Genomic DNA, 72,089 nt, shown 5'->3' with positions numbered 1-72,089 from the left:
TGCCCCTTTTTAACTTATACTCGTTTTATTTTTCTGTTTGCATCTGTACTTTGTTAAAAGCGTTTTAAAAATACGATTTTGCCCTTCTTTAATAAAAGACTATTGACAAAACTGTAGACTGCAGGATAAAATTTCAGCATGTTTTGATATGAAATTTTATCAAATGAACTAAATAGCTTCAGCATGCATTAGAAAAAATTCATTAGAAAATTACATACTGGAAGACAAAAATTTAAGCATGTTTAGTCTAAAGTTTTAGCAAATGAACTAAACAACTTCAGCTTGTTTAGACTGAAGTTTCGGATAAAACCCATGACAAAATTGTAGACTACAGGACAAAACTTCAGCATGTTTTGGTATGAAGTTTTAGCAAATGAACTAGATAACTTCAGCATGCATTAGCAAAAACTCATTAGAAAATTACATATTGCAAGACAAAAACTTAAGCATGTTTAGTGTGAAATTTTAGCAAATGAACTAAAAAACTTAAGCATGTTTAGTCTGAAGTTTTAGCAAATGAACTAAATAATTTCAGCATGCATTAGCAAAAACTTATTAGAAAATTACATACTGCAAGACAAAAACTTAAGCATGTTTAGTATGAAATTTTAGCAAATGAACTAAAAAACTAAAGCATGTTTAGTCTAAAATTTTAGCAAATGAACTAAAAAACTTAAGCATGTTTAGTTTGAAGTTTTAGCAAATGAACTAAAAAACTTAAGCATGTTTAGTCTGAAATTTTAGCAAATGAACAAAATAACTTCAGCATGTTTAGACTGAAATTTCGAATAAAACTCATGACAAAAGTGTAGACTGTAGGATAAATAACTTCAGCATGCATTAGCATGAAATTTTAGCTTCAATGTGAAACAACATCATGCTACATTAGCATGAAGTTTTAGATTCAGCGTGAAACAACTTCATGCAAGTGTGATTCTGAAGATGAATCTGGACAAGTTTCTGGTTTTTTGATAAAGTTGCTCAGAGGAGAGGAGGAGTTCTTTTTTCACGAATGAGGTTGCAGATCACGCGATTAATGGATGATGCAGGTTTTATATCTTTTGTCAGGAGTGTAATTGTCATATTATTACGGATTTTTTGTCAGCTGGCTACCAAATCAATAATTTTTAAAAATAGGGTACATATTAAAAGGTGGCACAAATATAGGGTACGACTGCAAATCCTCCTTTACAAATGTAAAAGTGAAACTCATTAGTTATCCATTTTTTAAGTGGATAATATGGTTCTTATTCATATTTGACCCGTTTTTAAAAAGTTCATTATCCAACTCATTCTTTAATGAAAAATATGATTAATAACTCTTTTTAAACTATTTTGCCATCACTAGGCCTATGATCAAGAAACTGTAATTCAAGTCGTAATTTCACGAGTTTGAAGTTTAATGACATCATGATTACTGACTATTGTTCTCCAGTTGTACCTTTCCAATTTGCTTGTTGACTATACCAGAGTTAAATAAAGGCTAATAACTAGTATAAGTTTTATATATGTATAGAGTAACATTGGTTTATATCAAATGGCTGAATGATAGAGTGACATGTAGAATCAGAGAAAGACGGAAGACAAATCGAGTAAAAATAAGAGCGGGAACAATAGCTACAGTTGGCACTGTATAAACCCGAGGGAAGCACAATCAACGTGAGCGGGTCAAATGTTTGTCACCAGATGACATTTAATGAAGAATATTCCCTAGTATTAAAATAGGCAGCCGTTGCAGAGAATTTTGGCATTCATAACATGTTGTTACATATTCATCAATGCTCCCTTTTATTGTCATTTAAGAGGGGCTTGATCCTAGGATCATATTTCCTAGGTATAGCTATAAATAGTAGTTTCAATAACCATTGTAGGGAGACAAAATCTTTAGTAAAACTTATGCTACATTCTATTCTGAAGCAAATAATATGACTTTACTTGTTCTTGCATATTGTTCTTATTTCTGTCCACGAAAGCATCGCTCCCAGAGTCAGGCTTGCCATTTCCTTTGATTTTAACGCTAAGTCTTATTTTTAATCTAATTTATTTATTATTTTGGATCAAATAAGTTCGCTTGTCTATAAATCACATAACAAATTCAACTGTACTGTTTTACGGGTAAACAGTTTGGTGCCCACCGTGGTGCTTAGACAACTGCGTAATTGAGATGATCCCTGCGTTTATTACTGACTTGTTTGATTCTTTGTTTCTTAGCAAAAATCAAAAATGGCAGCTAACGAAGTCAACATCGCACACAACGTTGAGGGGCATGAGGACCTACCTCAACACGAGGATTCAATCAGTGACACCCGCAACGAGGGGGACGAGGCAACCCCGGTCCATGAAGGACAGTACCCACAACATGTGCGTGAGCCAACTCCCGATGATGCAGAAGAAGAACACGTTGCGGAAACAGTAATGATCTTGAGATAGCAACAAAAGGCCATCATAGTTCATCTCACAAGGCAGGACCGGGTCATGACGGAATTGAAACAAGTGTTGTCGGGTGCTTCCAACAACACAAACGGATGAGGCCCAGCTCCACCCGGCATTCCTGCAAATCAGACGGCTCAAAGAGTTGATAACAATACCCTTAAGGGTGAGGTTGGCTTTGACAGTGTCAGGGGGACCAACAACGGATCAGGTAACGACAACGGCAATGATTATTTTAGAACAGAACTCATGAGATTCATGAGGGAGATGAACGAGCGGATGGATCAGAATGCAAAGGAGTTTCATACCCGAATGGACTAGATTCTGGGCGCACCACCCGTTTTGAAGGGCCCGAATTCAAAAAAAGCATACCCAAATGACGTTTAAACTAAGCGTAGTACCGGAGTTGATTCTGAAATAGTTCAAGATGCCGGACATACTAAAATACGATAGGACTTCAGATCCCCAGGAGCACATCACAACTATACAACTGCGGTTAAAGGGAACAATTTGGCTTAATACGAGATCGAGTCGGTCCTTCTGAAAAAGTTTGGAAAAACTCTCACGAACGGGGCCTTGATATGGTATTCACTCTTACCCAAGCACTCGATAGATTCTTTTAAAATGCTCGCAGATTCATTCGTTAAGGCCCATGCCGGGGCCAGAAAGGTCCAGGCTAGGAAGGCGGACATATTCAGGATCGCATAAGATGAGTTCGAATTGCTACGGGAGTTCATTATTAGATTCCAGAAAGAGAGGATGCTACTACCGGCTGTACCAGACGAGTGGGCAGGGGAAGTATTCATAAAGGGTTTGAACTCGAGAAGCCCGTACGCCTCCCGAAAGTTGAAGGAGAGCCTGCTCGAATTCCAAGCGACCACATGGGCGGATATCCATAACCGCTATGAATTAAAAATAAATATTGAAGATGATCAACTTGGGTTCCTGATATCAACCAAGGGGTGGGACCGAGAAAAGAACCGAAATAAGTTCAAGGATAATTTTTATTCAGACCTGCAATCTTCTAAAGGCCGCTTCATGTCATACGAGAGAACTGAGGGATACGACAGCAAAGGGTTCCGGTCCTCGGATAGGTTCACTCCCAAAAAAAGAACTGAACGTGGCTGGAATAGTAGATCGTTGCAAGAAAAATGGGTATCGGGGACCCGAGATTCCTCATATCCCAGGTTGTCAGATTATAATTTCAACATTAGAGTAGTGGAGCTGGTATCGGCGATGAAGAATATCAAAGAGGCTCGATTTCCAAAGCCAATTAGATTCGATCCCAGTTAGAGGGATCCCAACTTATGGTGTGAATATCGTAGGACTCATGGTCACAGAACAGGGGACTACCAGCATCTGCACGAGGCGGTGGCAACGCTGTTGAAAAACGGTCATATTAGGGAGTTCTTAAGCGACCTAGCTAAGAACAATTACGGCCGCAGCGGGGACAACGCAGAACCCTCGAAGGTAGGAAAAGACCCTCCTCGATTGACTGTCAACATGATTTTCTGAGGGAATGAAATCAATGGTGTAACCTTATCGGTGGCCAAGAAGACATTGGTATCGATGAAGCTAAGTCTGACGTGGGAATGCCCCTACCTGGTTTCGGCTGTCACCGGAAAGGGACGTACGAGCTGGAAAATTAAGATGGAGTCAAATTGCCTAGCAATTGGAACGTGACTCACCTCAAAAGGTATTATTGCTGATGGATCCTACCTATACTGAAAGTATGTGCTGCACTCTTTTTCTCTTCGACTAGTTTTTGTCCAAATCGAGTTTTTCTGGCAAGGTTGTTAACGAGGCAGCGGAAAGCATACTACGAATGGAGCGTCATCGGCAAAGTTAAGACCTTTAAATGACAAGGCATTGAAATAACAAACCACTACGGGATGGTTAAATAATCTTTGACTCGATGGCAAGTTCCTAATGGAAAATAAAGCTTGCTATTGAACCAACAACCGTTCACACGTGTTTCAAGCAAAAAACTCAAGACCTCCAGTGTTCCAATTTGCATACCTCACATTCTAACACTTAGGGGGGAGGGGGGATAGTATTGGATACGAAAGTAAGGATGCCACGAAAATCGGGACTACGAGACCTGAGAACAATAATATCTCATCGGGACCGAGGAATGCACAACCAGCCCCATAGAAAATAAGTTGTACAAGTTAGCCACATGTATTGACAATTTTTTTTCTTCAGCAATCGAATGCTTATGTACTTTTAAAGATGGAAGGAATTAAATAAAGTCCTTTTATTTTTATCTTATTTCTTGTCCAAACGATGAGTTAATTCTATTATTTGAAAGTTAACAGAAAACTTCAAATGCTTGTGTCGGAATGAACATGAGACGTCCTCATCAAGAGAACCGTAAACATAAGAGGACCATCTCTTATTGAAACCCTCATAATAAAGGGTTGGTTTAGGAAGAGTTTCACCCGGAACATAAAGCTATCGGGTAAAAATATACCCAAAGCCCTATCTATTTCGATGCAAAAAGAATAAACTTTGTGTAATACTTAAATAAAAGTCTTCTTTATATATCAAAATGCCAAAACGACATAAGTACAAAGATGCAAAAGAAGACAAGAAAAGAGGAAAGATTTAAATATCATCGTCACTGGAACTCGGGAGGAGAGAGACATCTACCCTCCCCCCAGGAGAAGTGGGCAGATCTGCGCAGGTACGGGATATTGGCCTTCATCATCATTCTCTTCAAATTCCTCCTCGGTTCCCGAATACTCAAAATCAGTGCTCGAAGAGTCAGTTGTGTCAGGCTTGGCTGGGAGACGTTCTCGAGCAGTTAACTCCAGTGCTCGGGCCTTGGAAATTTTATCATTAATATCAACGATGCCCGCTTTGACCTCTTACAAGGTTTATCTTCTCATATGATACATAACATACGTCGTTTCAAATACAAGAAAATCTTCTTGGAGCTGAAATTTTGATTTAAGCTTGTCAACCTTGGCTTAGAGTCCATCCTGCTCGGATCTTGTGGCGCCAAGGTTAAGATTAAGATCATGAAGTGTAGATATGTGAACCAGATTTTGTCCATGATCTTCTTAAACCTTTTTTCCATCTAGGCCCGCTTCTCCTCGGCATTAGTAGCCTCTTCAGTTTTGGAGCTCAAGGCTGCCTCCAAATTATTTACTTGCTCAATGGAGGCAGACTCGCGCTTGGCAGCAGCAAGAGCAACATCTTAAAGCTCAACCCACCTAGCCTTAGCATTTTGGAGTTGTACATGCAATTAAGTGTCCTCTTGGCTATGGGCCATCATTTCTTGCTCACTCTGTTGCAACCGGGACTCAAGCTCTCTCACTTCAGCAGCCTTTGCCCCTAGCACCGGGAGGCGCACAACAAGTTGATTCCTTTCGGCCAACAGTTAATCCCTCTCGGATATAAGTCCCTATTTATCAAGTATAAATCTCTGAAAGCCCTTGGATGTAAGGAAGTTGGCCTACAAAATGTATATCAAAGTCATAAAACCCATTATAACACATAAACAAAGAACAAGCCGCAAAAGAACAAGTACGATATCGCTGCCGCATTATACATGGCATTGTTCAAAATGCACTCCCCCGAAAGGTAGTGTATATTCTTCTTATCTTTCTCTGAAGGCAGCGAATTTAGGTAGTTGGCAAGCTCCACCAGCCTAGACAACAGATGGCACCCTTTGAAACCGAGAGGGTGACACTCCTCGTTTCTCAGGGAACTAGAGAAGGGGGTGAGTAATTGTGCCCTAAATTCCCGTGATCAAGGGACTGGGGAGGAGAAGCACCCTCTTCTCGGGCATCTATGGCCGTCGAAGAAGATACAACAGATACTGGTAGCGTAGGAGCAGCTAGCGTAGAGGGGCGTGAAGTTATTGGTGTTGTAGGTTGAGAAGAAGCTGCAAAAGAAGCAGTGCTGATTATTGGTTGCTCATTAACCAAAGGCGGAAGAGGCCTGGGTCCCGAACTCCTTGGACCAGGAACAATAATGGGGACAGGACATCGGGAGTTGGCATTTTCTACTAGATCCAACTCGCCCCACAGTGCTTGGGCCTCTTCATCGGCCAGTTCTAAAAGCTCTCCCGGTTGAGCATTCGTTTGAGCCGATGAAGATCATTATCTCCATTAAAGAGAAGACTCTCCTTCACTAGCTTCCCCATCATCTTCAATGACCATTGCGGCCACGACCAGCTCAGGTGTGGCCTTCTTTACTTTCTTATTTTTATCCCTAGCCGAGGAAGAGCACCGCTATTTTTGGTCGCTTGTTCTCTGGCTGGGGACTTCGAGAAGAAGTTCCCCCACCGGAAGCAGCCCTGAGGGCACCGCTCCGAGTGAGAGCATCTTGCAGCAATTTCGCATCCTCTGAAGGATCGGCCAAAACCTCGACTTCGGGGTAGGTAATAGAGCCATTTGGGAGTCCTGATTCAAACAAAAAGGTATGGTTAGCAAGTTTACTTATGTACATACAGAGGCGGAAAGTAGAAGTAATCAGTTTACCGTGGTTCTTGGCCTTCCATACATATATAGGGGTCATCTCCTTCCACCGATGGTTTTCTAGCGTTGTAATATCCAGAATCTTCTTAACCTATTGATCCAAGCCTTCAACCCTTGGAGGTGTCCACTGAATAACTGAAATAACAAAGACAAAAGGTCAACAATAACGAGAAGCAGCCTTTTACGAAGGAAAGAGATTAAGAAATTATAAACTTACGTGAACGACTCTATGATTCAAGAAAGGATAGAGTTGTGGGTGGAATGATATCCTTAGTAGCAATGACGACAAACTGCTTCATCCACCTACGATCAATGTCATCATCCACGTTGGTGAGAAGGGCGTGGTGGGCATGCTTATTGAAATTTATTACTCCTCCACGGAAGATTTTGTGGGAGTATAAGTTCATCATATGTGCCAGTGTTAGGTTTTTTCCAATCTTCGTGCACAACCGGCGCATACAAGCAACCGTTCGCCACATAGAGGGCCTACTTGTGCCAAGCAGATCTGGTACCGGTGGCATAACTCCAAGATCACGGGGTCAAGTCCCCCACTAAAAAAAATGGGCCCAAAGTGAAGGGGTACGATAGACATACGTAAAACCTTTCTTGGTGAAGGTAACCCGCTCCACTAGGTCAGGAGCGATGATGTTAAGGTCTGGGCAGTTACAATCCTCCTTGACAGTTAGAATACTGGAAGGGCGGATAGAAGAGGGATACCTACTAACAGCCCAAGTTCGAGGATTTGCAGAAGAAAACTTCTCTTGGAAGTCATTAATAGTGCTAAAGTGTTTGAGATGATGGTGCTTACCGTAGGAGGATCAGTATCGACATCAACCTCCTTATCTTTACTTCTCTCCGGGACTCTACCGAAGAGAATACCTGAGTTCTTTGAAGACTCAGTAAAAGAAGCCATAATGATAAGAAGATAATGGAGTTCTTGAAGAGAATCGAAAAGAGATGAAAGCAAAGAAAAGGTTAAATGCAAAGAAGGTAGGAACTTACGAAAACTTTAGAAGTGTAAGAGGTAAGATGATGAGTATAAGTATAGATATATACGGCAAAAATCGTGGTCATGATTACCTTGAGAACCAGTGAAAATATTGTTGAATTGTGGGGCAACATGTGTTCGGGGTATTAAATGCGAGGAGACGTGCGTCCTATCAAGCATTAGAAGACTGTTCAGAAGGTTTCAGAAAGATTTCCCGCCAAGAAAGGAATCTTCACCAACTTCCCCAATAACACAAAGATATGTCACCGGGAAGTAGGGGGACTATTTGTATAGGGTAAAATTAGTTTATATCAAATGATCGAATGATAGGGCGACACGGAGAACCAGAGACGGAAGCCAAATCGAGTAAGAGCCAAGACCAGGAACAACAGATGCAGTTGCCACCGGATAAACCCCGAGGGAAGCACAATCAACTTGAGTAGGTCGAATGTTTGTCACTAGATGACATTTAATGAATAATATTTTCTAGTATTAAATAAGCAGTCGTTGTAGAGAATTTTGGCATTCATAGCCTGCCGTTACATATTCATCAATGGTCCCCTTTATTGTCATTTAAGAGGGACTTGATCCTAGGATCTTGTTTCCTAGGTATAGCTATAAATGGTAGCTTCAATAACCATTGTAGGGAAACGAAATTTTTGGTAATAACTTATGCTACATTCTATTCTCAAGCTAAATAATATATACAACTTTACTTGTTCTTGCATATTGTTCTTATTTCTGTCCTCGGAAGTATCGCTCCTGGAGCCAGGCTTGCCATTTCCTTTGATTTTAATGCTAAGTTTTATTTTTAATCTACTTTATTTATCATTTTGGATCAAATTAGTTCGTTTGTCTATAAGTCACGTAATAAATTCAACCGTATAGTTTAGGGGTAAACAATATAGGTTTGAAATATATATAATTATCATATGCTAACTTCCTTACATTATGCTCTACCGAAAAGTGATAAAGTCAAGCATCTGAAAACAACGCTTAATACTTTACGACTTGGGCAATGGGAATAGCGTAGTTGAATTATTCAGTAAGTGTGGAATTATGTAACAAAACATTACTAGATATACTGACCTACATGTCTATTCAATAGGGATTTCTTTTGTTAATAATTTGAAATAGGCCGGATATGCAATTAGCTTTCACCTTTATGGACCAAGAACAAGGGTCGGTTGGGCTTTCCAATGCTCATTATTCAAGATTCCTTTTATCTAGTGTTGGAATAGTTTTCCCTAATATATGACTTTAGTTAAAAAAGAACGCACAGAATAAAGACATAAACATGAAAATAACACCTTACGTTCTAATTTTAAAGCAAGCGCAAAGAGTCTGTTGCTATATAGTCATTTTTAGGTGATCGAAAAATAAACATAGCAAGAAGATTTATAAGTGTGATTTGAGTAATTTCTTTAGGCCCATGAGAGTTGTAACATGTGGTTTCACAAAGACAAAATGTGCAAGGCCAAAGGTACCAAAGGTGCTTATGAGTCAAATGCTCATTGCTTCTCATATTCTCATTTATTTTGTGTTGAACTAATGCGGGTACAGAATTTGGGTATATGTAACACTGGAAAAGTGAAACAAAGGAACTCTCTAGACTTTCCTCTTGCTTATACAACTACAAGCTTCTAATTAGTTGTTTGACTGATTGGTAGCATTAACAAGGCTCATCTTCTCCTAATAAGCTACTATATATAACAATGTAAGAATAGCAACAGAAATTATATCAAAATCATGTAATTGTTGTTAATTGTTTCATATAAAATGGGAAATCCTGTGAAATTAAGCCATGCAGATGAGAATCGAACCTAATTTCTTAGGGAAGAAGGAAGAAGAGAAATGCAGATGAGAATAGAACCTAATTTCTTAGGGAAGAAGGAAGAAGAGAAAGGGAAATTCTGTTATTCATCTTCTAAGAAATGAGCTGATGCTCAGCTATATACAAGTGTTTAGTGTCTCACTTCTCACACGTGCACCTCACGTGTTCCTAACTGATTTGTAACTAATTTTCTAACAGCTCACTAATTGTACTTAACAACTAATTGCTCTTAATAGCTTCACTCCAGCTGCTATGTTGCTTCTTCCATTACTCCCCTCAAGCTGGAGGGTGAAAGATATCGAGCACTCCTAGCTTGGACAAAAGGAGATGATGCTGGCTGACTCCCAAACCTTTAGTTAGGAGATTTGCAATCTGAGATTATGTAGCAACATACTTGGTTTCAATAAGCCCTTCTTTCACCTTTTCTTGGATAAAATGACAATCAATGTCTATATGCTTGGTGCGCTCATGAAATGTGGGATTTGCTGTAATTTGGATAGCTGCTTTGCTATCACAATGAAGTTGGATTGGTCTGGAGATAAGTACACCTAAGTCTTGTAGTAATCCAACTAACCACATAATTTTTGCCACACTAGCTGCCATGCTGCGATATTCCACTTCTGCTGAGCTTCGACTGACTGTGTGTTATTTCTTTGGCTTCCATGAGATCAGAGAATCACCTAGCTTAATGACATATCCTGTGACTGAGCGCCTAGTGTTAGGACAAGCAGCCCAATCAGAGTCGCAATATGTTGTTAATTGAGTGACTGAGGTCTGGCTTAGACAAACCCCTAAACCAGGACTACCCTTGATATATCTCACCACTATCAATGCTCCTTCCCTGTGTGACCTCTTTGGCTGCTGCATGAATTGACTGAGTACCTGAACTGTGAAGCAAATGTCTGGGCGTGTGATGGTAAGATAGATCAGCTTCCCAATTAATTTTTGATAACTGCATATGTCTTCAAGTAAAGGATCATCAGTGTCACCAGTCAATTTGTCAAATTCAACAGTGGTTAGTCTGGTATTGGCTTCAAGTGGTGTTATGACTGGCTTTGCACCACTGAGTCCAACATCAGAAATTTATTCTAAGGCATATTTCCTCTGATTGAGAAGTATCCCTTGCTTTGATCTCAATACTTCAATCCCCAAAAAATATTTGAGTTCTCCAAGAGCTTTGACCTTGAAATTGTTGTGTAAGGTCTGTGTAGCTTCTTCAATGAGGTCCTTATCACTCCCAGTAATAAGCAGATCATCAACATAGATTAAAATGATCACAATACACCCTTTTCTTTGTTTAGTGAACAGAGAATGATCATGAGGACTCTGCCAGTATCCTGCTTGTAACAGAACAATAGTTAGCTTGATATTCCATTGCCTTGACGCTTGTTTGAATCCATACAAAGATTTCAAGAGTTTGCATACCCTATACTCCCTATGTCTATGAAAACCTTGAGGTAAGTCCATATAGACTTCTTCATATAAATCTCCTTGAAGAAAATCATTGTTGACATCTATTTGGTATAAAAACCAGTTCTTTGAAGCTGCCGCACTGATGACTGTTTTAATTGTGACCATTTTTGTGACTGGAGAGAAGGTGTCATGATAGTATAGTCCTTCCCTTTGTGTGTACCCTTTTGCTACCAAGCGAGCTTTGTACTTGTCTATCTCCCCATTGGCCTTGTACTTAATTTTATATACCTACTTTGAGCCTATTGCCCTCTTGCTAGCAGGTAGTGGAACTAACTCCCAGGTTTTGTTCCCTTCTAATGCATCAATCTCCTGCTGCATTGCTTGAATCTAATTGTGATCTTTAAAAGCCTCCTTGAATGATCTAGGTTCGGTTGGCACAAAGAAAGAACCCAAGTAGGCTTAGTAGGTGGGAGTGAGATGAGTGTAGGTCACATATTGGGATATAGGATAGGAGCAATGTGCCTTTGGCTTGACAGTAGTGATGTAGTCACTAAGCCAAATTAGAGGCCTGATTGTTCTGCTTGGTCTCCCTTGTGTGTGTGCTTGAACAGAATCATGTTGCTCATGGTGTTTATATGTTTTTGTTGTCAACTCAACTGGATGTGTCTCAGCTTGGTCAAATACTGCAGTTGTAGGGGCTTCATGTGTATGTGGTTGATCCACTGCATCTTCTATGTCAGGTGCTGCATCAGAGAGATTAGGTGAATCAATGGTTGAACTTTCCACTCGTGGCATTTCTTCTCCTGGTTCAGGTATTAGTTCTGTACTTGTAGGATGTTGAGCATGAGAATCTCCTGCATGTGTCTGGCTTATACCTGTATTTATTGTCTCTTTAAACAGAAAAATGTCACATAGTTCCTCTTGAGTTTCAATTTTAAAAGAAAATAGTGATTCCTTGAACTGAACATCCATGCTAACAAAAAATTGATGATCTTCAAAATCATACAAATTGTAACCTTTCTGTGTTTCTCAATATCCCACAAATACAGTCTTCCTAGCTCTCGATGTGAATTTGTCACCTCTAGGCAATCTGCTCGCATAGCAAAGACATCCAACACTTTTAGATGAGATAGTTGAGGTAGCTTACCATGCAGCAACTCAAATGGTGTTTTCCCTTGCAGCACTGTTGATGGAAATCTGTTGATCAAGTACACAACAGTTCTAACACAATCTCCCCAAACTTTTATAGGCATTGAGCTTTGAAAGATTAATGCTCGTGCCACTTCTAGTATCTGTCTATGCTTTCTCTCCACAACTCCATTTTACTGTAGAGTGTATGGACAACTGCTTTGATGAATCACACCATAGGAGGCTAGGAGTTTATTACATTTTGTGTTAAAAAACTCACTACCATTGTCAGATCTAAGAATTTTGATATTCTTATCAAATTGATTCTTTATTAGAGCAAAGAAGTTCTTCAGTACTACAAATACTTCACATTTAGATTGAATTAGACATATCCAAGTACACATACTGTAATCATCCACTATGGTAACAAAGTAGTGCATTTTATCATACGTAGATTTTCTGTATGGACTCCATACATCTAGGTGCATCAACTGAAAAAGACTACTTGATCTACTGTTGCTAGTAGGAAACTTTATTCTGCTCTGTTTTGCCAAGGGATAAATTTCACAACATTCTAATAGTTCAACATCTACTTTATTCTTGACATCTGTAATGTGTTGCATTTCTCCAATAGAAGGACGCCCTAGTCTCCAATGCCATAGCTTTCCACCATTGTCCTCCTTATGAACTGTTGCTCCTACTGCGGGTTTTATTGCTTCTTGTAGTATATACAATCCTTCCTTTTCCTTATTAATCCCCATAACCTTCCCATTGAAGAGTCCCTGGAATACACAAAAATCAGGAAAAAACAAAACCACACAAGAAAGTTGTTTGGTTATCTTGGACACTGAAAGAAGATTAAACTTGAAATATGGGACATGCAGAACATTCTCAAGCTTATAGCTTCCTAAAATCAATGCATCTCTTATACTTGTGATCTCTGCTCTATCATCAGTAAGTACTTGAACTCTACTGGTGTTTTGATCTCTCAATGTTCTAAAAGTAGTCAGTAACTCCTTACATGGTGTGATATGATGTGATGCCCCTATATCTATTATCCATTCACAAGCAAAATTGTTGGATAATAGTGAGGTCATACCTGCCATGTTACCTGTTATGTTATCTGCACTGTCACTTGATGTTGGCTTATTCATCATATTTAGAATCTACTTGTATTGTTGTTCAGTGAAGAAATGACCTTGTCCCTCTGATGAATTCACATTTTCTCCTGCTACTGTAGAATTAGCAAAAGGTCTGAATCCACTAAATTGTGTGCTCTTCTTCTTGCTCTTAAAATCCTATGGGTAGCCAATAATTTTATAACAATTTTCCTTCAAGTGTCCTTTGTATCCACAATGCTCACAGATTACACCAGGCTTCTTAGGCTTAAAACCTTTGTGTGTTCTTCCTGCTATTGTTAGTGGATTCTTGTTCATTTCTACCACACCTAGGGATCTTTAGCTTTCCTCCTGAGATACTGTTGCATAAGTTTCATTTACTGACACTATAGGTCTCCTTGCTAGCATATTACTTCTTAGATTACTGTAGGACTCATTAAGTCCCATAAGGAACTGCAGAAACCTCTGTGATCTTAAATACAAAACATAATGTAAAGACTCCTCACAATCACAAGAAGGCAGGGGAGCTAAAATATCTAATTCATCCCAAAAATCCTTCATCTTAGAGTAATATGAAGTGACAGAATCAGTACCTTCTCTTAAAGTAGCAATTTCAGTCCACAAATAAAATATCCTAGTCAAATTTAATCTATCAAAACGCTCCTCAAACTCACTCCATACCTTCTTAGCATTAGACATATATACGATACTGGCCATCAATTCAGTCGCGACTGTGCTTCCTATCCATGACAGAACAATAGCGTTACACTTGTCCCACTGTTATGCTAATTCTCCTCTATACATGCTTTTGACACAAGTTCCATCCACAAAACCTAATTTGCCTTTGCCTCGAAGAGCCAATTTTATTGCTCTACTCCACAACGCGTAATTATCTGGCCCTGTGAGTTTGAGCGGAATTAGGACTAGTCCAGGCGCATCTCTAGCTTGAAGATACAACAGATGATTGTGGTCAAGTGAAGTAACCTCATTTCCTGCTATTTTTACAGAAATTTGAGCTTCATGTTCTTCTGCGACTCACAAAATTACACAGATATGTGCTTCGTGTCCCTCTGCGAATCTCGAAATTACGGGCATGAATCGTCGTCAAGCAACCCGCTCTGATACCATGTGAAATTAAGCCATGCAGATGAGAATCGAACCTAATTTCTTAGGGAAGAAGGAAGAAGAGAAAGGAAAATTCTGTTATTCATCTTCTAAGAAATGAGCCGATGCTCAGCTATATACAAGTGTTTAGTGTCTCACTTCTCACACGTGCACCTCACGTGTTCCTAACTGATTTGTAACTAATTTTTTAACAGCTCACTAATTGTGCTTAACAGCTAATTACTCTTAATAGCTTCACTCCAACTACTCTGTTGCTTCTTCCATTAAATCCACAAACAACGCACCTCTTCCTTCTTTTTCCACTTCTATTCTTGATCTTAGTTGCATTATCACGTCAAGTTTCTTCTTTTCTTAGTGATTCAAAAATACCAGACAGACAAAATGAGTTTTTTCAAGATGAAATAGTTTTTAGACTTTTCCAGGATTGGAAAAGGAAGCATGGAAAACTTTATAAGCATGAAAAAGAAGAAGAGAAGAGGTTGCAGATTTTTATAAGTAATGTGAAGTATATAATGCAGAAGAATTCAAAGAGAAAATCAGATTCAGACCATTTGGTTGGGTTGACCAACTTTGCTGATATGAGTAATGAGAAGTTCAGGGAAGTTCATAGTTCTAAGATTAAGATACCCTTTTAACAAGGAAAAGACCATTTAGATGAGAAATGTGGAGAGAAAACCTTCAATGACTTCTTGCCATGCTCCTCCTGCTTTGGATTGGAGGAAACATGGGATTGTCACTCATGTTAAAAATCAAGAAAATTGTGGTAAGCTTTCTTTTCTTTTTCCATTTTTATTCAATTGTTATAAGCCTACACGGTATTTCATCCCTGATTAAAAAAAAATCAACACTCATTATTATTATTATTATTATTATTGTATTTGTAATTATTGTTGTCGTTATTGTTATTATTAAAGTTCCCTTGAGCTCATTTGGATTTTTCATACATAATTTCATTTAGTTATGATAGCCTATGTGGTTCCCGTTTAAGAAATTAAAGAAAGAATAAAATCAAATGGGAGTAGTTAAATCTGCAACTTTTGCAATCAGTACAGGGACTTTCTTGGTCTAGTAAGTCTCAAATAACAGGCTGATATCACCAAAACTTGAGTCACTGAACTTCACCCACTGTAACAATAAAGTCACATTTTGTAAAATGTATCTGATATCTGCATAACATTGTCAGGGTCTTGTTGGGCATTTTCGGCATGTGGATCAATGGAGGGAATAAATGCAATAGTCACTGGTGAACTTGTTAACCTTTCTGAACAACAACTTGTCAGTTGTGATTCATCCAATTCTGGTTGTGATGGTGGACTTATGGACTCTGCTTTTGATTGAGTGATCAACAATGATGGCATTGATTCAGCTTCTGATTATCCTATACTGCCTCTCAAGGCACCAACAATATCACCAAGGCATACAATGTTTCTATTTCCTCTTAATCTGAATCCATTTCTTACACAAACAATATATTTTAGTTATAATAAAGAAAGTCCTTAACATTTTTCTTTAACAAGAGAAGACTAACAATTGATGGATACCAAGATGTTGCACAAGAGGAAAGTGTGTTGTTGCTCAACAACCTGTTTGTTGGGGGTTTTAAGCTTATTTTAACTTAAAACATGGTGAATCAGAAATGGAGAAAAAAATAAAAATTTAATTTTTCTTCCCTGACAAAGGGACATTGTCCCATATTGGAGGAGGAAAAGACTTTTGATGGGTATATATATAATTGCTCTTCTTCTAGCTCTTAAAGAGTTAATAAGAAGGCAAGTCTCGCGCTGTCGTCGTCGCTCGGCTTTGGATTCGGATTTGGTCAATTGATTGATTAATTTTTGGACCAAATTTATTTATTAATATTAAATATTAATGTAATATTATTTAATTCAAATTATCCATTTTTGTAATAGAAAATTAATTTTCCTCCACGTTTTAAATTCCCGTTTTATTTTGTGTAAATAGCCATTTATGTTATGGCCGTTTTACGTAAAAAGTCATGACAGGCCTTCTGAAGAGTTGTATATCTTCGTTTAAACCCAACCTATTGGCTATAAATAGAAGACCATTCCCTCAGATTTTTCTTACGAAATTTCTGAATTCTCCTCTTCCTTTCTGCATTGTTTTAATTACAACAAAGCAATAGTAAGTGTGATTTGCTGCCGCCATTTGTGTACGTTGAAACACTGGGGTTTGAAGTACCGCTACACCAGTGTGTAATCTGTTCTATCCCGAGAGAAAATAATCCACAACCTCGGGTACTATGAGGGGATTAAGTTCCTTAAGGAAACACTGTGAATTCAGTGGGTTCAGATTAATTTCTATTTCTTCTACATTTCTGTTAATACGTTCTGTTCTTCTCCAGAATTATTTTATAAATACAGAATATTAACAAGCTTAAGGAACTTATCTATTTTCTGTATTTGTGTTATACTCACTATTTTGGAGACTAAAATCTTCGTGGTTTTCTACTCCCGTTTTGGAGATTAAAGCCTTAGTGGTTTTCTACTCCATTTATTTACTTTAACGTATATTCTGTTTTGGTTTACTATCTGTTATTCGGAGATTAAAATTCTAGGAATTTTCTACTCCGTTGGAGATTAAAATCTACGTGATTTTCTACATCAGTTTTAATCGGTTTGAAGATATAAAAACTTCGCCGTTTATTAAACATTTATTTGTGTCATTCCTTTACATAATATTAACACTGTTAGTGTTGGCATAGATGGATCTAGCTTGGATTTTCAACTATATAAAGGGTAAACTCTTATCTATTTATCTTTGTTAGTACTGTCCTTTTCCCTTTCAGAAATCATGACATGGATGTTGTAATGCCAGGGAATTTATGATGGAGATTGTTCTAGTAATCCTGATGACATAGACCATGCAGTAGTAATAGTAGGATATGGTTCTGAAGGAGATGATGATTATTGGATTATCAAGAACTCATGGGGTACATCTTGGGGAATGGAGGGGTATGCCTATATAAGAAGGAACACTTATTTGCCATATGGAGTTTGTGCCATTAACTCAATGGCTTCTTATCCAACAAAAGAATCGTCTTCTTCGCCATCTCCTTATCCGACTACAGCCCTTCCACCATCTTCGCCATTTCCAAGTGAATGTGGAGACTACTATTACTGTCCAGCAGGTCAAATATGTTGCTGTGAATTGGAGTTTTTTGGGTTCTGCTTCATTCAGAGATGCTGTCCTTACGAAAGTGGTGTTTGCGATGATAAATCAGAATATTGCTGCCCAAGTGACTATCCTATTTGTGATGTTAATCAAGGCCTGTGCCTCAAGGTAAGACTTCTACTGTAGCACTTGAAAATTCCCAAGCTGGCATATGTGATCACTTGGGATGAGAATTAACCAATCCCTACTTGATCATTAATTTACCTGAATAATATTTTCTGAATAATTGAATGACAGCTACTAATTGGTTTCATGTATTGTTCTCCTTTTTGAAGAAGTATGGAGACTATGTTGGAGTTGCAGCAAAGAAGAGAAGAACGGCAATGTACAAATCGTCGTGGAGGAGTAAAGCAATAAGGGAGATGGATCAGCCTCCGCAGTAGAAAAGAAATCAATTTATTGAAATGCTGAAAGAAACATCTACTGTTTATAATTATACCAAAGAAGAGTCGTAGATTGTCAAATGGCTCCTGACGGCCAGGATTTATAGACGCTTTCTTGTTTCTAATTAAAACCACAAGAACAACTCCTTTCATGAATCTAAATGTTGATTTTCTTGAATGGAGAGGACTGAAAAGTGAATCTGTGACACCCTTGTTAATGGCTAGTAATAATCAAAGATCTTATCTTCAAAGTAGAAGTCCTACCCAATTCAAAAATATAATTATGTATATGGATGATATTTGAGTGTCATCTCATCTTTCTTGGTTTGTGAAATATCGAGATATTGCAAGAGCAATTTTTCATTCTAATTCCTCCCGAAGCAATATGCCCCTTCCAAAATTATATCATATAATTTAACGACAGTATTTCACTCTAAAAATTAATCTGTCATTAATTTTCCTATACTAGAATAGGACATTTAGGGTTTTCGGAACATGTTGAGTAATAAGTGACAAAGTTGTGATTCTCCTCGAGCGTGGCAATATCTAAACTCCCCTAAGCGACCATAGGAAACTAAAGTGTTATTACGCTAGTATCTCAATAGATGAGGTATTATACACAAACTATTATACATAGATTACCAAAGGAATTTTTGTACATTATTTTTCTTTTGAATTGTATATATTTTTCTACAATCTTTATTAGACAACAAGATCCCGATTAAGACACTAAAAGTGCCCATTGGGATGATAAATGTTATAATAACTTAGTAATTTCTTTCAGCGCACTGCAGGAAACTGATTCCTGTTCCATCGGAGAGTTTGGTCCATTTCTTTTATTCCCTTAGTACCACTACTACTCCATGGTAGCTTGAATTTGGACATTCTTCTCTTCCTTGCAGCAACTCCAATTTTGTCTCCATAGTCCTATAAAAGGGTAACAAATGTGAGAATCTTATTAACAACATATCTTATTATATTGGGAGAAAGAGGAAATAGAAGGGGTGTGAAAATTCGACTCAACACATATCTTGCGTGTGGAAGACCCCACAAAATATCACTAGACTAAAGTTCATTAAGTATTACGTTTTGAACTCATAGTTTTAGTTGTGTAATGGGTTTATTGGTAAAGGTATAAAAATGGAAACCTTTACGTTGAAATCCTCAATCTGTCTCTGCCTCTATGCGAAGAAGCTATTGAAGATTAAAAAGAATGGTGGTAACAAGGAGAAACTGAAGATTAAGTCATACTTACAGCACAAATTTGATCCCTCACAGCAAACACCATTTTCAAGAGGACAGCAACCATGAACTAAACACATGCCATAGAAATCTACACCACAGCAGCATGTTTGATGTTCTGGACAGTAATACAAGCCGTCTTCACATTCATTTGATTTTGGAGAAGGCGGTGGAGGAGATGGTTGCGCAGCTGAGATAAAGAAAAGGGCGAAACCAAGAAGAAGTAAAAGGTGGGCCTTTTGTGTATTCCCCATTTTTTAGTACAATTTGTCCTAAAATTTTATCCGTTGATACATACATAAAAACGTACTGGATATTTATTTCAACAAGATTGTGATGGACGTTGTTATCGTTACTCCCAAAACATTTCTCGTCCAACCCTTATTTACCAATTATCAACAAGTCGATCGGATATTAACCAGCCAAAAGTGCTCTATCCGTCTCAAAAAAGGACTGGGGTTTTCTGAGTAGAGCATCTCGTTTCTATGTAAACTAATAATTTAGGTCATTAGTTGGCAACATCCACAAATTTTTAGAAGTCAAATTAATACATTGCAATGCTACTTGTTTATTATCTCTCAGTTTGATGTGACATCCTGATATCATTTTCACACTTTCCAACTGTTATTTTAAGCATACATTTAACAAACTAAAGTACAATTGTTTTTGTGGTTTTTGGTTAAGAAATGTTCCTTTCAACGCATTGCAGCAACATGATTTCTCTTCCATTTCAGAGTTTGGTCCCTCTCCTCTGTTGCTTCAGTGTTAGCTCTCCATGGTAACTTGTGTTTGGCCATTCTTCTCTTCCTTGCTGCCACTCCAATATTGTCGCGGTAATCCTGCAAAAAGGCAAATATAAATCAAACGAATAAGAATATGTTCGACTTTCTTAAGAGTTGTTTAAGTGGTCTTTCCTTCACTTGTATCCCCTGTATTTTTTTGGTAATCAAAATTTTGGTCCTTCTGCTATCACATTGAATATGTACAAACTTCTACATAGCGCTTTACCCCTTCTAATGAACTCAGACTAGCTCAGGTAGTAGGTTTCAGATACCGAATATCTAAAGCAAAATAAAAATTACTTGGGCCTTGTACTACAAATAAAATAGTATCTAGTGGATGAGGACAGATCTAATCAATTTGCTCGGTCTTAGCTATGGTACTGTAAGTGCCCCATTAAAAACATTCATTCGCTGTTTTTGCATTGAATTAGAAGGAACTTAAATGATACTGATATGCTTGGAGAGACTGTCAATATAGCAGCATCTTATGGAATTTCATTCTACCTTGTGTAATGACTCAACATTTGGTATGGATTAAAGAGAATCTCAAGAGTGACCTAGCCTATGAATTCTCTGGCATTAAATTCCCTTGGCATCATATATTTCTCTCATTTATGTGGTTCCTTCAGAACTTAGAAACCATTTGAAAACCAAAAGTTGGATTTTTCCCTTAAGAAAGTGCTATAAGAGAGGTCATACCTTGAGGCAGAGGCCTTCATAAACATCACAAATAGGATAGTCAGCTGGGCAACAAAATTCTGATCCATGACAGCAAACACCATTCTCATAAGGACAGCATCCCTGAATGAAACATATGCCAAAGAAGTACAACTCACAGCAGCATGTTTGATCTTCTGGACAGTAATAAAATTCTCCACATTCACTTGGTTTTGGAGAAGGCGGTGGAGGGGGCGGAGGGGATGGCGGAGGAGGTGGTGGAACGGCTGGAGACGGATAAGGAGATGGCGCTGAAGATGCTTCTTTCGTTGGATATGAAGCCAACGAATTAATGGCACAAACCCCATATGGCAAATAAGTGTTCCTTCTTATATATGCATACCCTTCCATTCCCCACGATGTACCCCATGAATTCTTGATAATCCAATAATCATCATCTCCTTCAGAACCATATCCTACTATTACTACTGCATGGGATAAGTCATCTGGATTGCTAGAGCATTCTCCATCGTAGATTCCCTGCATTGACCCCAGAACAGAATAGAAAGAAAAATCACATCATTTTGGATTACTGAGATGTGTGAAAATGGAGTAATAGAAAATAGTTACCCCTCTATATAGTTGAAAATCAAGGCTGCTTCCGTCGATGCCTACACTAACAGGTTGTTGCCCAACAGCACAAAGAAGGGCATTCTCGTCCTCTGGAACATCTTGGTATCCATCAATTATTACAACCTTATGGTTCACCTGTTGAGGAAAATATTTAAACATTGATCAAGTTTTTCAAGAAGGAAAATATTTGGAAACTGGATAGAAGACTTGATATGAAATTGATCATCACATGCCTTATCGTAATTGCAACGGCCTTGAGAAGCAGTATATGGATAATCAGCTTCTGAATTAATGCCACTATTGTTCATCACCCATTCAAAAGCAGGGTCCATAAGTCCGCCATCACAGCCAGTATTGTATGAATTATCACAATTGATAAGTTCTTGTTCAGAAAGGCTAATAAGTTCACCAGTGGCTATTGCATTTATTCCCTCCATTGCTCCACACGCCGAGAATGCCCAGCATGCTCCTGCAAAAGGTACGCAGAGAATTAAATAGATTACGCTAATGATGTACATAATTGCATATGCCATCTTATTGATCCCTTGTGGCGAAGCCAGGAATACATACGAGGGGATTCAAAAAATTATTAGAATGTCACACCTAGGATTATCTAAAGCAATTTTTGTAACTTCTTTGACACAACACTAGAATATTTCCTCATGTCAAGGGAAGTCAATAGTTTATATATAACAAAAACAAGTCATTTATCCGCTATTTGTGCAATATAATTTTCTGATAAAGGGGGTTCAATTGAACCCCCTTGCCAACATCTAGCTGCACCCCCTCTGTTATTGTAGTAATATTGCAAAGAAGGACAATGTCCCATAGAGTTTTGGACCTTTTGGTACTATTGACTTGTGACTTGAGCCAACAAAAACTCCTATGAAGACTGTAGGTTAGACAAATTTGCAGATTTAACTCACTAAGTTCCTTTTGTCTGGATTTCATATTGCCTATTAGCTGCCTAGCAGTAAAACATGTACGTAGTGTAAACCAGCCCATCTTTGGTGTGGTTACCAACAATTTTGTATACCCAATAATATACATGTATAAAATGCAATGGAATATAGCTATATACAGTATCTAGCTATATGCGGCCCTTCCCTGGACTCTGCGTAAATGCGGATGCACGGGGCTGTTCTTTTTACAATATCTAGCTATATATAGATACACATCTGCAGAGCAGTGTAGAAATAGTGGTTTTGTGTCGATTACAGTCATGCTTAAAGCTTAGAGAAGTATTCACTATCTTTGTCTGCCTTTTTGTGTTAAAGAAGCAGAGCGACAATTTTATAGATTCAATAACACATCTTTCAGATATCACCTAGTTATCAATGTTTCTTCTATGAACATCATGAAATCGAAAATGACAGAATGAATGCACCCTCATGGGCTATAAAACAAATTTGTTCAACCTAACTGCCATTGGTTTCTGTCAATAGCCTATTCAAATCCTTCTACTCACTATTTTTCTCTCTAACCAAAAATCTACTAGAAACATGTATCCTTTTTTATTTTTTTCTGTCAGATACTTTTTGCTGTAAATTTCACGACCTCATCTAACCATTAAGCAAAGGGAGTTACGAAAACTACAAAAACACTAAAAAGAGAAATAAGGGGATTTTCTCCAATCTGACTATCCAAACATTTTGCATCACTATAGCCCATAAGTAAGGTTATCACATTGTTGAATCAAAAAATGGCAAGAAAACATAAGTAAGGTTACCACATTGATCTTGATTCTTGACCTCAGTGACAGCCCCATGTTTTCTCCAATCCTTTGATGGAGGAACATCACAAGAAGCTGTTGAAGGCTTTCTCTCCACACTCCTCATTTGAATAGTCTTTCTCTTGTTAAAGGGTATCTTAATGTTTGAAGTATGAACTTGCCTAAATTCCTCATTGCTCATATCAGCAAACTTGGTCAGACCAACCAAATGGTCTGAGTCTGACTTCTTCTTTGAATTCTTTTCCACTATATACTTCACATTCCTTTTAAACTTGTCCAACCTCATTTCTTCCTCTTTCTCATTCTTGTAAACTTTCCCATGCCTCTGTTTCCATTCTTGGAAAAGTTGGAATACTCTTTCTTCTGAAAGAAACTCAGTTGGTCTGTCTAGTATTGGAAAATCAGTAGTAAAAGCAGAAACTTGAGAATATAACGCAGCTAAGATCAAGAAAAGTGGGAGAAGAAGGAAGTGTCGATAGGGAATCTGTATGCTTCCCATTTTTCAGTAACACTAACCAGTTAAAGAATTTGTGATAATATATCCCTACTCTCAATGATTTATAACATTAGAAAAAAATGACCTTTAAGGTTCCCTATAACTTAACTCGGGAAACACATGAAAAACTGCGACTAACTTTTTAACTGTGGTTTAAAATGACGAATGATGGAATTGTTTAAGCAGGATGAGGACTGGTAGAGTGGTAGGTGTGGGTATGTAAAACACATTTTCTGGTAGGTATTATAAATGCATTCTAATTATGTACGGGTGGGAAACTGACACTTGTTTTTTTAACTCCGTGGGCCAGATCATGCTGGAAATACCGTGGCAAATTAACTATTAGTAAAGAAATATAATTTCTCAAAACAAAGTCTTTTGGTGTATTGGAACAAGTAGTATATGCAACTGTAGATTAAGACAGGAAAATTGACTTTTATATATTATATATACTTACATAAATGTGCACGCATGTTGGTAATGTTATAAGTAGTATTTTTTTTCTTCGAAAATGACTGTAAGACATTTCTCCAGAAAAGTTGTGAGGGTAGTTTTGTATTGTAAACTAAAAATTCTCTTGGACCCATATCTTGAAAGGACAAGTAATCTTTAACCTTAGATAACAGAATGAAAATTAGTTATTAAAATTGAATGTCTGTGCATATTAAAAAATGGGCAAATTTTAATGGCTGAACCATAATTATAATAAACAACAACATAATAGTGGAGCCATAAGGTTGTGATGCTATATAGATTTGGGATTTAAGTTACATGCATTGGTAGTGTAAATATTTTTTATATTATCACTAAATTTTAATATATAATAGACAAATTATTTATTATTTTCATTAAATTACCAATTATAATTTTTATAATTATCTAATAAATGATATTTTTATAAAGACTTTTTACACTGTTATTACATGAAACTTAAAACTCACAACTCTGCCCCATCCATACCCACACAAGTTAACAAGACCGTAGCATGGTGAATTAGCGACTGTCGGTTTTCCTATTTTCTTCTCTTTTGGGGTGAATGATTACTCACGTCTGAGTCTCCTCATTGATTAACTTTACTTTCCTTTTCTTTTTAGTGGGGGCAGGGAGTTTTTTGATTGACCTTCGACATAGCTAAAGACGTGTTTGCGCATCCCCCACATTCATTCTCCACCACACAACAAAAATGAATATAAATAAATATACATGAACGAAGAAAGTCAGAATCTGACTAACAATACTGATCTGACTACTACTACATAATAATAATAATTAATAATAATAATAATTTTACAAGCTAACATCTTCAGTTTGGTAATTGTCTACACTCTTCCCACACTATGAACTTTTACTATATCTTCAATTCTTTTACGAATTACATAGTGCAAAACAAATGAGATACCATATTTTCTAATATAAGTTCTTCTCGACATAAAATTTGACCAGCTACAAATTGAAAAAAGTTGTACTCCCATAGTTATACACCCTTAGTCAGTTGTCAGTCTACATAAGTAGTATTATAAATCTACAACTTTTTCAAGAATGTACACAGCATAACACTCAAAAGCCATAGTCGTCTAATTACAACATAAGATGAAGAAGAATACTACTTATGTAGTAATTTCTTTACAAGTATTCGGAGCCACTACATAACTCTCTTTCCAGTCCTTTAATCCAAGAAAGTCAATTTTTTGCACAAACAAGATTTATTAAGGAATTGTACTTGTGGTTTGAGTATAGCAAGTTTGATTCATCAAAATTCTCGGCGTTAGAACCAGAACCAAATTTATTCTCAAGAAAATGTTGAATGGCATGACAAGAATTGTTTATCTCAGAGTATTGGGGCAACATGATTCCTCTTCCATTTCAGAGTTTGGTCCATATCCTCTGTTTCTTTAGTGCTTGTACTCCATGGTAACTTGTATTTGGCCATTCTTCTTTTCTTTGCTGCCACTCCCAGAGTGTCTTGAACCCTCTGCAATAAGGAAAAGAAATTTTAAATAAAAATAATAAGAAGATATTCAGCAGAACTTATTGATTCTTAACCTTGTGTGTTGATTAAACTCCCAATTTTTGGTACAAGCAAAATCTCATGAGTGACCTACCCTATCAGTTCTCTAGCATTAACTCCCTTGGCATTGTACCTTTCTCTCCAGTAGTTATTGTGCTCCCTCTGGAAACTTAGAGATAGAAAAACCATTGAAATTTGTCTCCAACTACCTCTCAAAACCTCCATGAAACTTAAAACTTTAATGCATACTGCTTCTAGTGAAGATCTTGGAAGGGTGCCTACTTACAAATCCTGGAAACCTTCATCCTCATGTTGACTGAAACTCATTTCAGATGGAAGGTGTTATCTAGGATACTACATCAGTCGCAATGGAGAAAGGAGGTGGATGAAGGGATTCGCCAAGAAGGTGAATTTGTTGAGAGTCTTGGCATTGAAGCAAGAACTCCAGATTTCTTAGAATACAAGATCGAAGAAGATGTTGTTAGGTTGCTCATTCTCATTTGCATCCTCTTGATGTATCGAAGAATGAAGGGCTCTCGTTAGAAGACCTTGGTCATGACTTGGTACATACAGTTAGAGAGGGGAATAGCAGATATTATACAGATGATATGTAGGACTAGCATTTCCCGGCATTTAGGCATCTGGCTTTCCAAAGTGGGGAAAAGAAAAAAGGTCCTAAACCCCCTTCCTCCAATACCACATTCCTTCCAAATATTTCCTTACGTTGTAAAATGCCAATATCAGTCTCTTGCAAAGATAGTGCTAAATCAAGTCCCAGATATTGGGTTAAGGATATGCATAGAGTCAATCTATAATTCTTTGTTATATGAGGTGACTAACTTTTACAAAGGTTTGAAAGAGAAATAAAAGAAGAAAGAGGTATAGGCATCAAAAGCCAATAAGACTATTCAAATTTTCTTTCTAATTATTATGACTCCTCTATGAAACAAATTCACTTATTACAGGTTTGGATGTTATTAAGCGTGAGATAAGGAGCAAAAAATAAAATTTAAGCAACCTATTTAATAAAGAAAAGCTACATTTACCCATCAGTTTAAGTACCATAACATAACAAACGTCATACCTTGAGGCAGAGGCCTTCATAAACATCACAAATGGGATATTCAGTTGGGCAGCAGTATTCTGATCCATCACAGCAAACACCATTTTTATGAGGACAGCAAGTTTGAATGAAGCACATGCCAAAAAAGTACAACTCACAGCAGCATGTTTGATCTTCTGGACAATAATACAAGTTTCCACATTCACTTGGTTTTGGAGAAGGTGGTGGAGGGGGTGGAGGGGATGGCGAGGGAGGTGGTGGAACAGCTGGAGACGGATAAGGAGATGGTGCAGAAGCCAGTTCCTTCGTTGGATATGAAGCCAATGAATTAATGGCACAAACCCCATATGGCAAATCAGTGTTCCTTCTTATATATCCATACCCCTCCATTCCCCATGATGTACCCCATGAGTTCTTCATTATCCAATAGTCATCATCTCCTTCAGAACCATATCCTACTATTAGTAGTCCATGGCTTAAGTCATCTGGATTACTAGAGCAACGTCCATCATAGATTCCCTGCATTGATCCCATTATAGAAAAGAAACAAAGTTTGCACATTTTGGGATTCTTGAGAGAAGAAAGGGCAAAGAATTATGTAAAAAAGGTATTAAGAGATAAGGATTACCCCTCTATACAATTGAAAATCAGCACTCGATCCATCAATGCCCACACTAACAGGCTGTTGAGCAACAGCACAAAGAAGGGCACTTTCCTCCTGTGGAACATCTCGGTATCCATCAATTGTTACAACCTTTTGGTTCACCTGTTGAGGAACAAAGATCAAGATTTTCTTTTAAAAAAGGATATTATTTGAAAAATGGATAGAAGACTTGATATGAAATTGATCATCATATGCCTTGGTGATATTGCATGCGCCTTGAGAGACAGTGTATGGATAATCAGAATCTGAATCAATGCCACTATTATTCATCACCCATTCAAAAGCAGGGTCCATATATCCACCGTAACAGCCCAAATTGGTTGAATTATCACAATTGATAAGTTGTTGGACAGAAAGGCTAATAATTTCACCAGTAACTATTGCATTTATTCCCTCCATGGCTCCACAAGCTGAAAATGCCCAGCAAGCTCCTGCAAATGTTTAGTAGAAATCAAACACATTACTCCACCTCCAACAAATAAGCAACAAGGTAGTAACTAAAACCTCATTCCCAGCCCTTACTATTCAAGGGTTCAGGTCAGCTGACTAGAACAGCATTTAGCTATCGGTAACATGATTACTTTGAAAATGGTAAAAGAACATAAGCAATCTTACCACATAGGTCTTGATTCTTGACCTCAGTGACAGCCCCATGTTTCCTCCAATCCCTTGAAGGAGGAGCATCACAATAAACTGGAGTTGGTTTTTTTTCCACATTCTTCATCTGAATAGTCTTTCTCTTGTCAAATGGTATCTTTATCTTTGAAGTATGAACTTGCCTGAACTCTTCATTACTCATATCAGCAAAGTTGGTCAAACCAACCAAATGGTCTGAATCTGACTTCCTCTTTGAGTTCTTTTCCACTATATACTTCACATTCCTTCTAAACTTTTCCAACCTCATTTCTTCCTCTTTCTCATTCTTGTAAACTTTCCCCTGCTTCTGTTTCCATTCTTGGAAAAGTTGGAAAATTCTTTCTTCTGGAAGTAACTCATTTGGTCTGTCTAATATTGGAAAATCAGTAGAAACACAATAAACTTGAGATGATAAAGCAGCTATGATCAGGAAAAGAAAAAGGAGAAGATAGGTTCCTTGTGTATTTCCCATTTTTCAGTAACATCAACCACTAAATGATTTTTGAGGCATTTATATGTCTATTCTTATATAGTTTTGGAAAAGGTGACTTTTAAAGCTCATAATCAGTCAACACATGATACACATAACAACTGTGAAGCAGTTGAATCTTGTTCAGAATGATAAATTAATAGATTTTTTTAAGCAAGAAGATCTCGAGTAGGTGGGGATATTTTAAAAGCATTTCTGGTTATTATATTTCCATGAATTGGGCTACTCAGAGTTAATATATTTCCATGAATTGGCTGGCAATTCATTTTCTCCAACTTGCGAGGACCCATACTTACGAGTAACTCTATTTAATAAATATTGACCAAAAACCTAAAATGAATAATAAGTAAAAGGTTATAACATATTTTATTACAATGATTTTACATTGTCACTGTATATAACTTAAATCTATGGGCTCGAACCAAGGATCAAAATGAGTTGATTAAATTAAGAGATTGTAAAGCATGTGCTTCTGCTGCGAGATAAATCTTGCGCAATAATAAAACAAGTTTAGAGACAACAGCATGGTGAATCTGCGATCTGCCAAAACTTTTTTTTTTTTTTTAATTTTTGCTTTAATGATAGAAAGTTCCTTTTAATTTTGAGAAAGAACAAAATATCATCCAACAACAAACCCAAATGGAAATATAATACCTTTTTCTTTGAGTCAATTATTACTCCACACATCTCTGTATCTAGTGACTGTTCTTTGCCATTATAGAGAGGGTCAGGTAACGTGGATCCCAGTTGAGCGAGGAAGACTGTTGACTTTCGAGATACCATAAAAAAATGTGCACTGTATTTCCCACAATTCACTCCTCAACATTTATCAGGGCTTTTATATCTTTAATAAATCATGGAGAAATAACAAAATTGGACCAGAAATTAGAATATTATTCATAAAAAATGTACTCACAAAGATAAAAGAAAATTCAGGTGTCCGTAATCTCCGAGATGATTTCGCCCAACTTCGCTGTCGATTTGAACAACGGCAAGAGCAATGATAACTGAAATATTAATGGAAATAGAGGATATTGTGAGTTAGCAGAGAGTAAATCTGTTGGTGGCGATAGTAGCAGTGGTACTGCCGTCTGCCGGGATTATCATTTCGCAAATACGAAATGCATTGCTGAAATCCATTGTATTTGTAAGTTGTAACTTATAAGGATGTCAATTGACGGTAGCTCCGTCTCTATGCTTTGTTCTCTAATTTTTCCTTCTTCCCTTTGATAAACAGATATTCTGTTTAATATTTAACTTCCACTAACTTCAAGGACCAAAATCCATATTTGGTTTTTAATTGAATATTGAATATGATCAGTTTAATAGACGTTCATCAAAGACAATAATTCGAGGAAATTTTCCTGACATTTTTACGCAAATAGCCGGTATATATGATTACACATATATTATATATTGATTAGATGTATATTATATATTTGTGGGCTATTTTTATTTAAGTGATTGGATGATGACTATTTGGATTAATTCTTTCCTTCTTATACCTATATGTTTTGCTTTTATAGTATATAAAAATAAAATAAAAAATGAGGTCGGCATTTGAAATAGTGAAGACCGGAAAGGCAAAAAATTTGAGAAAAATTAAAAAACGAAAAGTGGAAATATAAGCTATAGCAGCACACAGTTATCTAAAGAAGGAACACATACTTACGAAATTACCCATAAAGTAAGAAATAATTACCGGATTACCCTACGTTGTACCTCAAAAACTCACTTGTTATATACTAATTGGGAATGGCCCCGAACCTAATAAGTTAACAGTTTATATCATTTTATGAAAGGAGCAGATAACTTCTCATAAAAAGTAAGTTCTGTTATGACCAATTTATGGAGTTAAGATATAAGTTTTAGGTACCCATTGTGATAATTTGTGATTTGAGATAATAGTCCCTTATGGCAACATTGTAAGTCCACCCTGCTAAGCAAGGGGCGAGTTTAAAATATGAACCCCCTCAGTTTTTCTTGAATGCTAAATTATATTGGTAGTTTACAATTAGTTCCTGAGATTCAAATGTTATCTTCCCTGTTAGTATGTCACTTCTGGTCTCACCGGGATGTGAGCCTTGTACATATACCTGTACAGTTCAAATATGTTTTCAAACATCACTGACTATGGCTATAAGTACTACACATACCCTAATTTGACAACTGATTCTTTCTCCAAAAGCTAAGTGTTCCTACTTAACAAAAAAATTAACATGTAATCCCTCCATAAATTTATCTGTCGATCAAAAAAGTTAATAAACAAGGTTCATTAATATTTGATCTCTCACACGCTGTTCATATGGACATATCTGATTAGAAATTTATAACTCAAACTTGTACGGTTATTACTGTAGACTGCAAATAATAACCATACAAGTTTAATGTATACAAAGTATATGCAAACCTATCCAACATAATTACAAGAGTTTACATCAAGCGGCAATTGCTCTCGATAAGCTTTTCCCTGCAGTTGCAAAGCAGAAGGAACCTTAGGAGAAACAGTTATTTGCTTTAGACAACATTAGCAACAACACGCAAACCATTGTAATATAAATAGCAATGTGATCCTTTTATAATATCCTTATTATAGAGATCTATTCTATAAAAGAAGTGCGGTGCACCTAACAATGAGAAAAGAACCAAAGCAAACAACATAAAAAGTAGACAGGATTATCTTCCGGAGTATGTGCATTGAATAGGTGCCACACCGAAATTCGTTCCAGCTCCTTACAGTTACCGATATGGTAGGTGATAACTATTTTAGTGTTCCCGAATCTAGATAATAGAGGATTACCAACTCAAGTTCACAACAAAAAGTATTTAAGAGCACTAACCTCTTCATAGAGTCATAACTAAGTAACGGTCCTTAAAAGCAAATTGTTAAAAAATAGTAGGTTGTCCTTCTGCTTTAGATTGTAAGAACTAAATTAGGCACCAAATATGCCACAGTAAATGAAACATTAACGAATTAAGCAAGAATAAGTAAGCTTTACTTATTACCTGGTTCAACTTACACTATGTGTGAGTCAGGTGTTATAGCTTACATAACCGCCGTGTACCATTTTAACTCGGAGGTTGAGCTTAAGAAAGTAGTGACCTTGTATTATATTCTACTTTTGTTCTCATGGTGATATTTTTCCTAAACAAAGTAAAGAATGGAACACTTCAAAAAGTAGCACATTAGGATATTTTTTCTTGTCATGCAGGATATTTGCTTTGCTTTGTCCAGTCAAAGAAGAAGAGTTACATTAGAGTTACCATCAAAATAACAATGGTACATCTGCCATAACCAGAAGTATCACAATGTCATATGTTTCAGACATGCTTGTGTTAGGTTTTAGTTTTAATGATGAAAAAATAATATAATTGCTTTTGGTGTAGGGACTCAAGCAAATCAACCAAGATCGAAGTGCACAAAGAGAAACAATCAAAGCTGAAGGAAGAAATCAATCAAAAATTGATTGAAATATTCAAAAGGAAAAGAAGCACTGACGATCCGGCGAGATAATCAATCCGAGATTGATTGAAGAGTTAAAAAGGAAAAGAAGCATTGAAGATCCGGCAAGATAATCAATCAGTAGCTATTACTGGAAGGACCCAGAATTAAGGAGAAAATCCGGCGCTATCAAGACTTAAAAATGGAAGCTGTCGAAGTCCACACATCAAGGAAGAGTAACTAGAATTAACCTTATTCTTGGAAAGAATAAATTTCTTTCCAAGGATCAAATCTCTTGGGTTGGGAAATCTCTTCAGTAACGGTCTTCTACAAAGTACTTATACGCAACCCTAAGTCTTAGAGAGATATACTTTGATCAAACCAATTACCCTCTCTTTGTTCTACTTCAAACAAACATTGTAGCTCTACTATATCTGTTGTGTAACAAGTTAGAGAAGAAAGAGAGAAAAATAATGATGAGGCATTGAATCAAGAAAAGACCAATGACATAGAAACTGAGTTGTTGGTGTAAACTACACCATTCACTTTGTACTAAAGAAACTCAAACACTGAAAGAGAACTCCCTTGCAACCCAAGGGGACTGGACTAGGATTCACATTGAATCTGAACCAGTATAAAAACTCATGTGTCTTCAATTCATGCACTTTACTTCTGCACTTCTTATTATCTCGTTATTACATCTAGTCGACTAATTGGAAAACCAGTCAACTTATAATAATTAATTTTAAAATAAACAATTCACCCCACTCTTGTACTTTCAATTGGTATCACAGCAAGACTCACATTTTTTGTTTGCTTAACAGCTTGTGAGAAAAGATCATGGCTAATCAAGTTATTGTCTAAGCACTCTTCCAAGAAGGAACATCGTAAGTAAGGCCACCATATTTCAATGGACAACATTTCTCTCACTGGAAAGTGCGTATGGAAATATACGCAAAGTCTTATGATGTCAAGATCGGGCGAGTTATCAAAAAGGGGAACTATCCTATGTCGGCTGCTGCTCAACCACCTGCTGATCCTGAAGATATAGATGAATATACTAATGAACAAATGGCAGTTGTGCAAGTTAATGTTAAAGCAAGGAATCTGCTCTATAATGCTATAAGTGGTGAGGAATATGAGAAAATCTCCAGTTATGATACAGCCAAAGAGATGTGGGATAAACTTGAAGTTACTTATGAAGGAACCAGTAAAGTGAAAGAAACTCATATCAACATGTTGGTTCATGACTACAAACTCTTCCAGATGAAAGGAGAATCCATTGAAGAGATGTTTGCCAGATTTAGCAAAATTATTACTCCCTCCGTTTCAATTTATGTGAACCTATTTCCTTTTTAGTCCGTGCCAAAAAGAATGACATTTTTCCTTATTTGGAAAAAGTTTACCTTTATGCAATGATTTATAGCCACACAAAATATATGTGCCTCATTTTACACCACAAGTTCAAAAGTCTTCTCTCTTTTCTTAAACTCCGTGCCCAGTCAAATGAGTTCACATAAATTGAAACGGAGGGAGTAGCAATCTAAAAGTTTTTGGCCAACCATACACAAGTGGTGATCAAGTTAGGAAAATTTTGAGAAGTCTACCCACTACTTGGCAGACAAAAGTGGTTACACTTGAATCACAGGATTTGAACAAATTATCATACGATGAACTTCGAGGAGAACTTATAGCCTTCGAGAAAACTCATCTCAAGAAAACAAACCAAGAAGAAAAGAAGAAAATAGTTGCTTTCAAGGCTACAACTGAAAGAGCAGACAATGATATTGATGACGACCCTGAAGCTCTTCAAGAAGAAATTGCCATGGTATCAAGGAACATGGATGGTTTAATGAGGAGATACAGGAATACAAGAAGAGGCAGGATACCACCCAGGCGAACTAGACAATATAACGAACAAGACAAAAATGATGGCAAATGTTACGAGTGTGGAAGATTTGGGCATGTTCAAGCTGAGTGTCCTGATCTTAAAAGAAAGGTTTCCATAGGTTTTAACAAGAACAAATCATTTGGAAGCCGGAGTGATGAAGACAGTTCAGAACATGAAGAAATAGCAAATCTATGTTTCATGACAATTCTGGAAAACGACATGAACAAACTCTCAGGGTGCTGGACAGATGAGGACACTTCAGATGACGAATGCAAAGATGACAATGAGAATTGTTTCATGGCGCGAGGTGAAACAAGCGAGGTAAGATCTTATAACTGTGAAAGATGTAATGAATTGCAGGATATTCTTGACCTTACTTTGAAAGAGTCTTAAAAAATGATGAATGAACTAAAGAGACTCAACAAAGAAGTAAAAGACTGAAAATTCAAGCTTGAAATATGCGAAATTGAAAAAGAAGTACTTCCAGATGAGTTTCAGGAATTGCAAATGCAACTCAATGGCATGCGCAAATCCACCAGTCATAGTTCTGTCAAGTCGAACCAGGCGACTTACAAGTCAATTGGAGAAGGACCAGCCAGAACAGAGTCCACTAGTACTAACACAAATGAAAGATCCAAAAATGGATCAGGACTTACGTGTCACTACTGTAACAAAAGTGGACATAAATATTCTTTTTGTCGACTTCGTAAATCAAATGTCTCCGGATGGATTTGGAAACCCAAAAACAATCCTGAGTCCAGTAATACTAACCAACAAGGACCCAAGCAAGCTTGGGTACCTAAAAGGAAGTGATAATTATGTTTTGCAGGAACACCACAGAAGGAGTCGCAAAGGAAAATGGTACTTAGATAGTGCGTGTTCCAGTCACATGACAGGTGACAAAAACCTGTTTAAAGAAGTTACAAAAATAGACGGAGGAAGTGTCAAATTTGGTGATGACTCAAAAGGAAAAATAGTCGGTACCGGAACAGTTCCTTTCAAAAATAACTGTGATATCACTGAGGTTTATCTTGTTGACGGACTTAACTACAATCTTCTGAGTATAAGTTAGCTATGCGACTCGGGGTATGAAGTAAAGTTCAAGAAAACAGGTTGTGCTATTGAAGATGAGACAGATAAAATAATCCTCCCAGGTAAAAGGTATGGAAATGTCTATATTCTTGATGGTTTTGAAAATATAGATGGTCATATTTGTTTAACATCCATATCTGATGATCCATGATTATGGCATAAGAAACTTGGTCATGCAAGCATGAATCTGATAGAGAAACTTTCCAAGCATGATTTAGTTATTAGTTTACCTAAACTCAATTTCTCTAGAAATCATGTATGTGATGCATGTCAAATTGGTAAACAAACTAGAAACTCTCTCAAAAATAAAGATATTGTATCTACTCCAAAGCCCTTGCAATTGCTTCATATGGACTTATTTGGACCCACTAGAACTGCTAGCATAAGAGGAAAACGATATGCCTTTGTTATTGTTGATGATTACTCACGCTTTACTTGGGTGATTTTTCTATCTCACAAAGATGAAGCTTTGAAAAATTTTGAGATCTTCTGTAAAAAGGTCGAAAGAGAAAAGGGGTATCTTATTACAACAATTCAAAGTGATCATGGAGAAGAATTTGAAAGCAGAGCATTTGAAGATTTCTGCAATGATCAAGGATACACCCACAATTTCTCTGCTGCAAGGTCACCCCAACAGAATGGAGTTATTGAGCGAAAAAATAGGACTTTACAAGATATGCCAAGAACTATGATACTAGAATATTTGTTGCCAAATCACTTCTGGGCAGAAGGAGTAAGTACAGCATGTCACATTCTCAATTGATGCCTCATAAGACACATCCCGAAGAAGGGTAGAGGGGTGGGCCCATTATCCACCGAGTTTCGAAGGCTGTGGTTGGTCCAAAAGATCAGCCCCAGACGGATTTCTCGGTCATCAAAAAAAAAAAAACCCATCTTGAAGAAGACTCCTTATGAATTGTGGAAAGTTAAACGACTCAATATAAGTTATTTTATTCGTTTGGAAGCAAGTGCTTCATTCACAATAATGGTAAGGACAATCTTGGAAAATTCGATCCAAGAAGTGACAAAGGTATTTTTCTGGGTTATTTATTAAATAGTAGATCCTTTAGAGTCTATAATAAACGCACATTGTGTGTAGAAGAATCAGTACATGTTATCTTTGATGAAAATAACACTTCGGCCGAGAAAGGAATTATTGCAGGCGATGAAGATCAAATTCAAAAAAATTCAAGAGACAAGCAAATCTCAAGAGTCGACTAATAAACCTGATGGTGTAATGGAGTCAACTAATGAGATTAGCAACAGTCAATCAGAATCTCCGAAGGAGTCAACTACTCATACAAGTACAATTCGTCCAAATGAATGGAGAGGTGAACCAGAATATCCTCAAAAGTTTATCATACGAGACCCAAGCGAAGGAATGAAAACTAGGGGAGCTCTCAAGAAGAAAGCAAACATAGCACTGATTTCCCAGATTGAACCAAAGAAAATAGAGGAAGCTCTGAAAGACTCAGGCTGGTTACAAGCAATGCAGGAAGAGCTTGATCAATTTGACAAAAATCAAGTGTGGAAACTGCTGCATAAGCCTGAAAATGCTCATGTAATTGGAACAAAATGGATTTTCAGAAATAAGCTAAATGAGGATGGAAAGGTTGTGAGAAACAAAGCCAGATTAGTAGCTCAAGGATACTCACAACAGGAAGGAGTCGACTACGACGAAGATACTCACAACAGGAAGGAGTCGACTACGACTAAACCTTTGCTCCAATAGCTCGACTGGAATCAATATGAATTCTTCTTGCATACGCATCTTTTAAAAGATTTAGGCTAGTGCTTTGGATAACGTGCGGCAACAAATAGCGACGAGGGTCCGCTTCACTGAGGCGAGAGACGCGCAGCGAAGCGCTCGCCTTTTTGATGTGAAGCGACAATTTATACAAAAACATAAAATATTATATACATATAATTAAAAACTCAATAACAATAATATATTAATAAATATCATTCAAAAATTAAAGACTCAATAGATAGTCATAGACTCATAGTTGATAGTAGATTCATAAACTAAAGTCTAATAGTCTAAAACAAGCAACAAATAAATAAAGCTACTGTCTGAAAAAACAGAGCAACAAATAAATAAAGCTACTGCCTCTGCTCGATTTTGAAAAACAGAGAAACAAAAAAAAATGAAGCTACTGCCTGACTGCCTCTGCTCGATTTTGAAAAATAGATCAACAAAAAAAAATACAGCTACTGCCTCTGCTCGATTTTGAAAAACAGGGCAACAAATTAAAAAATAAGAGCTGAAAGAGATGATGGAAGAAACAGAGCAAAGAACCCAAAAACAGAGCAAAGAAAGAAAGAAAGAAAGAAAGAAAGAAAGAAAAACAGAGCAAAGAAAGAAGAAAAAAAACAGAGTTGAAAGAGATGATGGAAGAAAGAAAAACAGAGTTGGGCTGAAAGAGAAGAAAAACAGAGCTGAAAGAAGAAGAAAAACAGCGATCACTGAAGAGAGAAGAAGAAAAAGAAAAAAGAAGACCAGCAATGGTGGTCGACCAGAAGAAGAAGAAAGTAGAAGAAGAAAGGAGAAGAAGAAGAAAAGAAAAGAAAGAAATATACTTGGTGAAGAAGGGGTCGCTGATGGCTGACGATGGAAGAAGAAGAAGAAATGTGAACCCAAGCCCTAATTTTGTCGCTGAAGGAGAACTGGAGAAGAAGGGTCGCTGCTCGTAAGAATCGCTGCTCGTAAGAAGTGATTTCACCCAAGCCCTAATCGCGACTTAAGTGCCTTTTTCTTTTCTTTTTTTTTAAAATAGCTATGCTACGCTCGCTTCTCGCCATACTGTCGCCTCTCGCTACACAAGCAGAGGCAACCGCTATTTTGAATCGCAACGCAACAGGCCCTCTGTAGCGACATACGCTCGCCTCGCGTCGCTACACGCTTTTAGCGCTGTAGCGAGCGCTATTTATAACACTTATTTAGGCTCTTCCAGATAGATGTCAAAAGTGCCTTTTTAAATGGTTTCATTGAGGAGGAGGTATATGTAAAACAACCCCCTGGATTTGAAGATTCAAAGTTTCCTTACCATGTGTACAAATTGACCAAAGCATTGTATGGACTTAAACAAGCTCCACGAGCATGGTACGAAAGACACAGCTCATTTCTTATTGATCACGGATTTACAAGAGGTAAAGTAGACACTACCATTTTTATTAAAAGATCATCGGAAGGTAATCTCATTATTCAAGTTTACGTTGATGATATTATTTTTGGTAGTGCTAATCCTCTTCTGTGTAAGGAATTTCAAATCTTATGCAAAGTGAGTTTGAAATGAGTATGATGGGAGAGCTAACGTTCTTTCTTGGACTTCAAATTCAACAATCTGAAGACAACAACAACAACAACAACAACCCAGTAAAATCCCACTAATGGGGTCTGGGGAGGGTAGTGTGTACGCAGACCTTACCCCTACCCCGAAGGAGTAGAGAGGCTGTTTCTGAAAGACCCTCGGCTCAAAAAAAAAAAAAAAGGCAAAAAGGGGAGACAATATTAGTATCACAACAACAATCATAGGATAAATAGGAACACCATGAAATCCAGAAGAAAGATGCAAAGAACGGGAGACAATATTAGTAAATATTAGTATCACCATAACAGTCATAAGAAAAATAGGAACACCATAAAATCTAGAAGAAAGATGTAAAGCAAAAGCGATAGCTAGTAAATAGGACCTGCACTGAAAAGCGAACTAGTACGCCACAACATTCCCACTAGTTATCTTAGACAAAAACCCTACATGGCTAGTCCCACCATGTTACGAAGTAAGGCACAACTGAACTACCTCCTAACCTACAACCCTAATACTCGACCTCCATATCTTCCTATCAAGTGTCATGTCCTCGGAAATCTGGAGCCTCGCCATATCCTGCCTAATCACCTCTCCCAAATACTTCTTAGGCCGCCCTCTACCTCTTCTCGTGCCCTCCGTAACCAGCTGCTCACACCTCCGTACCGGAGCATCTGGGCTTCTCTCTGAACATGTCCGAACCATCTAAGCCTCGCTTCCCGCATCTTGTCATCGATGGGAGCCACATGCACCTTCTCCCGAATATCATCATTCCTAATCTTATCTATCCTAGTGTGCCCGCACATCCACCGCAACATCCTCATTTCTGCTACTTTCATCTTCTGGATATGTGAGTTCTTAACGGGCCAACACTCAGCCCCATACATCATGGCCGGTCTAATCACCGCTTTATAAAACTTACCTTTGAGTATCGGTGGCACTCTCTTGTCACACAGGACTCCCGATGCTAACCTCCATTTCATCCATCCTACTCCAATACGGTGTGTGACATCCTCGTCGATCTCCCCTCCCCCCTGGATAACCGAGCCAAGGTACTTGAAGCTGCCTCTACTCGGGATGACCTGCGTATCAAGCCTCACATCCGCGCCCACTTCTCCTCGCTCAGCGCTGAACTTACACTCCAGGTATTTCGTCTTCGTCCTGCTCAGCTTGAAACCCTTAGACTCAAGAGCCTGTCTCCAAACCTCCAGCCTCTCGTTAACACCGACTCGCGACTCATCAATCAGAACTATGTCATCGGCGAATAGCATGCACCATGGCACATCCCCTTGAATATGGTGTGTTAACGCGTCCATTACCAGGGAGAATAAGAACGGACTGAGCGCAGAACCTTGGTGTAACCCCATTACAACCGGAAAATGCTCAGAGTCGCCTCCTACTGTCCTAACTCGAGTCTTAGCCCCATCATACATGTCCTTAATCGCCATAATGTAGGGAACCGATACACCTTTTGCCTCCAGGCATCTCCAGAAAATTTCTCATAGGAACTTTGTCATACGCTTTCTCTAGGTCAATAAACACCATGTGCAGATCCTTCTTCCTCTCTCTGTATAGTTCCACCAACCTTCTAACAAGGTGTATAGCTTCTGTAGTCGAACGACCCGGCATGAACCCAAACTGGTTGTCGGATACAGACACTGCCATCCTCACCCTCGCTTCAACCACCATCTCCCACACTTTCATGGTATGACTAAGTGATTTGATACCCCTATAATTGTTACAACTCTGGATATCACCTTTGTTCTTATACAATGGAACCACCGTACTCCACCTCCCCTCATCCGGCATCCTTTTCTCCTTAAAAATAATATTAAGCAACCTAGTCAACCACTCCAAACCTGCTCTCCCCACACACTTCCAAAATTCCACCGGAATCTCATCTGGCCCGGTCGCTCTGCCCCTACTCATCTTACGCATAGCTCCCACGACCTCCTCAACCTCAATACGCCTGCAGTACCCAAAGTCACGGTGACTCTCGGAATACTCCAAATCGCCTAGCACAATATCCCGATCCCCTTCTTCATTCAGAAGTTTATGAAAGTAAGTCTGTCATCTACTCTTAATATGGGCATCTTCCATCAATACTCTATCATCTTCGTCCTTGATGCATCTCACTTGGTCCAAATCCCGAGCCTTCCTCTCTCTCAACTTGGCCAGCCGGAATAACTTCTTCTCCCCACCTTTTTCCCCCAATTCCTCGTACATACGACCATAAGCCGCAGTCTTAGCCTCTGTGACTGCCAGCTTAGCCTCCTTCCTAGCTGCCTTATACCTATCCATGCACAATCGCCTCTCCTCCTTCCTAACAATCTGAAGAAGGAACGTTTATATGTCAGGCAAAATACACAAAGGAGTTGATTCAGAAGTTCGGTATGAGTAATGCTAAAGCTATTGGCACACCAATGAGTCCTTCAACAAGTCTTGACAAAGATGAATAGGGAAATCCTGTTGATGAAACTAAATATCGTGGAATGATTGGCTCCCTTCTTTATCTAACTGCTAGTCGACCAGATATTATGTTTAGTGTTTGTAAATGTGCCAGGTTTCAGTCAGCTCCTAAAGAATCACATCTGACTGCAGTAAAGAGAATTATTCGATATCTCATTGGAACTATTTCTCACGGATTATGGTATCCACGCTTAACAATTTTAAACTAGAAGGTTTTTCAGATGCTGATCTTGCAGGTGATAAGGAAGACAGAAAAAGCACCAGCGGAACATGTCAATTACTTGGAAAAACACCGATATCTTGGAACAGTAAAAAGAAAGGATCAGTTGCACTATCCACAACTGAGACTGAGTATATCGCCATTGGACAATGTTGTGCACAATTACTATGGATGTCTCATCAATTGGGTGACTATGAACTATTCTTTAAACCCATTCCAATTTTCTGTGATAACTCTAGCGCTATATGTCTCTCAAAAGATCATGTGCATCACTCTAGGGCAAAGCATATAGACATCAAGCATCATTTCATTTGAGATCATGTTCTTAAGGGAAATATAGAATTATCTTTTGTTGGAACTATTGATCAATTAGCAGATATTTTCACTAAACCTTTACTTGAAGACAGATTTTGCTTTTTAAGAGAATTACTTGGTATTATTTCCATTGATCATTAATATTAGGACCTATGTGATATTTTTATGTTTTGTATGCCTAATGTTTAAACTTTGTCTTTTCATAGTCATTAATAGCGCCTCTGAATTCCCCCTCTTTTCCTCTCTTTTCACATCAGTTGCAGCGTTCAGGAAAGGAAAACCAATCATCACGCCTGTTCAACTGACACCCTTTCCTTTCCTGTACCCAATCGTCAGAAACCCTTTCTTTTAATCTCTATAACCCTCTTCCAATCTCTATCACTCCCATCGCCTAGAAAACCTCTCTGAAACTCTCTTCAACCATTTTTTTCCATGGCTACACTCTAAAAATCCCTCAGCCTCCACCAGGAAAAGTACTCGTTCCAGAACAAGTAAACCTAGGATCCGACCACTCAGAAGGCTTTGCCTCATCTCAGGCAGAACTCTCAGATCATTCTCATCCTCTAGGAGAAAAAGCCCTAGGAAAAAGACCTTTGGAAGAACCTCCTGAATCCCTTACTCCAAAAAAATCGAAAATAGATCTCTCAAGTTCTTTAGAGTCTGACCTAAATTTCTGAGATTCTCCAAACAGGAATTTTTTTATTGCTCTGAAAGACAAGCCAATCGCTCGTGGCAAAGTAGTCGACCTTGATGACATGGAAGCCCTAAACTGTAAGGTAAAAGATCTGTTTGTTTATCAAGGCTGGTCAAAATTCTTTTATGTTCCCCCTCCTAAAGTCTGTGAACCCCTAGTAAGAATGTTTTATGCCAATTTTCGGTCTAGTAAGTCTGACAAGTTGGAATCCTTAGTGTTAGGAAAGCGCATCGTTCTTGATTGTGCGATGTTTGACTCAATTTTCCAGTGTAAGTGTTTTGGTTTTCCCATGCTTTTCAAAAATTCTTGGCCTGATGATTTTGAAATCACCTTTGATCAAGCAAAACATTGTATTGCTGAGTGTTCATCTGAATCCCTCCCAAACCAGTTAGGTCCAAGTGGTGTTAGCTTTGAAACTCGTGTGGAAGTACACGACAGGCTTGATGGAGTGACTGTCTCAGCTAATGCTAGCTTTGATCAACTGAAGAAGGCGATTTGCAACACTCTTACTTATTTCTTGCGTCGTTAGTGTGGAAGTTTCAAACAATATTTTTTGTTGTGCTGTTTTGGACTGAATAACAGTCGTTGGATGATTTTTTTTTAACTCTACATGCATACCATGCTACAAATTCCGCTTTAGTATCTGGTGTATTGTTGTTTTTATCCCCTCTTTGCTGATGTCAGAAAGGGGGAGAAGGCTATACATATATTCGTGCAGGTACATCCATTGCAGGGGGAGTCGACTATAGATACTACATGAGAAGTCGATTAAAAGAAGTAGTCCCAACGGCACCTATTAAGGGGAAGTCAACTCACTCATTGAGGGGGAGTAAAATATAGGGAAGTTAACTGATGTTTACATATATTATTTTTTTGTCATCATCAAAAAAATGGGAGATTGTTAGGTTTTAGTTTTAACGATGAAAAAGTAATATAATTGCTTTTGGTGTAGGGACTCAAGGAAATCAACCAAGATCGAAGTGCACAAAGAGAAACAATCAAAGCTGAAGGAAGAAATCAATCAAAGATTGATTGAAGCATTCAAAAGGAAAAGAAGCACTGACGATCCGGCGAGATAATCAATATGAGATTGGTTGAAGAGTTAAAAAGGAAAAGAAGCATTGAAGATCCGGCAAGATAATCAATCAGTAGCTATTACTGGAAGGACCCAGAATTAAGGAGCAAATCCGGCGCTATCAAGACTTTAAAATGGAAAGCTGTCAAAGTCCACACATCAAGGAAGAGTAACGGGAATTAACCTTATTCTTGGAAAGAATCAATTTCTTTCCGAGGATCAATCTCTTGGGTTGGGAAATCTCTTCAGCAACGGTCTCCTACAAAGTATTTATACGCAACCTTAAGTCTTAGAGAGATATGCTTTGATCAAACCAATTACGCTCTCTTTGTTCTACTTCAAACAAACATTGTAGCTCTACTATATCTGCTGTGTAACAAGTTAGAGAAGAAAGAGAGAAAAATACTGGTGAGGCATTGTATCAAAAAAAGACGAGTGACATAGAAACTGAGTTGTTGGTGTAAACTACAATTCACTTTGTACTCAAGAAACTCAATAGCTGAAAGAGAACTCCCTTGCAACCCAAGGGAACTGGACTAGGATTCACATTGAATCCGTACCAGTATAAAAACTCTGGTGTCTTTAATTCCTGCACTTTACTTCTGCATTTTAATTCTGCACTTCTTATTATCTCGTTATTACATCTAGTCGACTAATTGGAAAACCAGTCAACTTATAATAATTAATTTTAAAATAAGCAATTCAACCCCCCTCCCCCCCCCCCTCTTGTACTTTCAGCTTGGACCTTTAATATTCTATACATAGTATAGTTATAGATAATGGATCATGGATTGATCAAAAAGCAATTTTATTTGATAGCGTATTATGATTTCTAACATGTACAACGCTTCAACCTCTTGTTCGATGAAGAAGCATATAGTTTGTCTTTCTAAAATCTCATAAGAGAGGAAACTAGATGAAGCATGACCTTTTCATCCCTATATCTAGATACTGTTCAAGAAACTGAAATTTCTTCTCCTTCACACAGAGAACTGTTGCTATTCTTAGGTGTATTATGAGTTTAAAGTCGAGGATATTATTATTATCCCTCTTTTTTTCTTTTAGAGAAAGGTAGGTTGATACGATGATTAAAGCAGGCAACTTAGAGCGCAAGTGCGGATTGAGTTAGAATGAAGTTTTTAACTTTCAGCTTCACTCTCCACACAAGATGAAGTTTGTTTCCTGCATTCAATTTTTTCATATGCTCAATTGAAAAAATCAAAATCCTCCTCAAAATGTTGCAAAACTCTCTGAAATAAAGTCATTAAATACCATATGTTAAGTTCCTGGGACACATCATCTCATGAATATCCTTTCTTCTTCGCTCCCTTCAAACCTAACCCTTGGCATTTGCAATAATACATCTTTGATGGATATGTAGATTCACTGTCAGGCTAGTCTGAACAGAAGACCTAATACCTATGCAGAATAGGTAATTTAATAAATTTCTTCGAAATTGACTTACAATGCCATTTTGTAATGAGCAAAGGGCAGTATCTTTATAAGCATGCGTGTGATCCCAAATTCCATGAAATGCAGCAATAAAAAGCTCTTATTTAGTGTCACACAAAATGAAAAGGTAATGTCAAAAGCCAGAGTGTCGCTCCAGAAAACAAAAAACTATCGAAGTATAATTTAGGTAAAGAAATATCCATCAGATAGAAATAGTAGTAATTTTCCACATTATTTTCTTACAACATCTTAGGGAGCAGATAAATTATGACTCAAATGTATATTGGACAACATTGACTCTGGGGTATTCTAGAATAAAAAGAAGTGAACTCATAGCATGAAATCGGACTATCCCGTTGATATATGGTCATAAGACTCTTGACTGAAAAAATTCATTTAAATATTTTGTTAGAAATTATTACCTTGATGATCAACTTGTATCCCGCTTCTAACCTCATATGGCAATAGTTGCACCCGTACTCGATGGCAAAGATACTGGAGTGACTTCTTGATGTTCAGTTGCATTCGCTCGCTATTGAACAAGCATGTAGCAGAATGAAAATAAAAAACACATTCAGAAGCTTCTTACTCGTTCTAACGCCAAGTTGAATGACAATGTATATCCTACCATCTAACAAGGCAAGGCATCTGAAAATACCCCGCGAAACAGGGCGAATGAATGATGGATCCCTTTGTGAATACAACAGATCGACTGAAAAAGTAACTATAACATTTAGATAGTGTAGTAGGTGGAGAGTTGATAGTTTATTTCTTTTGATATCTCAGGTTCCTCTTTGGGAAGCTACTGGGCAGGTCTTTCTTTTTTTAATATTACCGGGTAGGTCTCTGTTTACACGCTTTATCCAAAAGCCTCCATTTCATCAATGTTAAACTCTCCTAATATATAAACTTTTACCTCTTCTTGAAAAATCTCCTGTCTTCGAACCTTTCCTCTACTCTTCCCTCTTCTTCACTAAGCCTCTCAATTAACTCCCTCAACGCCTCCTTTTGAAAACTCTGATCTCTCCTATTTTCCTCAATTATACCCACATTTACCTCCATATTAGTCTAATAATCAGGAAAAATGTCCTTTTTGATTTAGTCCCGAAAGAACCATTATTAATGGAAATTAACATTGAACCAAAGCTATCACTACTCACATTTGTCCATATCATCTAACACTTTCTATGTTCTATTGCATAGCGTCCCCATTGGTCATGCTTAGATATTTTACCATCCTATCCATTCCAGTTGTAACACTTTAACAGAACTTATGACACAGGGATTCCAGATCTCAAACCTTATGAGTTATGACCCCTTTGTTAGACCAAACAATGTTCCAAAGTATAATATGATTATTAACATTTTCCATTAGTAAAAAACAAAGAGGAAGAAAATAAAGTTAAAATAAATGAACTCCTGAAAAAGTAAATAGCATAAGACATAAAAAGTTAAGCAAATTAATCTGAAGTGCCATATCCATGAAGGTCACATTGAAAGCATAAAACATCATTAAGGAATAAGCTCTAATCAACGAACTCCAAATGAATACAATTTGTGTCAAACTGTGACACAATGAAAGATTGAATAAACTGTAAAAATAATTTGCTCCGAAGTTCCGAATTAACTCCAAAAACAAGGTAGCAAATGCAATTAAGTTTTGGTAGAATGTGAACCTATTTAACCTCAAAATCATACACCGAAATCTTAAAATGAACCATGTTAGCTGAACACATTCCAAATTCTACTCAAAAGATCGACTTTACAAAAAGAGTCAATCTCATAATGTAATTTGAGTAACATATAAACCACAATAATTTGAAATTAAGATATATGAACAAGAATAAGAAGGAAAGACAAAAACCCCAGAAAATGAAAGAGATAATGGTTTACCTGAGTTAATGTCTTGCCATGGGCATAATAAGAAGATCAACGGTGCAAGTTTTCTCATACTCTAGTCTGTATCTCCCTCCTGGGATCTTGAAATAGAGTGTCTGCCCTATTCCTTCACTTGATTCTCTTAATCCTATCACCTATGTAGCAGAGACAGTGGGTAATGCTTGAGAGAAGAGCTATGCAGGAGCAAACAAGGAAAACTGAACAATCCCGAAGCGGAGTTGGTCGGCCAAATAAAAGGATACGAAAGGAATTACAAAAACGAAGTACCTGCACAGGAGAAATCCATATATGTGCAGAACAAATTAGAAAAACCTAAAGGGAAAACGAAAAAATGGGAGAATAAAACTCACTCGATAACTATAGTTGTGTCTAACTATAAATATCATATACGGTGAGATGGAGAAGTAGTCCTTCAAAATTGCATAAAGATAAGAACAAAAGAAGTTATCGGCCACCTTTCAGTTTCAGTCGTGGAATAAGTTATTAGCCTTGAAATCACATCTCTATCCATTTTATTTAGGCAAAATATATAAGTAGCCATTTGAATAATATATCAACTGTTATACACTTTCTTAGAATTAAAATCACTTATGCACTTAACATTTTCAAAGTGTAACTAACACGCACCAATTTATAGCTTGGTATTTTACATCTAAAAAAGGCAAATGAATGTAACATTTTTGGGTCTGAACCATTTTCAAAACGTCATATGTCCAACCTTTTTATTTTTAAATTTTTTTTGAGTCATTTCATGTTTTTTTTTATTTTTAGTTATTGTATCTCCAAATAATTTGGTCCTCTTCCACACCCTACCACCAAACTGTTTTCTGCCGCCCTGGACACCCATCTTTGTCTTCTCTATAGATTAAGCTTTGAAACACTAAAATAATTTTAGAACTAGATCCACATTCTAAATTAATTATTCATCTCCTCTTATCAAAATCTGATACCACACTTTGAAAATCTGATCAAAATGAAATATTGTGTATTAGCTACACTTTGAAAATATTATATATAGAAGGTGCTTTTGATTTCAAAAAATATTTAACGGAAATTTAATGTATAGTTCAAATGGCTACTTAAGATTTTTTCTTTTATTTATTTTTGTAGTTATGATATTAGATGTTGGGTCTACGTCATGGGTCGCTCCATGTGAGTAGACCCGACCCATTTTTATATTGAAGGGATCAAATAAAATAACTTCTCAAAAGAAGTTACCACACGTAAGTATAGTGGGGGCATTTTTTGTTCATAACTGCTATTTGAGTGCTCTTAAGTATAGAGGTTCTGATCTTTGGCAAAGTGTAAGAAACGTAAGAAAGGCAAAAAACAGACAACTAAGTTCTCTTCTCTTCTTCCACATTAACACATAAAAAAATATTTAGTTTGTGGCAATTTTGCTTTGTTTCCAAGAGATTCAAAGTGGACTTTTGAGCAATTTTTTGGGTTGTAACTTCTACTCTGATGCATTAACAGGTACATAAATCTTGTACTGATCTTGAAATAATCTATGTCCCTATCAATTGTGTTTTGTTTACAATGGTATCAGAGCGTATGCTATTTGTTTCCAAGTCTAACACTGATTCTCTTGAAATACACTGTCGTTGTAAATCTCTGCTAATTTTTTTTTGTCTGACCAGAGAAGAAACAAGTACAAAGTGCTATGAATAGCACTGCAATTCCTATATAACCATCAAAGTTGTGGTTTCTATTATCCTAGCCATGTATCAGATTATTTACTTTATAAAGAATATATAAAAAGTACTCATATATAAAAGAATAACATGTGTTGTATTGACTAGTTAAAAATAGTTTGATACAATTATGATTTGTGTCATATGAATCACGTGAAGCATGTAGATTGATATTTAAAAAAATATATTGTCACGATCCAAAATCCACTATAGGGCGTGATGACGCCCAACATCGTCGTTAGGCAAGCCAACACTTAATTATTCATTTTATCATTTTTAAAATCATAAATTTTTCTTGGATAACGAGGTTAGTGTAACAAAATAAATCGTAGTTACATACAGTTTCGTTAAAATAACAAGTGAAAGTGAATCAGTGTAAAATAATCCATAACAAATTCTAAAACACCCCCCAAAACCCGGTATCACAAGTGCATGAGCATTTACTAAGGAGTATAATAATAATACAACATATGTCTAGAATGTAAATAAGACAGGATAAAATAAATAGTACGATGGAGACTCTGTGGACTGCGATACATAGCATGGAATGCAGCTCACAGGAAGTCTCCTCAACAGCTGCGCCTACGCGTTAAGATGATCATCAAATAAATCTGTCAGATCATGCACATTTAGTGCAGAAGTGCAGCATGAGCACGTAAATCAATGCGTACCCAGTAAGTATCTAGCCTAACCCCGGAGAAGTAGTAACGGGGGTTGACATCGACACTTAATAGAGGTCTAATAAAGTAATATAATAAATCATAAGCAGATATGAATCACACGGCAATAATGGGGTAAATATGTAAATTACATAATCTTCCAAGAATTTCTTTAAAGGGTATGAATTTCTCAGTCTTGTATTCTACTTTCTGCCTCAACGGCTCAAATATATCAAGTGCCAGAATCAAACGGATAAAGGATACCATATAAAAGGTCAAGCATCAGTGGAAGGATAATCTCGTAAATATTTGGACTGCCAGCAATATAACGCACGATTATGCCGAGGTCGTTCGTCCTGATCCAGAATAATGTATACATTGTCGAGGGTCGAGCGGCATAAACCATAGATGCATCTATTATACTGCCGAGGCGTTCGGCCCGCTCCACTAGAAAGGAAACAAATTTTTAAATTACGAGATACGTGCTTACAATGCAGTACATGAGCACAAAGTGAATATAATCTTTACTGTTTCTCAAATAACTTGCCAACAACTCAAGGTGATAAGGCTTGGCTAGTATACATATATTTATTTCTAAATCAATTTCAATTATAAATTTAATTAATTAAGCCAGCAGAATGAGTTCAAATAATTCCGATATTTTATGATAAGGCCCTAAGTCTACCCGGACATAAACATGCTTTAGCTACATACGGACTCTCGTCATCTCGTGTGTACGTAGTACCCACAACTAATAACATATAACAATTATATCACATAGGGGTAGTTTCCCCCTCACAAGGTTAGACAGGAGACTTACCTCGCTCCGAAATTCTATAATCGGCTCCAACGCCCCTCTAACTCTTCAATTCGAAGCCAAACGATCTAAAACTAGTCAAACAATGTACAACTCAATCAAAATACACTCCAATGCGTATAAGTTTACAATTTATAATGATTCTCAACTCCGCTCGAAAAGTCAATAAAGTCGATCCTCGAATTCCGAAAATTTTCAAAGATAAACTTTACCCATAACACCATGAACTCAAATATATAATTCATTCATAATTCCATGTCCAATTTCGTGGTAAAAATTCAAAAATATCAATTTCTAGGTTTCCTATCAAAATTCCAAAATTTTCATAAATTTCATCCTTAAATCCACATATAAACCATATATTTAGCTTACAACAAGTGGAAAATTACTTACCTTGTATTGCATGATGAAAACTCCCTCAAAATAGCTCCCCAAATTCGGCCACCCGAGAGAAAAATGAGAGAAATGAGAGCTAATCCTAGATTTAAAAGCACCACTGCCCAGTGACGTTCGCACCAGCGGACCATTAGTCGTACCTGCAGCTCCGCACCTGCGGAACAATCCATCACAGGTGCTATCCCCTCTATGGACAGCCAAACCCGCTTCTGCGAAAAAATATTCGCTTCTGCAAGCCTTCACTAGCCTGCCCAGCTCCGCTTCTACGGATGATTTGGTCGCGCCTGCGGAAACGCACCTGCGCTTAGTCCTTCGCATCTTTCTCTTCACCTTTCGCTTTTGTGCTCCCTTACCCGCATCTGGAGCTCGCAGGTGCGGTGGATTCCTCGCACCTATGCATCCAGCTAGCCTCAACCTTATGCGCTTCTGTGACTCCTGGGCCACTCCTGCGGTGTCACACCTGCGGCCAAAACCTCGTAGGTGCGATCACACCAGAACTGGAACTCCAGCTTTTCCTCTAGTCCAAACTTTGATCTGTTAGCCATCCGAACTCTGCCCGAGGCCCCCGGGACCTCAACCAAATATACCAACAAGTTCAAATACGATACAAACTTAGTCGAAGCCTCGAATTATGTCAAACAATATCAAAATTATGAATCGACGATCGAAACCTTTCTTTAAACCCTCAACCATTCCAACTTTGCCGAACGCGTCCGAATTATGCTTAGACATCCCGGAATGACGCCAAATTTTATGCACAGGTTATAAATTACGATACGAACCTATTCCAAGGCTCAAAACTTCAAACGGACATCGATTATATCAAAATTCACTTCAAACCAAACTTATGAAATTCTAGAACTTCCAAAATGCCAACTTTCCATAATAGGCGCCGAAATGCTTCCGGACCACCCGATACTCAACCCGAACATACGTTCAAGTCCGAAATTATCATACGAACCTATTGGAACATTCAAATACCGATTCCAAGGTCATTTACTCTAAAGTCAAACCTTAGTCAACCCTTGCAACTTAAAGCTTCCGAATTTAGAATTTTCTTTCCAAATCAACTCCGAACTTTTCAAAATTCAATTCCGACCACACGTACAAGTCATAATACCTGAAGTGAAACTATTTAAGGTCTAAAATCGCCGAACAACGCGCTAGAGCTCAAAACGACCGGTCGGGTCGTTACATATATTTTCTTTATACATGAGTCAAAAGCAAATATTGTTTGTTCTTATTTGCTATGAGAATTGATAGCTCTCTGAAAATACTTTGAGAATATAAATAATTGTTTAATTTACTACTTTATTATTAAGAGTTACACCATGTTAAGCTTGTTTAAAATTTTGTCACTTCAGTTATTTGAGAAGTGTACAAATATCTTTTTGTAATTGATTCTATATATTATTTTCCGTACGTGAATAGCCATGGTGCTGCATCATTAAGTGATTTTTTGTTTGTTATTTTTGATGTAAAAGCTTGAAGCCATGAATTTGGTCTTTGTAAAGCAAAGTAATGCATTAAAGTTACTTGTGTGTTTGGATCAAATTTAAAATGTGAATTGTTTATTCACTTATTGGATCTTACGGAAGAGTATTCTTTCGGACCATAAAAAAAATATTATAAAAGGATCAATTAATGTATTTGGAACATTATACTTTTTTTAAAAGTAATGATCTTAGTAACTTCACTGCCTTCTTAGTATGAAAAATTAGTTTAGTCATAATCCCTCAATTGATATTCTTCTACAAGTAATTGTGATATATGTTGTCACATTGAATGGCTGTAGCTATTATTATTGTTTCCTTGGTCCTATTTCAGACATGGCTGAACAGGGACAAGTTCGAATTACTCCAAGTGGGAGTTCTCAAAGTCGAGGAAGGGGACAACGTAGAAGGATGCGTCGTCACAGAACTTATTTCTGTAATGATTCAGACTCTGAGCCTGAAGTCATCAGGAATGTCCCAAGAGCGAGGCAAAATGATTTAAGGGATCAAAGGTCTGAACGAAGGGAAGGAGAAAAGAAACTTAGGGAGTTTAAGGAATTTAAAATGGGCCCTGATGCATCCATTCCTGAACATGTACACATTTTTCAATTAAAAAAAGCTGAATTATCTAATTACATAGAGATTACTGATTGGAAATCATTAGCTATTTTAGCGGACTCTCTTTGAGAGCCTTGGGGTGAAGTTTTAACTAAGATTTATCATGATATTTGGCATAGTGCACCTTTTAGCGTATATGTGCGAGAGTTAGTGTTCGATTGGTACATGTATGTCCTAGCAGAAATGTAAATTGTTATTATATGTTTTATTTTAATAAAATTTAAATTATGTTATTTGTCTCACTATTTACATATATTATTTATTATTTTTATTTTATAATGGATTGAGACTTGAAATAAAGTACACACTAAGAAGTGACTTTAATATTAATTAAAATATTTAGATATAGATGATGAATGAAAACGTAGTGAACTTTTGATTCTATACTAAATGTAAAATTAATATTATAATTAATTTGCTTGAGTGTGTAATCACATGCATAAATTGACTGCAATATGTATTGATGAGTTAAACTTGTAATATTATCTCTAATAACAGACATGGCATCAAAAAGTATCATTACTGACTTGAACAAGGGTGACAAATTGAATGGTGAAAATTACGACATATGAAGTCATAAGATGTGGTATGTACTCGAAGAGCAAGATGCTCTTGAAAGTATTAACCATATTATGAGTCACCCAGAGAAGGGTAACACTGCCCAACACAGGAGGGATCTGAAAACTTATAATATTTCGAAAAAGAAAGATTCTACGTACAAGAAGTGTCATGATTACAGTGTCAAGCAACACTTAAGGGTGATGTCAAACATGACTACTCAACTGAAAAGTGTTGGTCATGTTCTCTCCAATGGACAACAAGTTCAGACAGAGATCCGGTCTCTTCCTAATAATTGAGAACATTTGAGGGTTAACTTGACCAACAATGATAACATCAAAACTTTTGTTGATGTTGCCCGTCATGTAGAGCTTGAAGACGGGCGGCTTGGTGCTGCTAAAGTTGTACTTAGTGCCCGTGGGGCAAAATCAAGTTGTACAAAAAGATCAAGCTTCAAGCGCAAAAAAAACTAAAAAACTGATAGAAAGGGTACTAGAGATCGGAGATGGATCCTCTAAGAAAAGGAACAAGCCAAATTCCAAGAAAGAAAAACGGTTCTATAAGAAGAAAGACAAGAGCAAGATGAAGTGCTACACCTACCAAGTTACATGGCATTTTACTCGTGAGTGCACTGAGACGAAAAAGGTAGCATTTCAAAATGCATCTCCTAGTGCTATATATGTTTCTAGAACTGTTTTACTAACTAAATCTTATCCTGTATGGATTGTAGACTCAGGGGCCACCGAGCATGTGAGCCGTGATAGAGAAGCGTTTATAGAGTTTCGTAGAGTTTCACCTGGATCAAAGCATGTGTACGTGAGAAATAATGCAAAGGTTGAAGTCAAAGGGATAGGCGCATGCAGAATGGACATGCGTGGTGGTCGATATTTGATGTTGCATGATGTCCTATATGTAGATTTGTCAATATTAGCCGGGTCGGGTTAGCCCAGCCCAACTCATGTGGGCTTTAGCAATTGACGGGTCAGGCTGGGCTAGCCCACCATTTTGATGAGCCTTATAATGATCATTTCACCCCAGCCCTATGTGGGCCGTGGGCCCCCACGGGCTGGCACATCATTTTTTAAATATAATTTTATATTTTTTCTTTAAGTACTAACCTAAAAAAGGTAAATATTTAAAAGTTAAAAAATATCTTATTAAAATAATTTCGCAAAACTTAATTACTTTTTGTACCGATTCAATATATCACAATAAACACTAAAAAAGTATGTAAAAGACAAGACTATATTTCATTCAATAAAAGTCAAAAGTCAAAACAAACTATTCAAGAGAACGTCCATGTTGCTTAAGAGATATCTAACATATCATCTTCATCAAACATATTTGAATCCGCTTGTGACAAGGTTGTCTTAACATCTTCACTTTCATCTACATCTACAATTCATATGAAATATTAATTAGTTAAATATTAAGAATAATTAAATTTTAAAAACTAATAATATTCGAATTCACATAAAAAATATTATCAGTTTGAGTTTAGAAAAAGCCGTGCAGCCAATTTCGAGTAGTAACAAGTGTTTTGACATTTACATGATGGATGCAACTTTTGTACTAGGTAAGAACACTCCCACCAAGGCAAAATGATGATTCCGATGCTACAGTGTCTTATACTTTTTATATTTAATATATTTTAAATAAATATTTTTATTAGGCCCACGGCTCGGCCCAGCCCAACCTTAGTCAAGCCTCACGGGCCACGGGCTTACTCGGGTCGGGCTTAAAAGCCTCGTTTTTAAATGGGTTCCAAATATTCTAGCCCAACCCTACTAATTTACGGGCTAGGCTGGGCTAGCCCAACGGGCCAAGCCCATATTGACGGCTCTACCTATATGTTTCAGAGATTCGATGAAACTTAGTCTCTATGTCTGTTCTTCGAGATTTAGATTTCAATTTGAACTTTAGTGGCAATGGTATTAGAATTACTCTAGACAATATTTTGTTTATTATTTTAGACATCGTTATGATGGTTTTATTGTGTTAGATTATAATCCTTCTACGTATAACTATTATGTTGACCGTTGTGTTATGGCATATTATTCTAGTAATAATGGTGTTGATGTTATTACATGGCATGCAAGATTAGGTCACATAGGGAAGGATCGAATGAATAGATTGGCTAAGGAAGGACATTTAGGTTCTTTCTCTAAAATTGAAATGCCAACTTATGAAAATTATCTTGACGGAAAGATTACACATAAACTATTTGGAAAGGCTAAGAGAGCTGATTTTCCATTACAATTAATTCATTCTGATATCTATGGTCCAATGAATGTGAGAGCTAGGTCTGGTGTATTATATTTTATTACGTTCATTGACGATTTCACACGCTGTGGTTATGCCTATTTGATTTCTCATAAACCTGAAGCGCTTGAATGCTTTAAGAAATATTTGAATAAAGTTGAGAATAAATTAGACAAAAGGATTAAGATCTTAAGAACCAATAGAGAGTGTGAATATCTATCAAAAGAATTTGAAGAATTGTGTAACGAAAAGGGCATCATGAGACAATTAACTATTCCTTACACACCTCAGCAAAAATGGTATAGAATAAAGGATGAATATAACACTATTGGACATGATAAGGTCCATGATGGAGCAGACAAAGTTACCTATCTCCTTTTGGGGAGATGCGTTATTTACTGCAGCCTACATATTGAACAAAGTACTTTCTAAATCAGTTTCTTCCCCTCCTTATGTGCTTTGGATTGGTCATAAATCAAACTTAAATGATTTACCACCTTGGGGTTGTGCTGCATATGTAAAAGATTCTTTTAACAAGTTTGGTAAATTAGGTCCAAAAGGCAAGAAATGTATCTTTATAAGATATTTAGAATACTCTAAAGGGTATGTGTTCATTGGTGAATTAGAGGATGGAAGTGTTGTTGAGATTGGATCACGAGATGTCACATTTCTAGAAAATGATTTTCCAAAGAAGGGTGAGGTAAAGAATAGAGAGCCTCTTTATGAAATGTTGAACTCAGATAGTCAGCAAGTGTCTTCTGACACAGTTAATAATCAAATCGATCAAAATCTTGTTCTTGATCCGAGTGGGACTTCTCAATCCAAAAATCCTTCTGAAAAATCTGAATTTCAACTATGAAAGAGTACCAGAAAAAATATACCTAAACGTACTTATGAGATTGAAGATTATGTTTTCTTGGTATCTCCCATAGAAATGGATGAGCCAAAGTCTGTCACTGAGGCTTTATCGAGCCCTGAAAAAGATGAATGGATGAAAGCAATAAAAGAAGAATTAGAGTCCATGAAAACCAATACAGTCTGGGATCTAGTTGACCTTCCGCCTGGGCGTAGAGCTATTGGGAACAAATGGGCTCTCAAAGTTAAATGCAAAGTGTAACGACCCGATTGATCGTTTTGTGTAATTATGTCTTGTTATCCCTTTTTATGCTTCACACATGTGTGTTTATGATTTTATGACTTACGAGGTTGGTTAGTTTCATTCTGGGAAGCTTTCGGTTTGATTTAAACCTTTGATTCTTGACTTAGAGGTTTAAATTAGAAAATGTTGATCAAACTTTGACTTTTGTGAAAATGACCCCGGAACTATATTTTGATGACTCCGATAGCTTGTATCGTAATTTCGGACTTGGACGTATGTCCGAAATTGATTTTGAAAGTCCGTAGGTTGATTTGTATTGATTTGGCAATTTGAAGATGAAAAGTTTGATCGTAGGTTGACTTTTAGCTATTGAGCTCGAAATTTGATTTTGGGACTTGGAATAAGCCTGTTATGGTATTTAGAACTTATCTGCAAAATTTGGTGTTGTTTGGAGTTGATTTGATAGAATTCGGACGTTTAGTTGTAACTTTAGAAATTCTTGAATTTTACTTTAAAATTCATGCGTTGTAGTGTTCGATTCGTAGTTTAAGGTGTTATTTCTGAGTTTTGATCACACAAGCGAGTTTGTATGATATTTTTAGAATTGTCTGGAGGTTTGGTTTGGAGCCCTGAGGGCTCGGATGAGTTTGAGACATGTTTCAGAATGGTTTGAAATGAAATTGGCCTACTGGTGCTGGTGGTGCTCAGGTATAGCAATTGTGAGTGTTGATACCCGATTTTCCCTCATATTTTAAAAAAATAAAATTATATATATATATATATATATATACACACACTTTCAAAATAGTACGTATGCATCATCATTTAGTTTATAAGCATATACAAGCATTTTTCATATATATATTTTTTTCATAATTTTTAAAGGCTTTAAATCAATTTATTTCTGTATTTTATTATATAAATATCCAATAATTATTCTACAAATTATTTTTATGATGATTTAATCATCTAAACTTATCATTTATACCAATATGAGGTTTTAAATATTTTCAATGCATTTATCACAATTACATTTACATTTTTAGGGCCAAATTGTATATTTTGCAATAATAGCCCATATGCATGTATAATTACCTTATTTATGCAGAAAATAACTTTTTATATTTTTATAATATTAAAAAATTATTTTTAATCATATTAGTGCACAAATGATATTTTGATATTTATTAATTACTTTTATAAATTATTTATTTATTAAACATTGGGTATTTAAAATCTGGCCCCAAATTTACCTTAATTTCGGACCTAAACTACCCAATCCCAGCCCAATAACCTCTGAGCCCAAACCAAATAACCTCCAACCCGACCCAGAGCCCCCAACTAATCATGGCCGTTGATCTCCGAGATCAACGACCCATATTACCCCGTCCCTTTTAATTAACCTAATACTCTCCTAACGCTAACCACTCTTCACCACCCGCCGCCTTTGAATGCTCTCAAACTTTCCCCTTCTCTCTGCCCAAAACCTAGTCGTCTCCCCCCAAATTTCTCTCCTAATCCTACCGGATATGGGATTATACGGTTGCTTCTTGCCATATTCGACTCCCCCTTGGTACTTGACCCTTTCTCTATACCGCTTGCCTAAACATGGCAAGCGGATCTCATCAACTTCGAACCAAAGCTGGTTCAGTTCCTTGACCTTTTTCGTCTATGTTCATTCTTGTTCTTTCATGGTATGAATCTCTGTGTATTTCTGTTATTCCTACTCACCCTAAAATTAGGGTTTCAGATTCTTTTAAATCGAACCAAATCTGGTTCGATTCTTTGATTTTAAAAGGTATTTCTGTATATGTTCATCTTATTCTATGTAGCATGTGATTTTTACCTTTTATTTATTTTATATTTCTGCCGATTTATGTACTTTACCTAAAATTAGGGTTTTGAAATTTTCTCTTTTCCTTACTAATTTCGGTTGCTTTCCTTTCTAGTGTTTGACTGATGATTTTTCTTGTTTGGGTGTTTGATTTCTACTGCTATATAAACTCCTCCCCACTTCCCTTTTGAGACAGTCCGGAATCATTAAGAAAAATTACTAAAAAAATAAAAGTTGTGTGCTCTTTGCTCTTTAATAATCTTATTCTGCACTTTGGTTCCTGCCCGGCTGAAAGGCAAGGACAGAAATTTTGAGTTCTTGTTCTTTTGTTGATATTCATAACACTGTGGACTTCCATTCTTTCTTGTTTTCGCTTAACTGGTGAGTTACCAAACCTTTATCATTTCATTTCTACTTACCTGTCATTAGCATGTATTTTCACTTCTGAAGATTGTTGTTCAATATGTTTCTGGGCTGTTCTCGTATGCAATTCTGACTGTCTTACTTTAATTCTAGGCCTTTCTAATCTAAAATGTCATTATGCTTGTAGTTTGAGACATGTTTAGACCTACTTTAAGTTGATTAATTTCTTCTTTAAAGTCTACCTAGCCTATGTATTACTGATAGACATCTCTTTATTGTTTGAATTTGCTATTTAAACATGCTCCCATACCCCCTTTATATGGATTAGTTGACTAAGAATAAGTATATAAGTATATAGCACAAGTCTGTTTCTGAATTTGTTGTGATGACATGCAACCTGTTTTGATCTTGTTTTCACCATGTCTTGACTTCCCTAGTAATTGCCCTTATCTTGTGAAGTTCTGATTGATACGATTCCTTCTTGTGATACTAGCATTCTACATTTAGCATAATCTGAACTTTTTACCATAAGTGTGTGCACATCAATCCTGCAAACCTGTCTTGGTAACATATGTATTATGTGTTGAATTTGTTCTTTTGAAACTTTGCTAAAGTCTATTCTTAAAACCCAAGCATGTTCTATTACTGTTTTTATATGCTCAACTTGAATCTGTTTGTATCCCTTAGTGTTGTCCCCTAACCTCAGTCTATTCCTTTACTACTTGGTCTCTTTGAGTTCTTATTCTTAGCCGGCTGAAAGCCAATGCTACTTATGTTCTATCCTTTGACCCCCTAGTGTGAGCACTGCTCAGGGTCCAATTGAGACCCTTATGAACTCTGACACATTAGGATTTGGTCCTTACTCCCTCCTCTGAACTATTCTTGTTAACCACCCTAGTGTGAGCACTGCCCTGGGTTCTTGAAGCCCTTGGGAACTCTGACACACTAGGGCCTTGGTTTTATATGCTCAACTCTATCTTGTGCTCACTAGGTGAATCATTCAATTCCTGGCTGTTGTATGTCTATGAGTGTGTAACTTGGAGACTGTTATAAAGGCCAAGCTTGTCCAGGTGTATTTTGGGCCTGCTGTAGGCTCCCTATAGTTATTCTCCTATGTAATTCATGCTATTCATTCTGGGTTTGTAATAATTATTGTAATAACATTTTGGGGTTTTAGTAAAATTGGGAAAGGGGATTTATCTTACACTTGCATTGAGATGGGGTAGAAATCTTGCCTATAGGTTCATCACTTAGCTCAAATGTGTTATTATGTTCAAACATGTTCCGTTGTCATGTGTTAGAGATCATGCCTATAGGTATTCTATTTTGCTCAAAATGTGTTACTTTTCAGTTATAATAGAAATCCTGCCTATAAGTATCCTATCTTGCTCAAATGTGTGTTAGAAATCTTGCCTATAGGTTCTCTATTTGGTCCAAATATATTCTACTTTTACCTATTAGAAACCATGCCTATAGGGTATTGAATGATTAATATCTCAATGTGCGCATAGGATTCTGTTTACATACGGTTTAATATACAAATTAGATGCCATGCCTATAGGATCTAAAAAACAGTTTTAACTATAGAAATCATGCCTATAGGGTCTAAATCAGTCTTGATTATTGTCCTACTCATTTCTTTTAACCATTATTAGAAATCATGCCTATAGGACTCGATTAAGCAATTCTGAAACATATTCTTATGATTACCATTGTTAGTTACTACGCGAATCACCTAGAAATCATGCCTATAGATTTAATCTCTTATGCTTATAATTAGTAGGCAACTATATAGGCTTTAGAAATTGTATTAAAATAAAGGCTTTTACACATGAAGCTGCCCGCTTATAAAATCCATAATCACATAGAGATCCTGCCTATAGGGTTCTGAGACCTTAACTTATTAAAATCTGCAACTGTCAATGTTAGTTAGTTCGCGTGCATTTGTTGCCTAAGTGCGGAGGCCAACTTGAGCCTTTGTTTGCCTATACATGAAAGTCCTAAATGTTTTGCTTGTCACCTAGTCTTTTCTCCTTTTGAGCAATCTAAGTTAAAGTCTAGAACCACTTCGAGATAGAGGTCAAAATGCCTCCTGGACCATAGGCATGGGACGGGTAGTGCACGCATAGGGCACGATTTAGAATCAACTAGTGCGCTTTAGGTAAACAACTTAAAGATAGTAATCGGGTAGCAGGAGATGATAGTCTATGCCCGATGAATAATACGAGTAAAACCCCACCTCGAGGGAGTTACGAAGTATTATTTATGTTGCACGGGGTGATCCTTTAGGCTAAAATACTTAGGACCCCCCCTCCCCACCTTTGTTTAAAAGTCAATCGTTTTTATTTGCCCAATTTTTGTTTGTTCTCCTTGTTTAGACTAATTCATATAATTCGAGTTTGGCCGGGACCTACCGTTGTGGACCTCGAGGAGTGCCTAACACCTTCTCCTCGAGATAATTTGATCCCTTATCCGATCTTTGGTGACGCAACTGGTTAATCCAGAATTATCTGCAAATAGGTGCCCTAACGCACCTTAATCTGTTAGGTGGTGACTCTCTCTTTTAACACCCTTCCTTAAAAGAGTTGTCACGTGTCGAAGCCCGATTTCGCGAGAAAAAGGGGCGCGACAGCATGGCGACTTTGCTGGGGATATCTTTTAGGCTCTTATCAATGCGAACTTGGTCTATATGTATTAGTCTCTCTCGATAAGCGTGTCTTTATTATTTTGCTGATACTTGAACATCCCGCTCCCATTCTCTCTTTTATTGCTACATGCACACCCTCTTCCCTATTTCCCCTTTATGTGAACTCATATGCAACTCTTAGCTTAATCAGGTTACAATATGCATCCCACTGGCTCCAACCTTTTAAATTTTGTTGTATTATGACTTTCCCAATCCTTACCCCTTTATTGCTTCATTACAATTTTTTTTATATTATACGAACTAACTTATTCCCTGTTTTCCTTTCTTTTCTGTCTTTACATTTATTAAATACTGCATTTATCGCTTTTATCATGCAAAATACTTGACAACGTGTTGTTTTATTTTTGCATAAAGAATGCCCTACATCATATTCCACTCGTGTACAATTAATACCATAGCGGCACTTGATGAGTGTCCGCGCTCTTCCTATATCACCCTTTTTAAATTTGGAAAGGCTTATTTGCGGTAAAACTAGTCGATCAGCGGTGCAATCGATGGTTCCGTGCCTTTCCCTCTCAAGTTGTCCACTTGAGAGTACTAGTCTAAACTCTTTTAGAAACTCCCACTCTGATATTAATCGTGCATGCATCATGTCTAAACCTAGTATGGGTTAGAACGCTATCTGCGTGATAACCCTCTAAGGCAAACCTTGTCCAAATCCCATCGGGATTTCCATAATCCCAACGGGCACAATCATGATATGTGCATTATTTGGAAAAAATGTGCCAATATGCTAATCATTAATGCGTAAATAGTCGAATCCGGAGGGGGAAAGGGCTAACTTTATCTGTTTTGCAGAAATGAGGCACGAAGTGCCCAGGTTCGGCATGGTTCGAAGTATCCCACCTTTGTTGCTAGATTGGTGGGAAAATCTCTCGCCAAGCGACAAAAATCATGTGAAAAGAGTTCTCGAGAATTTACCTTCTTTGCTAGACATTCAGCCAAACAATGCACTGATTGAGGCCGTTGCTATGTTCTGGGATGAGAAGAGGGTTGTTTTCCGTTTCGGTAACATAAAAATGACTCCCCTTCTAGAGGAAATAGGAGGCTTTGCTGGGCTTCCCTGGGAAATCCCTGGTCTGTTGGTACCGGAAAATTGCACTTCTCGAGGTTTCTGAAAATGATGGGTTTTAGAAGGAATGATGAGTTAGTCTTCCTGAAGAAGTCTTACGTACCATTCGACTTCCTTTATGAGCGTTATGGGCACAACAAGTCTTACCGTTTTATCATGATGAATTTGCTATCACCTCTTTGGGTTGGACTCATCGTCAGGTTTTTGTGTTCATTGTCTGTTTTCTGGGGATGCTGGTATTCCCAATACAAGGAGAAAGGATTCACACTCGCTTAACTATGGTTACTATGACCCTAATGGAAGGAATTGAGGGACAGACTTACACTATTGTCCCAATGATCGTAGCGGAGATATACCGAGCCTTAGACCGTTGCAAGAAAGGATATAGGCATTTTGAGGGTTGCAATCTGTTACTGCAAATATGGCTATTGGAACATCTTCAGAAGGGACAATACCGTTAAGAATTTCCGCGGCGACCATGGAATGACCACATAGCATTTCACCATCCAAAAAGAATGACTTTTATCCCGGATAGGTTTACACAACCAGGAAACATTGTGGGCTGGGTACACTTCTTTAGTAATTTGACTGACGACAAGGTCCATTGGATGTTTGAGTGGTTCCCTACTAGCGAATTCATCATCAGGTCAAGAGATGTTCCTCATTTAGTGCTAATCGGATTAAGGGGTATCTATTCTTATGCTCCTATCAGAGTCATGAGGCAAGCTGGGAGAAAACAAGTTATACCACGAGTTTCCAAAATGGTTCATTACAAAGCAGATTTCCAAGGGAATGTTATTCCATGCAAGTTCGAGGCACAACACATGTGGCATCAAAAGATTATTGTGGAGAAAGATACCATCGAGCCAGACAGGTATCATGTTGGCCATGCGTACTTCTACACATCATGGTTGGTCGCTGAAATAGCAGGAGAGGTCAAGCTAGGGGTTGATTTGAGGAATAGGGTCATAGACGACGAAGCTGAAGCACAAGTCAAATACAGGAGGTTGCACAAAAGGGTCTTTGAATCTGAGGCCAGGCATTTGGAACAACATAAAGTGGACATAGAAGCAATCAATGAATGGAGGGGAATCGCTACTAAATCAGCAGAAAGGTTGGAGTATTTGGAGCAGGGTTTAATGGAACTTGAGGGAAAGATGAGGAAAAGGGTCTCGGATTGTCAGAACGCATAGGGCAATGAAGGAGGACATCTAGCATGGGCGTATCTGCTATTGGACATGCGCGACCTGGGGAATCTGATTAACGGGGCTAAGAAAGCCAAGCTTGGAAAAGGTCCCTCTAGGACCAAGTAGATTAGGGGTGATGTTTTCTAGATTCGTTTTAGAATTTGATTGTAGTAAGGCAAATGCCACTAGTGACTCTTTATAATATTGTCGTTTTAGTAGAGATTTGGTCTATTTATCATATTAATGAAATGATGCAGTTATCGGCATTGAGTTTTCTCCAAAGCTATATGTCGCTAGGCCTGCCTCGGGCACGATGAGGTCCCCAAATTAGGACGCGAATTCCACAATACGTGTTTAAATATCGTAAATATCCTTTTAATACTCTTTACTGACTTGTTTACCTTTTGTTTTTCTTCTTTTTTTTTGGTTTATTCCCATCCCCTAAGGTTGGTTTGTGCATACTGGCATCATCAGCATATCACACCAAATATAGAGGTCCTCTACCTCCTCCTCCTCCAAGCGATCCTAAGAACAAAGGAAAGGCTAAGATGGATGATCTGAGCGGTATCAGGAAAGACAATGCTACACATGCAGAGAATGTTGAAACTTCGGATGGTCGGGGTACTCTGGCACAGAACGACTTAGTTTTGCGATTAGAGCAAAAGATACTGGAGTTACAAGGGGAACTTAAGTAGGTCCGTAACCTGGCAAAGCTTTCCCTTACCCTGAATGTTCCCGACATCAACCAACAAAATGCCCAAAACTCAACACCTCCTCAAAACACACAAAACCAGCACCCGCAAAATCCTCTCGCACCTCATCAATACACCACGCCTCCCCAAAATCTTAATCCTCCACCTGCGCCAACTCCTACACAGCATCATCATCATCCGACCCAGTACCCACAAACTACCACATACCACACTCCTCAGAATGCACCACATCCTACTCGTGACCCGTAAAACTCAACCAATGACCACTATTATGCCCAGATTTCTAGAGTCCACCAAAGCAATCCATATATGTGGAAACCTTACCCCACACCCTACAAACAGACCCTATACATACCCAAATCCGCTGAGAAGGACCTGCTCATCAAGAACATGGCAGAGAAACTCAAGAAACTTAACGGCAGGGTTCAAAATGTCGAAGGAGGAAAAGGCATTGAGGGTTTGAATTATAAAGATTTGTGTATTCAGCCGGACGTAGAACTGCCAGAGGGTTATAAACCTCCCAAGTTCGAAATGTTTGACGGAACTGGTGATCCGAAGGTGCACTTGAGAACGTATTGTGACAAACTTGTAGGAGTTGGCAGGGATGAAAGAATCTGCATGAAGCTATTCATAAGAAGCCTCACTGGAGACGCCTTGTCTTAGTACATCAGTCAGAACCCAAAGAAATGGGTCAATTGGGTAAGCATGGCATAATATTTTATGGATCGGTTCAGGTTTAACACGGAAAACGCACCAGACGTTTTCTACATTCAAAATCTCAAGAAGAAGCCAACGGAAACTTTCCGCGAGTATGCTACTCGGTGGAGGTCTGAAGCTGCAAAAGTGAGGCCAGCGCTGGAAGAAGAATAAATGAATAAGTTCTTTGTCAGAGCTCAGGACCCGCAATACTACGAAAGATTGATGGTTATTGAAAATCATAAATTTTCTGATATAATCAAGTTGGGAGAGAGAATAGAAGAAGGGATCAAAAGCGGAATAGTGACAAATGTTGAAGCACTCCAAGCCACAAATAAGGCCCTGCAGTCAGGAGGTATCTCCAAGAAGAAAGAAGTAGGTGCAGTAATGGTAGCCCAAGGTCCGAAGTCTCCTCTCACATACCAAACACCTCCACCCACATATCAGCCTTCACCTCCCAGATACCGACAACCTGCCACCACTTACCATGCCTATAACGCCCAACCCGCACACTACCACTCACCACCAGCCCACCAAAACTACCAAAAACCTAGACCAAATTTTGACCGCAGACCACCCAGATAATACACCCCAATTGCTGAACCTATAGACTAACTATACGAGAGACTTGAGGTTGCCGGTTATATCACTCCCATTCCCGCTGTCGCCATGGAAAATTCCTCTCAATGGGTCAATCCAAATAAGATATGTGCCTACCACTCAGGCATGAAAGGTCATACTATTGATGAGTGTCATACTTTGAAGGATAAAATTCAGACAGTAATCGACATCAAAGTCATACAGGCAATGGAGTTTGCGCCCAATGTCCGTAACAATCCTCTCTCGGATCATAGGAGCGGAGGGGTAAACATGATAGAGACCGATGAAGAATGGGACTCAGAGGGGTCAATTGGACTCATTCGATAAGGGGATAATCCTGAAACATCTCCAGTCACTCTCACACCTATCATGGTACAAATTCAGGCACCAATTGAAGTTGAGGTAGCTGCACCAACTCCGTTTGAGGTTGAAGTAACAACACCATTCACCGTGATGGTAGAACCTACACCGTCTTATAAGTCTAATGCTATACCATGGGATTATGTTGCAGAAGCAAGAAGGAAAGGAAAGGGGAAAATTGAAGAAACTGGTGCAGCACAAGGTATGACCAGAACTGGTAGGGTTTACACGCCCGAGCATTTGGGGAGAACAAGTAAAGAAGCCGCTTCCAGGCAGCCCATCATTGAAACCGGCCCGGATAATCTTTGGAGAAAGGTGCAAGCAGGGGAGTATTCTATGGTTGATCATTTGAACAAAACCCCTTCTCAGATATTCATTCTATCACTACTGCAGAATTCTGAGGCACATAAGAATACGTTAATGAAAGTGTTGAATGAGGCTTATGTACCCAACAACATTACCAGTGGAGAGATAGCCAATATGATAGGACAAGTGTTGGAAAGCAATAAGATCACATTTCATGAAGACGAGCTACTACCAAAAGAACTAGGTCACAACAGGGCAATGCATATCACAGTGCAGTTTGAGGATAAGTTCATTGCTAGAGTCCTAATAAATGGGGGTTCGAGTCTTAACATATCTCCACTAATTACTCTGAAAAGATTGGGTAAAGTCCTGCACGAGATACGAGCAGAAGTATGAATGTGAAAGCATTTGATGGGTCTCAAAGGGCCACATTTGGGGAAACCAACCTCAGCCTACAGATGGGCCCAACCTGGTTTGATGTTGAGTTTCAAATGTATGACATATCTGTTACCTACAACCTATTGTTGGGACGACCTTGGATACATGCCGCTGGGGCCGTAGCTTCTACTCAACATTAGGTCGTGAAGTTCGAGTGGAACCATCAGGACGTGATCATCCATGGGGACGGAAGTAATCCCATTTACACCAGTCAAACTGTTCCGGTCATCGAGAATAGAAGGAAGTTGGGTGGAGAAACATACCATTGCATCGAGCGCGTCAACGCAATTAAAAAGGACAAATGGTGGAGCAGTAAGATAGAAGGCGTATTGGCATGGACAGGGTATGAGCCTGGCAAAGGTCTCGGTAAGAATCTCCAGGGGATCACCAAACCAATACAACTAAAGCGTCACGACACAACTTTTGGGCTTGGGTATGAGTACACCTGGCACGAGTATCAGAATTGGTCGCCACCATAGCATGGTACTTATTACCCTTTAGAGCAACCAGTACCATATTTGAGCCAGTCATTTCATCAAGCTGACAGGATGTGGGAGTCCGAAGAAGATGAAGTTCTAGCCGGTATAAGGAATCTGTTTTTGGATGATGAAGCCATGGATTACAGTGCGATAGTTGAGGAGGAGGAGGAGGAATGCCTCATTATTCAAACCGTGGAGAAGGGAGCTGTTCTCAAGAACTGGACTGCTGCACCATCAAGGGCCCATCGAGTTCCTGGGCAGCCTAGCAATTAGCATCTTTTATTTTAAAAGCAATATTTTATGAGCATTTAAGACATTTTTAGTATTTTGTTTTAAGCACGTTTTGTTTTGAAATAATTGCTCGGGTCATCGAGCCGTACCTGTTTGGCGCTTTCAAGATTTATCCAAATGCATTATAGTTTTTAGTATTTATTATTATTCTTTATATTTTTTCTCTACTTTATTATTATTACCTATCCCGATGAACTTACGACTGTGACATGTAATAAGACAACACAATATAAGAATAATGATTCAGAGGATCTGGAAGAGGATATAATGCCCGAGGAAATTGTTAGAAAAGTGAAAAACTTTGAAAACAAGCCTAAGTCTAATTTGGATGAGACTGAAATAGTTAATCTAGGAGACTCCGAAACAGTCAAGGAAACATGTGTAAGCATTCACCTGTCACCATCAGAGAAAGAAGAATACACTCGTTTCCTGAAGGAATATGAGGATATCTTTGCATGATCCTATGATGATATGACCGATTTGAGCACGTCCATAGTGGCTCATAAACTACCTACCAACCCAATGTGTCCGCCGGTAAAGTAGAAACTCAGAAAGTTCAAGCCATATATGAGTTTGAAAATCAAAGAAGAAGTCAATAAGAAGATCAAAGCTAAGGTTCTCAGAGTGGTTAAATATCCAACTTAGTTGGCTAACATCGTGCCAGTTCCGAAGAAGGATGGGAAAGTCAGAGTATGCGTCGATTATCGGGACCTAAACAATGCAAGTCCCAAAGATGATTTCCCGTTACCCAACATACACATACTGATCGACAACTGCGCCAAGCATGAACTCCAATCCTTTGTGGATTGCTTCGCGGGATATCATCAGATCTGGATGGATGAAGAGGATGCCGAAAAGACAGCTTTTATCACAACATGGGGGTGTACTGCTATAAAATGATGTTGTTTGGTCTGAAGAATGCTGGGGCCACTTATATGAAGGCCATGACAACTATTTTCCACGACATGATACACAAGGAGATAGAGGTATATGTGGATGACGTCATCATCAAGAGGTATATGTGGATGACATCATCATCAAATCCAATAAAAGTACAGATCACATAGCAGACTTGAGGAAATTCTTTGATCGGCTTCGGAGGTACAATTTGAAATTGAATCCCACAAAATGTGCCTTCGGGGTCCCCGCAGGAAAATTATTAAGATTCATCGTCAGCCGCTGAGGAATTGAGCTAGACCCATCAAAGGTCATGACTATCCAGGATTTCCCACCTCCAAAGAACAAGAAAGACGTGATGAGCTTCTTGGGACGTCCTAAATACTTCAGCCGCTTCATAGCACAATCAACCGTGATCTGTGAGCAAATTTTCAAAATATTAAAGAAGGATGCCGCAAACAATTGGACTAAAGACTGCCAGAATATTTTTGACAGAATCAAAGAATATTTGTCCACACCACCAGTCCTGGTCCCGCCAGAACCTGGTAGACCACTGGTACTCTATCTCTTCGTATTAGATAGTAAGGGTGGGCATCGGTCAGTTCAGTTCGGTTTTGTAGAATTTTGATTCGGTTAATTCAGTTTTCGGTTTGTGATTTTAATAACAAAAACCGAACCATAATAACTTCGGTTCGGTTTATTCATGTTCGGTTCAGTTTTATCGGTTCGGTTTTCGGTTTCATGCCATGGAAAAAAATGTATTTTATTTTTAACGACAAGCGTTTATCATCATAATTATTTCGATATAATTAAGACGACAAGTTTCAAAAGTTTTATAGTTATAAAAATATTATAATAATATATTTAAGACTACAAACTTAAAAAATATTTATGTATTTCTTAAATTTCATGATTAATCAAACATAATTATATAAAATAAAACGAACAGAGTACTTTGCTGCAACAAAAAAAACTAGATTTTGAGTGAAAAACGGAGCATGCACACTAACATAGGATTTCCTGCTTTGTGTGAATCTAAATGTGCTTATCCAAAGCTAATTTAGAACCAAAAAAAAAAAGAAAACAAATTAAAATTTAATAATACAAATGAAGAATAAAGTGCAAGCTTTAATGCCAATGATTTCATAGAGCATGCAGTATGGAAAGCTTCAAAAGGTAGCAGCTAAAGAGAATATATGTGGGGACAAAGCTAGTTAGCTAGGTGTTCATAAATATTACAAGGCATACTTTATTTCCACTTATCACTTCAAAGCTTCCAAAAGAAAACAAATGAATCAGTAAATTATATATGCATTATTAATGTCTTGATTCACTTTCTTTCCCTACACAATGATGCCTCGCAGTGGACAAAGCCTACCGACCACCTCTGCCGAAATTCGGTTTTTCGGTTAAACCGAAAACCGAACCATTAAAATTGACCACCGAACCGAACACCGAAATTTTTAAAACTATAAACCGCAAACCGACCGAATAAATCGAAAAACCAAAATTTTCGATTCGGCCGGTTTTTTCGGTTTGGTCGATATTATGCCCACCCCTATTAGATGGGGCTTTTGGTTGTGTCTTGGGACAACATGACGAGACGGGAAGGAAAGAACAAGACATATACTATCTAAGTAAGAAGTTCACACTCTACGAAGCACGGTATTCTTTGCTAGAACGCACCTGCTGTGCTTTGACCTGGATAGCCCAGAAACTGAGGCACTACTTCTGTGCTTATACCACATATCTCATATCAAGGATGGATCCTCTGAAGTACACCTTCCAGAAACCCATGCATACAGGGAAGCTGGCAAAATGGCAGATATTGATGAGTGAATTTGACATCGTCTATGTGACTCAGAAGGCGGTTATGGACAAGCATTAGCAGATCATCTTGCAGAAAATCCTGTATGAGGAGAATACGAGCCACTAAAAACGTATTTTCTTGATGAAGAAGTATCATTCGTAGGAGAAGATTTCGCCAAAGCCTATGACAGGTGGAGAATATTTTTCGATGGAGCCGCAAACTTCAAAGGAGTGGGTAGTGGAGCCGTTTTGGTATCAAAAACAAGTCAACATTATCCGATATCCGCGAAACTCAGATTTTACGTGCACCAATAATATAGCAGAATATGAGGCTTGTATATTGGGCTCAATTTAGCCATTGACATGAATATTCAGGAATTACTAATAATTGGTGATTCAGATCTTCTGGTACATCAGGTACAGGGAGAATGAGCTACAAAGAATACCAAGATATTACCATATCTATATCATGTGCAAGAGATGATGATGAGGTTCACGAAGTTAGAGTTTAGACATGTCCCGAGAATCCAGAATGAGTTCGCAGATGCATTGGCCACTTTGTCCTCCATGATACAGCATCCGGACAAGAATTTCATCGACCCCATTCCGGTAAGGATTCATAATAAGCCAGCTTACTGCGCTCATGTTGAAGAAGAAGCAGATGGGAATCCATGGTTCCATGATATCAAGGAGTACTTGGCAAAAGGAGAGTACCCGGAGCATGCAAATCATACTAATAAATGCACGCTCCGAAGATTGTCCAACTATTTCTTCCAAAGTGGAGGAATTATGTACATAAGGACTTCAGACTTAAGATTATTACGGTGTGTTAACGCCAAGGAAGTTTCTAAACTGCTCGAAGAGATACACTCTGGAACTTGCGAACCATACATAAATGGTTTCGTTTTAGCCAAGAAGATACTAAGGGCAGGTTATTTTTGGATGACTATGGAAACAGACTGCATCAGGTATGTCCAGAAATGTCATTAGTTCCAAATATACACAGATATGATACGGGTGCCGCCAAATAAACTCAATGCAACGAGTGCACCTTGGCTTTTTGCCGCTTGGGGAATGGACGTCATTGGACCAATCGAGCCCGCTGCTTCAAACAGGCCCAAGTTCATTTTAGTGGCCATAGACTACTTCACAAATGGGTCAAAGCTGCATCCTACAAAGCTGTAACCCAGAAAGTCATCGCAGATTTTGTCAGAGATCGTATTGTTTGCTGATTCGGGGTTCCAGAGTCCATCATCACCGACAACGCCGCCAATCTCAATAGTGACCTAATGAAAGCTATGTGCGAGACCTTCAAAATCAAGCATAAGAATTCCACAGCATACATTCCTCAAATGAATGGAGTCGTGGAGGCCGAAAACAATTATCAAGAAAATACCGAGGAAGATGGTAGACAACAACAAGCAATGGCATGAGAGGTTACCATTTGCCTTATTAGGTTACCGGACGACAGTCCGCATGTCAACCGGGGAAAATCCTTACCTATTGGTCTACGGTACGGAAGTTGTCATTCCCGTCGAGGTAGAAATTCCCTCCTTGAGAATTATACAGGAAGCTGAACTAAGTGATGCAGAGTGGGTAAGAAGTCGCTATGAACAATTAGCTCTCATTGAAGAGAAAAGAATGAATGTAGTGTGTCATGGTCAACTTTATCAGAACAGAATGTCCGGAGCTTTCAACAAAAAGGTCAAACCTAGACAGTTCGCACTGGGGTAGCTGGTGGTGAAACGAATCGTTCCACATCAGGATGAAGCCAAAGGAAAATTCTCATCCAACTGGCAAAGACCCTATATGGTTCACGGAGTACTAACAGGAGGAGCACTCATACCCGCAAAAATGGATGAAGAGATTTGGCCAAAGCCTATCAACTCAAATGCAGTCAAAAGATACTATGTTTAAAGCTATTTACATTTATTCAATTGACGTAACTGAACTACGCTTGACCTGATTCCCGTTTAAGAGGGGATACATAGGTAGCCCTGTGGGTTCAGTCACCATTCAATAAAATTCTCATTTTTCCCACAATCAGAAACTGGGGCAGAATTTTGAGGAGGACCCTCAAAATACTGGGGCAAGCTCAGCCAACGACACCGTGTGCGGAATATCCAGAAAATCGTCTGAATAAATGGGGCAGAATTTTGAGGAGGACCTTTAAAATTTTATGGAAAGAAGGCCGCAATGTCTCTGATAATGTCACAATTACTGGTTCATCTAATTTATTTAATATTACTGTGTTTTAAATAACTATGCACACATATTTTTCGCAAAGCTTTATTTTAGCCAGATGCTACCCATGGTAACTCGAGCAGGATTTCAATGCAATGCAAAGAAAAGCAAGCAGGCAGAGGCACAAACCGACCTCCCC

General features: G+C 37.8%; 2 protein-coding genes and 2 pseudogenes across 7 annotated transcripts; 2 read left to right on the top strand and 2 right to left on the bottom strand.

The window, feature by feature from the left end:
* Window positions 1-14,200: 14,200 nt before the first annotated feature.
* Window positions 14,201-18,292, top strand: LOC104106694 (low-temperature-induced cysteine proteinase-like; annotated as a pseudogene).
* Window positions 18,293-19,888: 1,596 nt separating this feature from the next.
* Window positions 19,889-23,852, bottom strand: LOC104106688 (low-temperature-induced cysteine proteinase-like). Its single transcript, XM_009615284.4, has 5 exons — window positions 23,142-23,852; window positions 21,646-21,881; window positions 21,410-21,547; window positions 20,822-21,319; window positions 19,889-20,179 (listed from the first exon to the last, which is right to left on the bottom strand). The coding sequence occupies exons 1-5, from the start codon at window positions 23,641-23,643 to the stop codon at window positions 20,036-20,038; spliced, it is 1,518 nt and encodes a 505-aa protein (XP_009613579.1). The 5' UTR covers window positions 23,644-23,852; the 3' UTR covers window positions 19,889-20,035.
* Window positions 23,853-25,090: 1,238 nt separating this feature from the next.
* On the bottom strand, window positions 25,091-46,867 carry LOC104106689 (low-temperature-induced cysteine proteinase-like). 6 transcript variants are annotated; one of them, XM_070195500.1, is made up of 9 exons: window positions 46,814-46,867; window positions 46,353-46,492; window positions 44,882-44,991; window positions 29,418-29,508; window positions 27,991-28,376; window positions 27,571-27,806; window positions 27,340-27,477; window positions 26,733-27,230; window positions 25,091-25,612 (listed from the first exon to the last, which is right to left on the bottom strand). In XM_070195500.1, the coding sequence occupies exons 3-9, from the start codon at window positions 44,982-44,984 to the stop codon at window positions 25,469-25,471; spliced, it is 1,596 nt and encodes a 531-aa protein (XP_070051601.1). In that variant the 5' UTR covers window positions 44,985-44,991; window positions 46,353-46,492; window positions 46,814-46,867; the 3' UTR covers window positions 25,091-25,468. The 6 variants fall into 6 exon arrangements, with proteins under 6 accessions (XP_070051601.1, XP_070051599.1, XP_070051600.1 ...); XM_070195498.1 differs by having other exon boundaries at window positions 46,353-46,625; window positions 46,814-46,864; XM_070195499.1 differs by having other exon boundaries at window positions 46,353-46,625; window positions 46,709-46,821.
* On the top strand, window positions 40,727-41,379 carry LOC138906814 (secreted RxLR effector protein 161-like; annotated as a pseudogene).
* Window positions 46,868-72,089: the final 25,222 nt, after the last annotated feature.

The sequence above is a fragment of the Nicotiana tomentosiformis genome, chromosome 2, assembly GCF_000390325.3.
Source record: "Nicotiana tomentosiformis chromosome 2, ASM39032v3, whole genome shotgun sequence".
Lineage (NCBI taxonomy): Eukaryota > Viridiplantae > Streptophyta > Magnoliopsida > Solanales > Solanaceae > Nicotiana > Nicotiana tomentosiformis.
The sequence above is the reverse complement of the archived record's forward strand: the minus strand, read 5'-3'. Positions and strand labels throughout refer to the sequence as shown.

Excerpts from the sequence above, each read along its gene's own strand:
- LOC104106689 (XM_070195500.1), bottom strand. The coding sequence starts at position 44,984 with ATGCAACTGAACATCAAGAAGTCACTCCAGTATCTTTGCCATCGAGTA. Across the intron at positions 29,509-44,881 it reads GATACAAGTTGATCATCAAG|TTATCATTGCTCTTGCCGTT; the intron begins GTAATAATTTCT and ends TTAATATTTCAG. Across the intron at positions 28,377-29,417 it reads CTGAATTTTCTTTTATCTTT|ACCAAATGAGTTACTTCCAG; the intron begins GTGAGTACATTT and ends AATATTAGACAG.
- LOC104106688 (XM_009615284.4), bottom strand. The coding sequence starts at position 23,643 with ATGGGAAGCATACAGATTCCCTATCGACACTTCCTTCTTCTCCCACTT. Across the intron at positions 21,548-21,645 it reads GCCGTTGCAATTACGATAAG|GTGAACCATAAGGTTGTAAT; the intron begins GCATGTGATGAT and ends TTTCCTCAACAG. Across the intron at positions 20,180-20,821 it reads ATGAAGGCCTCTGCCTCAAG|GATTACCGCGACAATATTGG; the intron begins GTATGACCTCTC and ends GCCTTTTTGCAG.